At 37.2% G+C, this 72,089-nt stretch overlaps 1 protein-coding gene across 1 annotated transcript; it reads right to left on the reverse strand.

Moving 5' to 3' along the window:
• Positions 1-27,718: 27,718 nt before the first annotated feature.
• On the reverse strand, positions 27,719-32,573 carry LOC120087085 (guanine nucleotide-binding protein-like NSN1). The gene is made up of 10 exons (XM_039043956.1): positions 32,321-32,573; positions 31,721-31,782; positions 31,368-31,612; positions 31,093-31,204; positions 30,816-30,989; positions 30,120-30,340; positions 29,470-29,734; positions 29,203-29,382; positions 28,379-28,596; positions 27,719-28,272 (listed from the first exon to the last, which is right to left on the reverse strand). The coding sequence occupies exons 2-10, from the start codon at positions 31,737-31,739 to the stop codon at positions 27,970-27,972; spliced, it is 1,737 nt and encodes a 578-aa protein (XP_038899884.1). The 5' UTR covers positions 31,740-31,782; positions 32,321-32,573; the 3' UTR covers positions 27,719-27,969.
• Between the last annotated feature and the right edge of the window lie 39,516 nt (positions 32,574-72,089).

Raw genomic sequence — 72,089 nt, forward strand, 5'->3', positions numbered from 1 at the left:
TCACGCCAAGAGACCCATACTTCGGCCTCGATTACTGAAATATGTCCTAGAAGACCCATACATCGGCCTCTCAAATATGGCTTAAAAGACCCATACTTCGGCCTCTTTTTCATAATTTTCTACGTGCACGTGGAGTTACTAAGTACCGTCAACACTTTAGGTACTTCCTGGACACCTTCCATGCTTTCAGTATCCGACTTACTAAAAACATATCATGCTTTAACATCATATATATTATGAATCTTTCATAACGTAGCTTTAAGCTTAACATTTGTGGAAACTTAGCTACAGTCCTTAGAATGCATGCTTCAACATAGAATGCTTTGTATGAAATAAGGCTATCATATTACCTTGGCATGCGATCAAACAAGTACATACTTGAGGAAAATGCGAAGAAATCTCATGAAGCTTAATTGCTTGAAAACATATGAACTTATCAACAATTATCATTGAATGACATAGTTTATCCCTCTTCATAGTTCTTGCTAATACGGGACCAACTCAACGCATAGCATTCTTCATCAACAAGTTTTACTGAAAATTGAATTCATCTCTTGGGATGTGGATCCTTTGTCCATCACCTTCCCAGTCATACTGACCTTACGTGTATGTAGTTGGGATCCTATCATCAACCGTCTCTAAGCTCGGTTACAACTTCGAGGTATTGAGCTAAACATACTTTATTAGGAGTCCTTCACCTAGACCTCACACTTAGCTTGTCTTATAGACCTAGCTTTCCCTAGTGGCATACGCTAACCATTCAGATTTTGTCTAGGGCAACATACTTCATAAGAACTAGATATTAATTACTTAAGAACATCATGCCTGGACCACATAACTATCCATACTCTATAAGCTCTTAATCTACTAAGCATTCGTAAACATCAGTAAAGTAAATAGCTAGGTAAACGTTTGAGGCTGGCTATCAATAAGTAACTTTTCATAAAAGCATGACTTATTAAATCATTCATAAACGTTTGTAAACATTAAAGTGACTCACATTCTTTGAGAAATCCTTTTAAGATTGATGAGCTTCACCTACTAATGTCAACCCTGTGAACATATCAAATTCCTTTAGTTACTAGTCATGGTTTCCCTTTTTAGACTCGCTTTCATAATTAAGCTCACATTTATTAATTTTGCTTTCAAATCTTTGAAACTTACCTTAGGGTGTCGAGTACTTAGTCGAATTTAAAAGGCTTAAACTTTAGCGGGTCGCCTTCTTTCTGACGCCCACACCCAGTACTTAGTAAGGTTTTTGGGGTGCCAAGCCCATGTTTAGCAAGTAGTTGCCTATTCGCCCAACAAATTCCAAATTCCGCTTCTAATGTCAATAACTCGAAATCCAGAACTCATTTTAAGAAAAATCCACCTTTAAACATGCTCGAAATAGTGTTAAAATTATTACCTCAAAATTTTAGCATACAAATCTTCGTGATTTGATATGGAGTTTTAAATATTCCCCAGTGGCCCTAGATCGCAAAGCTGCCTTCTTGTTCAACACTTTCTAGGTTTAGTTTCCAAAATATGTAACTCAAACCCCAGACTTTATCTTGTAAAAGTTCCTTCTACAAACTTACTTATAAAGGTGATAACAATATTACCACAAATTTTTAGCTTGAAATGCCATGTGGTTCAGTCTAGATCTACGTTTCTTCGTCAGGTACCCAGAACGCCCGAAAAATGAACCTTCGACTCTTCCTTCCTTCTCCGGCCCTTTCTCCAGTGAGAACTATCTTCCAAAGGCTCAATTTCAGAAACTAGACTTATAGAGCTTTCTAATGTACCAAGTTCGCTTGTTTGCTCGAGCAAATTGTCCCAAAATAGGTCCTAGAAGTTCTTCTTTCTTTTTATACTACCGTCCAACTCTTTGCATGAAATTTTCTATCAAAATCCCTCTTATTAATTTGAACATTTCAAATTAACCCAAAAACTAATTCTCAACTTGAAGTCATTGAACTATCAAGGGGGACCTTATGGACCTGTACCCTTAAGCTCCAACGGTATGTGAATAACTTACTAAACTCTTTAATCATATTATCCACCATTCGTTAGCTGTCAGGCACTCCACTAAAGACCGACAGTTACACTCTTCACACTACAGACATATTTTTATGTCCATTGGATATAACCAATCAATAGTTTGATGACCCTTTACAAACTGCTCGTAAATACAGTTGGGTCCAATTACCATTTTGCCCCTGTAGTTAAATCTAACTCCTTAAGTACCACCGATTCCTCTAATGAACAATATATCATAGTCCCACTATGAATAAATCCTTCTCGGCCAAGAGAGGGTGTGGCGCCACATTGTTCAAGACCCGGAATCAGTTCTTAAGGGAGCAATTTATCTACTTGCCCTTACTTTAGGGAAGGAGTGACTTCCATCTTGTGCAGTTAAGTTTCCAACTCCCCAATAAGACAAATCCCCAAAATCGTAGGCTTGTTGAGTCAGCGATCTGGCCACTCTCACCCATGCAAATAAAAGAACCGCCCTCATAGGCTCGTTCACAACTCACTCAAGATTAGGGTCATGTTACCTATGGTCATCCTAGTGAAATGAAAGTCTCAATTATGAACGACGTTATATAACGAGACTAAACATTTTGTGGTCCGGTCTTAAACAAACTCTTTTGTATAGAATATTCCTGCTTGCATGTCTAATACATGAATGATCAGGATCAGATCATTTGTAGCACTTTACAACATTTGTAACACCTACAAAGCGGGTGATACTTGTAGTGTTACCAGGATAAGGTATCCAGCCTTATCCATATACTATAGATCATTTAGGTTATCACTTAAAACACGATCCACTTGTATGTCTCCACATACATGTTTAAGTTACAACGATAACCATGGATCTTAGTTTATTGGTTTGTGGTTAATGCAACTAAAATATTAAATATTTCATAGACTAAAGTGAATAAAATATCATATATTATAAATCACAAAATGTTTATTCATACAAGTGTTTACAAACTACAGGACCCTACGAGATTTAGGGCATCAACCCCAACACTCTCTGCCTTGCAGCGTTGCAACGCTTGTTCAACGCTACCCTGCCTTCGATTTCTGCATTTTCTTTCCTTTTTCTCCTTTGATCATTACCCTAGGTCAAAACTTTGACCTTCTTGGGGGTATTTTGGTCATTAATCTTCCAAAATTGCTTGTTCTCATCCAATTGCTTGATTTCCTACAATTAAACAATAAAAGCATCAAAGATCACAAATTAAGCATAAAACTAACTAAATTCTAAGCCTAGAAAATGCACTTTTTGGATGCGTTTCATCACCCCATACTTAGAAATTTGCTAGTTCCGGGCAAAGAAAGAACAAGACTATAATGAAATTTAGACAAGCATGCAAATGATTCAAAACCTCATCATTCAGAATAAGCATATTAGATCCATTAGTAGAAACTTTCAAGCACATCCCAACATTAAAAGATTTCAAGGCCAAATATCATCATCTCCCACGTGTGTGCGTGCAAGTCACATTTAATTCAAAACATAAGAACTAAAGTTAGGTTAAAGAGAGCTTCTCTAATTTTCCCCCCTACTCTGGCTCATGCACCAATGATCAAGCATCCACACATTCAAGAAAGTAATATGTCCACTAAGGTACCTTGTTTACATGTGTGTGTGTGTGTATATATATATATATATATTAACAACAAAAGGGCCCTAAACTTGCATCATTTACCTAGGGGCACTAGCTTTCACACATCCACTATAGGGAACCATACCTAGTCAATTCTCAGAGGTCCTAACTGATCACAGCAACGGCAACCCTTTTTACCCCCATCCATGCATACACATTACAATAATAAAAAAAGATATTTCTTTTAAGTACATGAGTATATACACTATTTTTTTCCTCAAAGGCAACAATAATATTCTTTTTGTTTTCCTCTTAGTCTAACATTACAAACCATCATGCACATCAACCCTCTAACTGATGGGACCATTCGAGGTGACAACTAAATACACTACACTTAATCCTTCTTTTAGTTAAAGTTTCTAAATTAAAGTGATTACGTGCTCTGCTATGGGAGACTCAGAGAGGGACTTAAAATAATTTAATTCAGAAGTATGTCATCCTATTTCCACAACAGATCATCTAACATGCAAATTTAGAATAACTCATAGGCAATCAATCACTACATCCTCAGCAAATTTCACAATTTAAGCACAAGATCCTCTTTTTAATTCAAAAAAAATTTAAAATTATCCTCAAAATTCAATCACTCAAAACAATTAATCAATAATCATGCATAAGAAAATTTTTCTAAATAACATGCATAGCAGGATAAAAAACAAGACAAGCAACAGTATGCAATACGTCCCCCACCCCAAACTTAGAAACATGCATTGTCTTCAATGCAATAAATTAAAGCATAGGGAGTTAGCGAAACTAGCCTAATTAGTGAAGTAATCCACGTGTGTCAGGCTTTCAAACCGCGCTTTAATTTGAGGGCTTCTATAAAACCTGGACCAGAAAAAGATAAGCATCCAAATCATGAGCGCTGAACTATAAATGAAATAAACTAAAACAACAAAAGGAATATAAAAGCTTGAGTTTCCTCCCAAGAAGCACTAAGTTTAACGTCCAAGCCAGACGACATGGGAGATTGTCCGTTAAGGTACATAAAAATTCTCCCTTTTTTAGGCCCCTTCTTGCTCAAATCAATATAACCTACAAAGTCATGTGGGCTTTTCATCTTTTCCAAGGTACCGGAAAGCATTAAATTATTTATGGTATTTTTAATTTTTAAAAAATTAAAATTAGACTCAAACTGACAAGGCTCATAAGAATATGGGAGAGGAAGATCAATGGCAAAAGGACTCTCAAGTGATAGAATATAAGGCTCTTCAACCTCAACCTTAATCACTTGAACTTCCTTATCTAAATTGGCACATCTTTTCTCTCAATCTCACAAACCGACTCTTGGTATGACTCTAATATTTTCAAGTCATCCTCATCATCAGAATCTACAATAGCTGACCTCCCTACTGTTAGAGTTAAACAACATGCAATGGAAGTATCAAGGATCCATAAGCATTCTAATTCACTAATTTTGGCAAAAACTAAAGCATGTTGTTCATAAAAATGAGTTTTCAGAACATACCTTTAAAGAACTCTTCAAGAAAATCGTTGTTCAGCTATTGTCTTCACTTAATATCAATGTGAACCACCTCAAAGACTTCCCTACTATGCTCTTGGAGCTTTAGGCAGAGTTGTGGGACTCAAGAACACCTTGTAAATGTAGAGAAACAAGGGAAGCTCACAGCAGCAAGTTGAAGAAGACAACTTCTTCTTCACCACGATTTTTCTCTCAAAATTTTGTATTCTTCTTCTTCTCCAACAACTCCAATCTTCTTTATATATCAAGGTGAACATGCAAAGAGATGGAGTGCATGGCTTGCAGCTCATGCTTGGAGAATCAAGGTAGAGAAGATCATGGTTTGTGTGTGAGCATAAAGATGATGATAATGGAAAAAACCCTTTTTCCATTATGTACAAACATGCAAAACGAATTTCCATTTCATTTTTAAAACACAAAATGACTTTTAAATCATTTTAATTTAAAAATTGATTTTCTTGAATTAATTTCTGCACAGTAATCATCTTTATATATTTAAATCATATTTAAATATTTATTCTCTTGTTCCGTTTAATTTGAACGTTTCAAATTAATTTCTCAAGCTACCCTAAACCATACCCATTTACAAGCTAGTAAGGGGACCTCACAGACCTACAGATTATGGGCTTCAACGATCCGAGATTAATTGGCTAAACTCATTAAACCGATCTAACCTCCATTCGTTAACTAATGGGTGATTCCACTAAAGCCCATAGTTGAACTCCCCTCACTGTAGATATATTATGTCCACTCGATATAACTATGATTAGTAAGTTAACCCTTCACAGGTTGGGTCGAATCTCTGTTTTACTCTCTTGTTCCTTAAGTTCCACTGATCCCCTAATGAACAATTGATTTATGATCCAATCAACAAATCAAAACCCTCTCAGCCAATGAGAAGGTGAGGCCTCTTGTTCAAGACCCAGAATCAGCACTTGAAGGGAACAACCTCTCTACTAACCCTAATCAGTTAGGAGTGAATTCTCTTTTGCACCCTATGTTCTCAGCTATTCATCCAGTCTTATCCCCAAAATGGTAAGCTTATTGAGCAGAGACAATTGGTCTACTCTCACTGTTTGCAGATCAAAGGATAATCCCGAAAAAAACAGGAGTTCATAGTTAGCTCAGGATTAAGGTTAAGTTACCTAGGTCATCGCTTTGAAATAGTCAGTCTTAAACAGTAAACAGCGTTATAAAGTAAGAGTGACAGGTTTCGTGGTCCGATCTTGCACAAAACTCATTTGCACAGGATACCTCCACTCCTCATGTATCAACATGCACGAATTAGGATCACTTCGTATGTAGCACTTTACAACTCTTTGTAACAACTACAGAGTAGGCCGCATCCAATAGTGTTACCGAAATAAGGTACCCAACCTTATTCATATACTATAGATCATTTTGACTATTTACTCAAACCTGGTCCACTTGTATGTCTCCTCATAAAGTTCAAGTACTCATATAATAGTCAAGGGACTTAGGTTTATTGGATTTCTAAAAATCAATATATTCAACAACTTTATTGAATTCTCAAAATAAGTTCTAATATTTACAAACCACGAGTTTTAGGACATAAAACCCAACACCTACCTCAGTGGCATTGGAAATATGTTTCTCAAACAAGGCTCTAAATGCATCAACCATCAGACTAAGTTGAACTTCTAAACATTTCAGGGTTGCCTCATTCTCCACCAAGTGGGCTTCTGTCCTATCCAACCTCCCCCTCTCTTCCATACAAAACCTCCTAAATTCGGACTCTAAGATAGACTCTTTTAACAGGTCCTCTAAAGAAGGTTTCTCCTCTATTGGGGGTGGATAAACATAAAAACTCCTATGGTCATGGGATGGATAACTGATGGGGTGGTGGTGGTAGTGTTGGACCTAGATTAGGTTGATAATGTCTACCTTTTTGGAGACTTGTCTGATTTGGGAGCTGGGAACTCAGTTACACAAGATGAAATTCACTTCTTCCTTGAAGCGGGGGTAAGTAGATAGATTGCTCCCTTAAAGGCTTATTTCAGGTCTTGAACATAGTGGCCATAGCTTCTCTTTGGAAGAGAGGACTTAGGCATAGTAGGACTATGACTTATGTTCATTAGAGGGATCAGTGATACTTAAGGAGTTAGATGTAACTACAGGGGCATAATGGTTCTTGGCCCAATTGTACTTACGAGCAATCTGTGAAGGTTTATCCACTGTTGATTGGTTGATATGGACACATAATATCTGTAGTAAGAAGAGTGCAGTTGTCGGTTTTTAGTGAAGTGCCTGCCAGTTAACGGATGGTGGGTCTCGTGACTAAAGAGTTTAGTCAGTTATTCATGTATCGTTAGAGCTTCGAGCTACAGGTTCATAAGGTCCATTTGGTAGCTCAATGGATTCAAGTTGAGAATCAGTTCTTGGTGTTGATTTGAAATGTTTAAATTGACAAGAGGTAATTAGATTATATATGATATGATCGGTGTGATGTATGAGATATATCGAGCGGAGGATTAATGTAAATGAGATTTACATTAAGTACCATGAAATAGAAAAAGAACTATGGTTTATATATTTCATGAGATGAAATATTAAAACTATAGGTTATAAATATACTATGGTAAGTTGGTTATCATATATATTTATAATAATATTAATTATTGGATAATTTTATCTTTTCCTTTAATGACCAATTGAGTGGAAGGTTATTGGTGGTTTCATGGTAACTGTGAGATAAAAGGAAAAATGTTGTCCTAAATTTAGTAAGATTTGAGAAAGTTGTTATTCTCAGCAAGTTCTCACGGAATTGATGTCAAGTGAATAGGATTCACTAAACGATAGCTGAAGAGAGACTAAACGTTCGTGGAGTGGCACTACATGATAGATCACTCAGTTGGCCATTAGCTAAACGATCGCACAGCATTTGCTATACGATCGCGGAGCTTTTTCTAAACGATTGGGCATCATCTATATGATAGACTTTTTCCATCTCCCACTTGCTCAATCGTTTACACGATTGTTATTCCTCTGGTTTCTTCCTCTAACCAAGTGTACACAGAGCCCACACTTTTGGATTTTCACACCGAGAATACCAAGGTAGCCAATGTGGTGGTGTTGTACTCAACTCGATTGAGGTCAAGGTTTTTGGAGGTCATTCGTTGTGTTCGTGATCTTGGAGATTGTTGTGTTCGAGTTCGCTGTTATTCATGTTCTGTTCGAGCGTTTGTGTGTTGTTGGCTTGGAGTCGGATCGAGCGTTCATGATCGAGGGAGTTTGAAGATGAGTCTTTAAAGGTATGATAATCTTTCCCTTGATCTTATTGAAAGCATGTTGTAATTTCGTATTGTGCATGACCAGTTAGTTTCCATTTCTTAATTGTAATTGTGTATGTTCAAATACGAATGGAATTTGGAATAATCGTTCTGCTGCTCATGAAAATCCTCATGTCTGATTTCCTTCATTTGGTATTAGAGCCAGGTTTTCTAATATTCCAATTTTCACTTCTGTTTTGAACTTCTTTTACAGTCATGGTAGGTTTTCTGCATTTGTGTTTAAGTGTTAAATATGTTTGTGGATGGCGTTGATGAATGTTTACGAGCCAATTGCCTCTATTTAAATTTTTCTTTAAATTACAAAGTGTTTAATTTGTAAAGGTCGCTGTGTTTTTGGGCATAATTAACAAGAAATCGAGTATGTAATTCAAATTATTTGAGCTACTCGATTTATTCATGATAAAGTTTCAAAGCATGGAGATGCAGTTCTTAGTGAGGAAGAAGACCAAGAGTTGGTCATGTCGTGTAGCCTCAGGTAAACGATCGTTGAGTTTTGGCTAAACGATCGTGTAGATTTTTCTATGCGATCGTGTAGTATTTACAAAACGATCATTTAGCTAATGCTAAACGATGGGTAAAGTGTTTACTCTATCACGTAGCGTTGGTTGCCCGATCACATAGACGCTAGAGGTAAGTGATCGAGTGGAAGCATTTGATGCTCATCGTTTAATAAAAGACGCATGCACTAAACGATCATGTAGTTAGCATGCTTATCGCATGTCACTGACTACACGATCACGTGATATACGATACTTAGGCACTCACTCAACGATCGTTTAGACAATTGTGCTTCACCGCATTGTTGTCATTTAGACGATCGTTTAGAGATTGCGTTATACGCGACGCGCTGCACGATCACGTACCTCGTGCTTCAATGCATAGTAAAAGGTACATGATTGTTGCTAAACGATCGTTTAGATCTGGAAGCGTAGGTAAATGATTGAGTAAAGCGTTTACTCTTTCACGTAGACGATCACAAGGAAGTTTGGTACATAATCAGTGGAGACGCAGACTTCAACCGGACGGTTCAAGACTTGGTTCACTTGTTTGAACTGGAGACTCTTTGTTTTTGTAATAGTTAGCTTTAGATTTGATGATTTTGAGGCAATTTATCCCGGTTCATAAATTTTTGTTTAATATACATGAGATGTATGGATTTATATGGCATGGTGTATGACATATAGATTTGAAACCCACCTTAGGTTGTGTAATAATTCATGCATCATGTATTATAAGTGTTATAATATGGCATGATGAAATTACATGAAAGCATGCACATACATCATAAAATATAAGAGTTATATTTATGCAAGCAGTAAGCATATTCATGCATCATCTTTATATTATAAGCATTATAGTATAAGGATGAATGGAAGCATGTTTTGCTTGGTTCGTTGCTGTTTTGTATAAGTGTTATATAAAAGGTAGCAATGAATGAACAATACATGTAGCATGACACTTAGGCTAATTTGTAAACGTTATGAATGTCTTTTATGTGTTTGCTTAGCGTTGTGCATGGTTTTGGTTATTTCTGTTATAAGAGTTATAACAGAAATTAGAACTAAAATCGACAAGAAAGAGTTGCATGCGGACTTAGGCAAACTCATGTTTTAAAATGGTTTTAAAATTGGATTGAGATAGACCTAAGTTCAAGGTTCTAATGGGATTCGCACCTAGTTTAATCTTTTTAAATCGGTTTAATAGGATTAAATTGATTGGCATAAAAAATTAAAATTGTATTAAATCTATCTATAAGGGACCTTTTGCCTAAGGCAGGGTCTGTCTAGGCTGAGGTACTTAAGCTGATGGAAACAGAACACCCCTACCTGGGAACCTACCTGGAAAGGTGAATTAGATAGATTTTCTGCAAGCATGTGATCATTGGTCAAAGACTCCATTAAAGAGTTTAATGCATGATGATCAAAAGTTGTTTCAACTATCCAAGGTAAAAGTTACTCTTGGGCAAACCTAAAAAGTCACTAAGTTAAAATTCTTAGCCGTGCTTTTTCTAAGTTAACTAAACCCTAGGTTATAAAATATTCAGTGGGAGGAAGATATGTATTTGATATGTCAATGATTCTACTCACATTTTTCCCTAAATGTTCACGCTGTGAGATCCATGTTTGGCCTCGTGGTGCCCTGGGAGCATCCTCCTTCGAATAATATCAAGGTGGATGGAGAGAGTGTTTATAGTAAATGGGTGAAGGGTGTGTGTCAACACGTCCTACAGTCTCTGTCATTAGTTCGCACCATGAGATCATTCTGTACTCCCTTGTGGCACCCTGGGAGCGTCCCCCTTCGGATGGGTTTTACGCAGTTGGTCAATATCAAGGTGAACTCCATAAATGGATAGGGTCACTTTAGTTTTTGTCCCAATCAGATTTTTTCCCTTCGGATTGGCTACTTGGGGCCGCACTCTAGGAACTAAAATGGCGGGTCATACTTACAGGAAATTGTTAAGTAAGTTATTGATTTCTTGACCAAATCAATGAAGGCTATGTTGGGATTGGTGTCCTAATTCTCTCGGAGTCTCGTTGTTTTGTAAAGATACACATTGTTTAATGAATAAAATAATTGTTATTTAATTCTAGCATCTACTCATATCCAATAAACAAAGCTCATTGGTTATCTTATGTGAACTTAAACATGTATATGTGATATACAGGTTGATCATGTCTTAAGTGATAACCTAAATAGGTCTGTAGTATAAGGATTAAGGTGGGATACCTGATCCTGGTGACACTACGGATACGGCCCATTTTGTAGAGGTTTGCAAGTGTTATAAACTATTACAGATGGTAGATCCTGACCATTCATGTGGAGACGTGCGAGCGGGGGTGTTCTATACAAAGAGTTTGTATAAGACCTGGACCACGAGATGACTAGACTTTGTATATAATGTCGTTGATACTAGAGACTTACATCTCACCTAAACGACCATAGGTGACACGACCTCAATCCTGAGTGTTTTGGAACCTGCCTTTGAGGGCGGTCCTTTGATTAGTATGGTGAGAGTGGCCAGATTGCCAACACAACATGCCTACCTTTTTGGGGACTTGTCTAATCTAGGAGCTGGGAACTCAATCTACAAATGGAATTCACTTCTTTCTCGAAGTAGGAATAATTAGAAAGATTGCTCCCTTAAGGGCTGATTCTGGGGCTTGAACATAGTGGCCACAGCTTCTCTTTGAAAGAGAAGACTCGGTCATAGTAGGATTATGACTTTGTGTTCATTAGAGGGATCAGTGGTACTTAAGGAGACAGATGTAACTATAGGGGCATAATGGTTATTGGCCCAACTGTACTTACGAACGATCTGTGAAGGGTTGTCGCACTACTGATTGGTTAAGATGGACACATAATATATCTGTGGTAAGGAGAGTTCAGTTGTCGGTCTTTAGTGAAGTGCTTGGCAATTAACGAATGGTGGATCCCGTGACTAAAGAGTTTAGTCAGTTATTCACGTACCGTTGGAGCTTCGAGCTATAGGTCCATAAGGTTTCCTTGGTAGTTCAATGGATTCAGTTGAGGATCAGTTCTTGGTGTTGATTTGAAATGTTCAAATTGACAAAGGTATTTTGGATTATATATGATATAATAATATAATGTATGAGATACATCTAGTGGAGGATTGATGTAAATGAGATTTATATTAAGTACCATGGAATAGAAAAAGAACTATGGTTTCTATGTTTCATGAGACAAAATATTAATATATAGGTTATAAATATAGTATGATAAGTTGGTTATCATTTATATTTATAATAATATTAATTATTGGATATTTAATTCTTTTTCTTTAATAACCAATTGAGTGGGTGGTTATTGGATTTTCATGGTAACCGTGAGATAAAAAGAAAATGGTTTTCCTAATTTTAGTAAGATTTACAAACTGTTGAAAAGTTTTTCATAAAAAGTTTTGAGATTTCTCTCGGCAAAAAAGGATCTCATCAAGTCGTCAAGCAAATATAGATTTACTAAACAACGGCTAGGGCGAGCTAAATGATCGTGCAGTGGCAAGCTAAACGATCACACAGTATTTACTAAACGATAGCATAGCTTTTGCTAGACGATTGCTTGCCCAAAGTAAACAATCGTGTAGTGTCTGTAGGCAACAGACCAAGCTAAACGATGAGCTAAACGATCGCATAGCTTTTGCTAGACGATCATATAGATTTATCTAAACGATTGGGCATCGACCTATACGATAGGTCTCCGCCATCTCCCACTTGCCCAATCGTGTACACGATCAATGTTTCCTCCTTCGTTTGCCTCATTCCAAGTCCGAACAGAGCCCACCCTCTGGATTCTCACACCGAGAATACCAAGGTAACCTTGTTGGTGGAGTCATACTCAACTCAACACCTCGAGGTTCTGTGGAGGTCGTTCGTGTTGTTGCTGAGGAGTTCGTGGCCAAGGCGATCATTAAGGACGAGCGTGAAGTGTTTGTGCTGTGTTGCGGTCGTGTAGATCGAGTGTTCGAGGTTACTGTTATTCAAGCAGTTGTGCACAAAGAAGCGTGGAGATGCATCTTCAAATGTTCGTAGAGTTTGCTCTTTGTTCATTTGAGTTTTTTTTTATGCTGTAATTTCTATATTAGTTGTATAACCACTTCTTTTGAAGTCGACTGTAAATGTAATGTTCATTCATGATTGTGATTTGGAATAATCTTATTTTCACTGCTCATGGAAATCTCGAATTTGATTTCTTCAGGCTAGTCATTATAAGAGCAAGAGTTGTTCTAGTATTAATGGCTAGTTAAGAATGTCTTAATTCAGAGGAGGGATGAATTGACCACTCTTCAGCGGCTTTTGTCCTAAACCATTGAAGCGTCATTGCAAAACTAGATGTCACACGGGGTTCATGTTAGTTTTGCTAAACCGTATTGGATGTTGTATGTTTTTTCAACAGGTATTTGCTTAAAACCTAACGTAGGTCAATGTGTTTTCGTTTCAGCAACATGTTAGATTTTCCGTTTAATGCCTCTAGTTTGATCGATTACATACAGTGAAAAGAGTCTTGTAAAATGTATTTCGTGGTAAATGACCTCGAGTTTGTCATGGTTGAGGAATGTCCTCAAGTCCTGACCCTTGATGCACTGCGAAGTGTTCGTAATGCATATGAGGTGTCGATGAAGGCTAATTCATTGACCTGACTTCACATATTGGCTAGCATACCTGATGTTTTGGTCACAAGGGTTGAGCATATGGTCATTGCACGAGAGATCATGGACTCGTTGCAAGATTTGTTTGAACATCAGTTCTTACTTTTAGAGCACAGAGATATAAATGACAAAATCAGTAGTGTCAGTTCCCAAGTTAAACTCCAGGAAGAGAAAGCAAGTGTTGTTGACTCTATTGAAGTTCATCGACGAGAAGTGTTCTCTAACATTGAACTTGGAGCTTATTTAGGTTTTGATACTGATCCCACTACTCTCCAAAAGAGGAGGATGTCTAAAGACAGTAAATATGATTTATTAGTCATGGAGACGTGTTTGGTAGAGAATGATGATTCTGCCTAGATCCTTGATTCGGGTACTACTAACCACGTCAATTCATCTTACCAAGGATTTAATTCCTGGCAAACATTGCCACAGGGAGAGATTACTCTTCGAGTCGGTACTTGTGAGATTTTTTCAGCTATTGTTGTAGGCAAGCTGAAGTTATTTTTGGACAAGAAGCGTTATCTATTACTGGATAATGTTTTGTAGTTCCTCATATTAAGAGGAACTTAATCTCGGTTTCTTATCTCATTGAACAAGGTTATACCATCTCTTTTTCTGAGAGTAAAGTGTTTATTTTCAAGAATGGGATGGAGATTGATTTTGGTTCAATGGAAAGTAACTTATATGTACTAAGGTCATTAGTCATAAAAGCCTTGTTTAATACTGAAATGTTTAGTACAGCGACAACAGCTAAAAGACCAAAGGTTTCTTGTAAGGAAAACGCCCATCTTTGGCATCTAAGATTAGGTCACATCAACCTCAATAGGATTGAGTAGTTAGTGAAATGTGGACTTCTAAAGAGTTTAAAAGAAAACTTCTTGTCGGTGTGTGAATCATGCCTCGAAGGCAAAATGACCAAACGACCTTTTACTGGAAAAGGTTACAAAACCAAGGAAGCCTTGAAGCTTGTATATCCTGACCTTTATAGTCTGATGAGTGTTAGGGTTTGAGGTGGGTACGAATATTTCATCTCTTTCATAGATGATTATTCAAGGTACGAGTATCTCTACCTAATGCAACGTAAGTCTTAAGCCCTTGACAAGTTCAAGGAGTATAAGGCTGAAGTTGAAAACTTGTTAGGTAAGAAGATAAAAACACTACGATATGATCGTGGTGGAGAGTATATGGACCTCAAATTCCATAACTATATGATAGAACATGGGATTATGTCCAAACTCTCGACCCCAGGTACACCTCAGCAGAATGGTGTATCAAAAAGAAAAAACAAAACCTTGTTGGACATGGTTCGGTCTATGATGAGTTATGCTCATCTTCCAGACTCATTTTGGGATTTTGCAGTGGAAACTGCATGTTACATTCTAAACAACATTCCCTCGAAAAGTGTTTCTGAAACACCTTTTGAGTTATGGAGAGGCCGTAAAGGTAGTTTACGCCACTTTCAGATTTAGGAATGTTCGGCCCATGTGCTTGTGACTAACCCGAAGAAGTTGGAACCGCATTCAAAAGTTTGCCTCTTTGTAGGCTACCCCAGGGAAACGAGGGGTGGATACTTCTATGATTCGAGTGAGAACAAAGTGTTTGTTTCAACAAATGCTATCTTCTTGGAAGAAGACCACATAAGGGATCATAAGCCACGAAGTAAGCTTGTTTTATGTGAGATTTATAGTGAGATTGAGACTACTGAGGGTTCAACAAGAGTTGTTGAACAGACTGACAGATCAACAAGAGTTGTTAAGGTCAGTACATCTAGTCAACCAACTCAAGAGTTGAGATTGCCTCGACATAGTGGGAGGATTATGAACCCATCGGAACGATACATGGGTTTGACTAAAGCCCATAACATCATGTCTAATGATGGGGTTAAGGATCCATTGTCTTTTAAGAAAGCAATGGAGGATGCTGACAGGGATGAATGGATTAAAGCCATGAACCAGGAGATGGACTCTATGTACTTCAATAACATCTGGGAGCTTGTGGATCAACCTGATGGAGTAAAACCTATAGGGTGTAAGTGGATCTATAAGCGAAAGTGAGGTATAGATGGAAAGGTGCAAACCTTTAAAGCTAGACCCATGGCAAAGGGTTATACCTAGGTTGAAGGAGTGGACTATGAGGAAACTTTCTCACCTGCTGTCATGCTCAAGTCTATCAAGATACTCTTGTCCATAGCCACATTTTATAATTATGAGATATGGAAAATGGACATCAAGACTTCCTTTCTTAATGGTAATCTTGAGAGCCACCATCAACATGGCTTAACCAGAGGGGTTCGTTGTTCCAGATCAAGATCAAAGAGTTTGCAAGCTTAATAGGTCTATTTATGGGCTGAAACAAGCATTTAGATCTTGGAACATTAGATTTGACAGTACGGTCAAGTCATTTGGCTTTGATCAAAATGTTGACGAGCCTTGTGTTTACAAGAAGATCATCAATAGCTCAGTAGTTTTCCTGGTATTGTATGTGGATGATATCCTACTCATTGGGAATGATGTAGGGTTTCTAACTAACATTAAGAAGTGGCTAGCTACCCAGTTCCAAATGAAAGATTTGGCTGAGGCACAATATGTTTTAGAGATTCAAATCATTCAGGATCGTAAGAACAAGAGGATAGCCTTGTCTCAGGCATCGTACATCAATCAAGTGTTAATCAGGTACAGGATGCATGATTCCAAGAGGGATTTATTACCCTTCAGGCATGGAATCATTTTCTCTAAGGATAAATGTCCTAAGACACCTCAAGAGGTTGAGAAGATGAGACGGATTCCCTATGCTTTAGTTGTTGGAAGCTTAATGTATGCAATGTTGTGTACCAGATCCGATATTTGCTATGCAGTAGTGATTGTCAGTCGTTATAGTCTAATCCAAGATTAGATCACTGGACAGCGGTCAAGACGATCCTCAAGTATCTTCGAAGAACGAGGGACTACATGCTCGTGTATGGAGACAAGGAGTTAATCCTTACATGATACACAGACTCTGACTTTCAGACTGATAGCGATTCTCGTAAATTGACATCGGGGTCAGTGTTCACTTTGCATAAAGGGGTTGCAGTGTGGCGAAGCATCAAGCAAGGATGCATCGTGAACTCCACTATGGAAGCTGAATGCGTAGCCGCTTGTGAAGCAGCTAAGGAGGCTGTTTGGCTGAGAAAATTCCTTACAGATTTAGAAGTTGTTCTAAGTATGGATTTTCCGATCATTCTTTATTGTGATAACAGTGGGGCTATGGAAAATTCAAAGGAACCTTGGATCATCGTTGAGGCAAGCAATGGAAATACCACTTTATCAGGGAGATTGTGCATCACGGTGATGTGATAGTCACGAAGATCTCGATGGAGCATAACATTACTGATCCATTTACAAAGGCTCTCATGGCTAAAGTGTTTGAGGGTCATCTGGAATCTCTGGGTCTACGGGATATGCAGCATCTTGTCTAAGACAAGTGGGAGATGATACTAGGGTATAGTGTATGTCTTAGTTTATTGTATATTGTACTTGTATTTATCTTGTATTATACATTAGTCTCCCGAGCCATTAGAACAAGTGGGAGATTGTTGGGATTGGTGTGTAATTCTCCCGAATTCTCGTAGTTTGTAAACTATACACATTGTTATGAATAAAATAAGAGTTATTTTATTTGGCATTTACTCATGTCCAATAAACAAAGCTCCATGGTTATTGTATGAAAACTTAAACATGTATATGAGATATACAAATGGATAATGCCTTAAGTGATAACCTAAAAAGGTTTGTAGTATAAAGATTAAGGAGGGATACCTGATCCTGGTGACACTATGGATACGGCCCGCTTTGTAGAGGTTTGCAAATGTTGTGAACTACTACAAATGGTAGATCCTGACCACTCATGTGGAGACATGCGAGCGGGGGTATCCTATACAAAGAGTTTGTATAAGATCGGACCACGAGCTTAATATTTATAGATCTAGGAATCTTTTATCCAGGTATTCTCTCTCGAGCTCAACCCTTTCTATGACTAACCATCAACGCGAGTCTCTTTTATCGCTTGACTATCCACAGCATTAAGTTCCTCCATCAACAATCTCTATTAATCTTCTATCACTCTCGTGCATACTCGATTAATAGTTTAACATGCTAGATCCAACTCTCTCTCAAGACGACATTAAGTAAAGAACATTCAATTAATGATCATTTAATCAAAAGTATTAAGAACAAACATGTTAAAATAATTATGCGTAAATTCAATCCAAGAAATAACCAAATTAGTTTTCACAATCCATAAAACTCGATCAACACCCTAGAAAAAAAAATCAGTCACTCATGGTTACAACAAAAACATAGACCATTCATGAGGTTTCCAAACACAAAAGAAAGAAAATAAAAGAGGGAAGAAATTGCAAGCCATGTTTTTTACTCTTGTCCTCGAATCCGGAATTGTAACCCAAAAAACTCTTCAAATCTTCGATCCTTTGAAGCTCCGAGATGCCGCCTCTATCCAGAATTACACTCCCCAGGGAAGCCTCATCGAAATATTCTTTACGCTCTCAAAATAGCTCTAAAAGTTCTTCCCCTAATCAGTTCGGCCACAAACTACTTATATAGGCAGCAGTCATAGTGTTGCAACGCTCCAATGTAGTGTTGCAACACTGATGGTAATTTCATCATTACTAATCGTAGCGTCGCAACGCTGCAAGCAGCATTACAATGCTACCTTGTTTTTAAATGCTCTTTGCCTTGCAGCATTGCAATGTTGTTCAATGTTGCCCTGTCTCCGATTTTCGTATTTTCTTTCCTTTTTCTCCTTTCATCATTACCCTAGGTCAAACCTTTGACCTTATTGGGGGTATTTTGGTCATTAATCTTCCAAAATTGCTTGCTCTCATCCAATTGCTCGATTTCCTATAATTAAACAATAAAAGCATCCAAGATCACAAATTAAGCATAAAACTAACTAAATTCTAAGCCCAGAAAATGCACTTTTTGGATGTGTTTCAGCAAAGCATGTTGTAAAGTAAAAGTAAGTTTGTATGTCATTTTTTAAGGGGATTACTCCTCTTTCATGGGGTTATGATTAACATGAGGTGGTTATGACACTCGTAGTTTCCCTCTAAACTAAAGTACCCCGAGGAATGATTAAGCTTCGACACTTATTAGGGGATGTTGCTCATAGTTGGATGTCTTTCACGTAACTCGTGTGAACAAGCCAAAATGAAGGTGATGTGTCTAGATAAGGGTTCCTTTTTTGTGTAAAGTAAGAAAATGAGAAAAAAAAATAGAAAAAAAGTTTGGTTTCCTTAAGTGTGTCATTGCATTGTTAATTCTAGGAAGCTTAGTGTCACACCCCCTCCTAGATTACCTATTTAACCCAAGAGGAGATGTGGAGACAGCAGATGTCAACCCTCTTATGACATCTTCTGCCAACTGATCCTGTAAAACATCATAACCATCACAGAACTCAACATAACTTATCATCACAAAATGTTATTTTCACATCGTTACTCAAGAGATATTTCATTATAGACCAAATTTCGACTCTAAATATGTAGAGCCTAACTAATTATCGTCCACTTCTAGACACACAACTGACTATCAAACCCTTTTTACAACGGTGGAAGACTAAACCATTTTTGTCAAGCAACCCGCAACCCTGGAATCCTGAAACTCTTCTGCTACCTAGGGTGGGGAAAACAAAAACATAGGAAAATTGAGCTGGGGAGTCCAGTGAGTGGCATACTTTAGAAACATAAGCTTTTACCATAGGAATCTATGTTTCCAAACAACTTTTGAAACCATATTCAAATGACTCAAAACATATCTCTTTTTCTTGAAAAATATATAACACTTTTGAAGCCCAAGGTTTTAAAAAGATTATGTCGTAAAACATGTAAATCATCATAATGCATAAAACCCTGAAAATCTCAAATAGAATTCTTCACCTCATAACATTAGTTGAGGAGAGCCCTTTTGCTTAATAACTCAACGTCGAAATCCTTAATTAGTGTGGAGTAATCTCGACATAACCAACATCAAACTATACCTACATGCACGTGATAATTCCCTAAATACCGTTATACCTTAGGTACCAGGGCCAAATACCTTCTCATAGTCCTTCGGTATAAGTTTCTTGATCATAAGCCAGACACCTTCTTATCGTCCTTCGGTATCGGCTTCCTCATCACATCATACTAATTATACTTCTAGGAAAATCATTCAGTTTAGAACATCAAGCATTCCACTAAAATAAGCCTTAAAAACATTTACTGTAATAACTAGCACGGAATAGAGGAATGTTGAACGACACATGCTTCATGAAACTCAGAGCTAGAAAATCTTAGGGCATGCGTCCATAAGTGCCTTATCATGCGTTCAAATAGAGCTTGAAGAAATCATGTTTACTTAGAAAATTCATCATAGAACTAAAGCTCATGCATGACACTTCTTAAAAGAAAACATATTTAAAACTTAGTAATACATACATTGGGCTCATAAGAGAAAACATTCTATGAACTTATTCTTCATAAAACTCTTACACATTTAACTCCAGACCTTAAGAAAATTTGAACATGTTTGGGTACTAACTCATATAAAAGCATGCTTTTGAAGCATTTATCAACATTCTATAGTTAGTCATTTCTAAACATGTTATGACTTGAAAACTAGTAAAAGCATTATGTTGAAATACTTTAAGAGTTAGAAGCCACTCGCCTTTAGTTAGCTCCCTTCCTAGCCTTTTAAACCTTGAGTTCCTTAGGCCAATGCTGAAGGAACTCTAAATACAAAGGACCTATGAGCGGAAGCAGATCGTCCAAACTCCATTGTGAAAGAACACATACATTCATAGTCATACTAAACAAATTATGCACATACGTTAAATTACAACATGCTTCTTGAAATAAATACAAAGGATAAAGAGACAATACCTTGGAAGAACACTTCTTCAAAGTAATCCTCGTCAAGCATGAACGCAATGAGCAAGAACTCGATCTCCCCCGAACACCAACAAGTAGAAACTCAATCCTCGAACAACCGAACACAACCACAAGATTACCTTGGTATTCTTGGTGTGAGAATCCAAGAGTTATGGGCTCTGGCTTATTTTGGATTGAGGGAAGGATTGAAGTGATGGAGGAGACGATCGAGTAAACGAATGAACGTATCGTGTACGAGGGAAGTCTATCGCATAGATTGGATACTCGATCACTTAGACTCTCAAGCTATCGTTTAGTAAACTCGATGCTATCGTATAGTCACTTGATAATAAATTTGATAACTCGTATTTCGTAGTATGATTAGAAAGAAAAAAAATTCATCTTTATTCCATTTTTCCATAAAATCGTACAACTACCCACTAAGGGTGGTTATTAACAAAAAGATTTTTAATTTATCAAACAATTTATAAATTATAAATAAATACAATAACTAACTTATTATATTATATTTATAACCTATAGTTTTAATATTGCATCATATACAATATATAAACCATAGTTCTTTTTCTTTATTTTATAGCATTTAATATAAATCATATTTATATTAAAATTAACTATGAATCTAATTCATAGAAATTATATTTGAGTCATATTCAAATATTAGTTCCTTCAATCAACCAATACTGTATCAAATACATTATATCAATTATATTATATATAATTTAATTAATTTAATTATATCATATATAATCAAATTACATCTAATTCCTTAAGTACCAGTGATTCCTCTAATGTGAAGGATCTCATATCTAAGATTTCTATTAGCACGTTCGGAACGCTCTGATCTCACTGTGAACCAAGTAGTACAAACATTATACATTCAATACATATAGTTATGCAAACAAATCTTAATTAACAGCATGCTACGAACAACAAATTAACAAAGGGACAGAATTCCATACCAATGAAGACAATCTTCAATCTACAGAACTCCAACGCAGCGGAAACCCTCCACATGATCTAACCAACGCCTGATGATAACGTCGACTGCAGCAGCACGAACAACAAGAACCCACCGACCGCAACGGGGACGACACCACCACTAAAGAGTCCTGGGTATTCTCGGAGTGAAAATCCAAATGGTGGGCTTTGGTGAATTTGGTGAGAGGACGAAGGAAACACGAATCGTGTGAGTTGATAAGCAAGTGGGAGAGAAAACAATGCTATCGCATGGTAGAAGTGATTATCGTTTAGGAGGAACTACACGTTCGTGTAGGATTTACTGAATGATTGTTTAGGAAAAGGTACACGATCGTTTAGTAAAACCAGCACACTATACGATCGTTTTAGAGAAGCTATCCGATCGTGTAGGAAATAGCGTGCGATCGTTTTAAGTGCGCGAAGGACGATCGTTTAGGCGGAGAAGAGCTACCGTATAGCCTTTCAAGTGATCATTTTCTTTCACTAACGCGCGCTTCCAAAAACTTTTGGCGAATGACGGATGGGCCAAAAATGAAAACTCTTTTCATTTTTATTCATCGGTTACAATAACCGACTCATTCCCACTAACCCACGTCAAACGCGAAAGATTGGTAATTATCATATAATTAACCAATTAATTAATTAATTAAATAACCATATTATATTTTATCCATAGTTTGACCACATATCAGTATAGTATTTCTCCTTCTACTTTGATATAAATCATATTTATATCTAATTTACTCCAAATAATGTATCTCATACATTTAGCACCATTATATCATATATAATTTAACCAGTCCAATTATATCATATATAATCGAACTTCTTCTTGTCAATTTGAACATTTCAGATTTAACCCAAATACTGGTTCTCGATTTTATCCAAGCTACCCAGGGAGCCTAATGGACCTGGCTCAAGCTCCAACGGTACGTGAATAGCTGACTAAACTCTTTAGCCACGAGATCCACCATCCGTTAACCGTCGGGCATTCCACTAAAAACCAATAGTTGAACTCTTCTTACCACAGATATATTTCTGTGTCCATCGGATATAACCAATCATGAGTTACAATAACCCTTCACAGATGCTCGAAAGTACAGCTGGGCCAAATTACCATTTTTGTCCCTGTAGTTACATCTCACCCTTAAGTACCACTGATTCCTCTAATAAACAATACAACATAGCTCCAACTATGTGTGAACACCTCTCGAAGCCAAGAGAAGGTGTGTGGCACCATATCGTTCAAGCCTCGGAATCAGCCCTTAAGAGAGCCATCTATCTACTTACCACTGTTTCGGGGAAGGAGTGAATTCCAGTTACACCTACAAAGCGGGTCATACTCGTAGTGTCACCAGGATAAGGTATCCCTCCTTATACATATACTACAGACCATTTAGATTATCACTTAAAACACGATCCACTTGTATGTCTCCACATACATGTTTAAGTTACAATGATAACCATAGATCTTAGTTTATTGTTTTGTGATTAATGCAACTAAAATATCAAATATTTTATAGACTGGAGTGAATAAAATATCATATATTATAAATCATAAATGTTTGTTCATAAAAGTGTTTACAAACTACAGAACCCTATAAGATTTAGGGCATCAACCCTAATAAACGCATACTTCCTTCATTCTGCAACATAGTTGGCCGCATGGTATCTATTTGGATGCATGGTCCACTCTTGGACGCATGGTAGGCGTTGATATTCAATCTTGCAGCCACTACTGTCTCAACTCCAACCCTTTCTGCTTCCCTTCATTTCCAAACACTTATAACATCATTTACATCTCGAATTAGACAAAACTTTCTTCGTGAATTTGTTAAGAATTGTCTCAGGAAGCTTACCCATAAATTTGAGCTTCTAATTAGTCCTCTAGAGATCAAAATGCTCCAAATACCTCATACTACTCTAGATGGTTTGAATTCTGACCTTTCTCGAGTTCTCTTCACTTTTGGGCATTATTTTGGTCAGATCTTCTCATGGAAGCCTAGGGTTGTATTATAAACTCACATTTCTTCAACATAGTTGAAAATCACCTTCTTAGTACAAGAGAAATGCTCACCCCGCTTGCTTCTTTCAACCCTGAGTCAGTTGATTGCTTCTTCATCTCCTAAATCCCACGTTCAACTTCCAGAACATAAAACTCGAAATCTATTCATTAAAATTCAAAACTTCCTTCTATGAACTTCTTAAATATGCTTTTAGCTATCTTACCTCAAAATTTTAGCTCTTAAATCTTCTTAAATTGACCATAATTCATCAAAAATCATGGATTTCCTGATTGAACTGCACTACCTTGAATCTTCTTTAATTTTCAGCATAATTTCGTGGGAGTTTCTTTTCAGCAGCCCCAGATATTCTTCCCCTCTCAATCAACTTTCAATTGGCGTATAATGATCTATTTTTTAAGAGTAAAAAGAGCCAAACCAACCTCTTCTTACAAGCCCATATATAGAAAACTCTGCATGAATTCCCAGCCTTTATATCTTGCCACATAACCTCTACAGCTGGACTTTTCCTCAAATTTGGCTAAGTATCATGAAGCCCCCTCATGCTTCAGTCATATTAGATGTCTTTCACCACCCAAAACATTACTTCCAATGTATAGAGTCTTGCTTTAATGCATGGAAGTTCCTTTGCCTCCAACATATCACTAGGTTTCAAACTTTTCATCGCATGACTTGTCTCCACGCCAACTTTGTTCCCATGGAAAACCATTCCAACACATGGCTTGCTTATTCCTCAAGTTAAATTCCTAAAATGTGCTTCCCTTACTTCATAACTTGTTTCCTTGGTCCTTCAATGAATGGCAGCCATCTACACATGGTTACCACCTAACTTCTAACGCATAAAGCTTGTTTGGGGTGCCTTGCATGTTCTACTTGACCCTACTTCTTAGGTATCCTTTACTCAACGTATGGTGCATCACTTTTACCCTTACTAGGGCTTCCTTGGTGTAACTTCTTCTCAAATGGAGGTCTCATCCTTTGCTTATACTCCAAATATAGCCTTTTCCATGCTTGAACTCCTTAATTCTCACCTATGCGTTGAGCATTCTCTTGATCATGCCTTCACCACATAGTTGGCTCTCCCTTACTTTACTTAGCTTGGCCACACATCTCTTGTCTTTCCCCTTATTCATTACTACACATGGCCTACTAAACTAGCTCAAGGTGTGATGCACTCTCCTCCCATTGGACTACCTCCAATGCATGGTTGCCCCTCTTTGCAACACTTAGCAATTTATCTCCATACTAAGTATGTTTGTGTGCCTCCACTAGAGCATACCTATCCTTGACTTAGCCAGCTCAAGTCTTCCTCCTCAAACTCTCCCAAGGCCAACACAAGCCTTGCTTTCAAGCATCTCGGTAAGTCTTCATAAGTCGCTCACCTCGGAGAATCCTTAGGGAGAAGTTTCGGGGGTTACACTTAGCTCTTGAACCTTCAAGCCAGAGCAGGAAAAAACGAGTTAAGAGCCTTATAAAACCATTCTGGGTTTTGTGGGCTTAATTAGTAGGACTTTGGACTCACTCATGCATGAATAGGTTTAGAATTATTTTTAAAATGTGCTTCATTGATTGATTGTAATCGAATTTCATTTTTTATTGCAAATCTTATCCTTATAAATTGTTGAGACTAGAGTAACAACCCTTGTGATTAAGCAAGCATAATTTTTTTTGTGTGAATGTGTGATTTTACCTTGCTCAAGGACAATCGAGAATTAAGTTAAGGGTGTTTGATAGCACAAAAAATGTGCTATTTTCCTCTTCTTAATTCTAAGTCATTACTATGTTTAATGTGTTTATTTAATGATTTTATAGGTATCAGACATCTTAGAGGTAGAATGAGTCTTTACGAACTGTTCGGGGTTAATTTGGATTATTTAGGAGTTAATTTTAGCAACCAGACTTCAAAAGTATTGAAAGGACGAAAATGCCTCTAGACAGAACGTTACAACATTACAGGATAGTAGCGACTTGATGCTGGAAAACAGGGCAGTGTTGCAACACTCTGATTATTGACAAAGATACGTGTGAGGACTTGCAGCGTTGCAGCGTCATGACGCTGCGACTGTAGTTTATAAGCTTTCTTCTTCATTTTAGGGTAAAAGGTGCATGGACGAATCACCCCTAATCGGCTCCTAAGCCGATTTCTTCATCTTTTCACCTCTCTCACTCATAATTTTCTCTAATTTCTTCATTCCTCTCATATAATTAGTTGAGATGGAGCTCGGATTTGTCTTCTTCATCCCATGGAAGGTAAGTTCTATCTAGTTTAGGGGATTTTGGATTGAACTCTATGTAGTGTTTGGAGTTTTATTTAAATGTAATCTTTATATCTTGATTATGAGTTTCCTTTCTGATTGAATTGCTTTGTAATCATATTTTCTCATGATTGTCTAACAAACTTGAATGCTTGGGATTATCTAGCAATATTTGACATGAAATTGTTAGTGAGTCCATAAGAAGCAAAAGGTTAGATAGGCTTGCAATTTGTTGTCTTAACTAATAGTATGGTTCCTATTGACCTAGGAAAAACTATATTGAATGTTTGATTAGACGTTGGAAACTAAATATTCATCCTAGCGTAAGCCCTAGAACGTAATGTGGTTAGGTAAATGTGTTTAGTATGGATTCATCTAGCATGCTAACTAATTAGGTAATTAGGACCATTGGTTGGATGTCCAATCGATTGGGCTAGGCATAATTAAGAACCATAAGATTGCATTCTAATAATTCGATGAACAAGATTACATTGAGTCATTCTATTATTCGTCCCCTAAGCTAGAAGTCTTAGTTAATTACATTCCTATCTTTTAGTTTCATTGCATTTTATTCTTTTTATGTATTTCCTATTCCAATCCATACTAGTCCCCCCCCCCCCCCCCCCCCCCCCCCCCCCTCATTTTATCACTTTAATTAAAATTGAGCTTCGATGAACTAATCTTCCGTGCTTCCCTTTGGTTCAACCCTCGACCTGCCACTTACATTACTAGTTAGTATAAGTTGTCTGTTCAGTGATTTATAAATTTTATTTGACTAACAAGGGTTTATGGGCAATGATAAACGCAAAGCTTCTGTCAATAATTCATATATCTTTTTCATCATGTTATTTGTTTAAATCAATGTATTTTAACTGTTCTATCTTTAATTTTGTTTTTATTTTTTTCATTTTTTGAAGATTTTTTTAGATGGGGATGATTTCAAATATAGGAAAATATCGAAGTCATTTATAAATATAGTAAAATATTACTTTCTATCAGTAATAGACCGCGATACACATAGATATCTATATATGTCTATCTGGAAAAATTTTTGGGAAATCATCATCAACATCATTTTACAGTGTCAAACTTAAGGAAAACTATAGGTAATCAGCACCTATCATCTTCAACCTGCATCTTCTTGGCTAATTTTTTGGTTATTTGAGGTATGACTACATAATTGTAAAGATATAAGGAGGAGGCAATGAAAGTGGCAGTAATAGAATGATAGTAAATGGAGGCGATCATTGATGAAACTCTACAACAATTTTAGTTTTTAGATGTCAGTTCAAACTAACATCATATACGTATGATGATGGATTTCAAACTGATATCATATCACATGTCAGTAAGGGTATGATGACAGATTAGCTTTAAGGGTAGTTTGGAATCGCCATCAAATCTTTGGACATTGTAAGTTTACGATGACGATTATATATGATGACGGTTTCTAGCTGACATCATAAATCTTCTTAAAAAGATATTTTTTTCTTTTTATCTGCTGATTTCTTCTTCTTTTTTTTTTTTTTTCCTTTTTATTTGCTACTTTCTAATTTTTCTATTTACCAATTTGGATCAGTGATTTGTTCATTGAAAAATCTCTTCATCTAATCGAGTGAGATATTTGTGCTCCGTAATGAAAATATTGAGAAAGCTTATTCTCTAAAGTATAGTAACAAATACAATGTATTTGTTATTCTAGAAGCTTATTCCACAAAGTATAGTAACAAATACAATGTATTTGTTATTCTAGTTTTAGGCAGCGATCTACATGTTGGAATTTGAGTAGTGTTTTAAAATTCTGTACAAAAGTAGGCATTAAATAACATTTTTTTTAATTCAAATGCGTAAGGGAGATATATTCTGCTAATATTTTGCTTATTTCAAAATAGCGACATAAGAAATAGAAATGAAAGAAAAGGATCATCCAAAGCCAAAAATGAGATTCTGAAATTTAATCAATTCGGTACAAATAAGTTGCTTCTATTTCTCTTACAGGTGAAATAATCAAATAAGGACATAACATATCACTAACAAAAATTTCCTTACATTAGGACAAATTCTATGAAAAAGAACTGAATTCTAAATAAAAATCATAATACAAAACTTTGAATTTACAGCTGAGCTCATTGTGATTGAGGTTTTTCAATTAAGATATCAATCACTTCTTTTTGAAATCCACTTTAAAATCGTAGTCATCATCTTCCATAGCATCCGTAGACACAGATGATTTACTATTATTGTTTGCTTTCTTTCTCATTTTCTTCGCTGCTTTCCTCATTTTTGTATTCAAAATACCTTCTGCTGAATACAGCTTCTCGTTTTGCCTGCTAGTTGCATCTTGTCCCTTCCCTTTGCTCTTGTCATTTTTGTCATCATCTTCGTTCTGCTCCAATGACTCGTCCTCACTATTATTATTATCAATCACTTCGTCGTCTTGCATAGTTGGCTCAGCGTTCCCATTCTAAATAACAAAAGATCATTCAGTTATGAGAAGCCAGATCATTGAACAAGACGCAAATCTCTAAAAAGGGATTTAGATGTGAAAGAGGACAAAAGAACAAGCATACATTTGGCTCTTGCATGTTCTCATCAAAATTCAGTGGACAACTTGGGGGTACTTCAACGGGATTGAAATCATTGACGGATTTGAGGCTTCCAATGAATGAACATTCACCTCCATAAACTTCGTCAATGTTGAACTCTTTCCCGAGCTCTGTGACGATCCTTGACTCCAAAGGTTCTACCTGACTCCTAATTGGGGGCATCGTATAATATGGAATTTTACCTATAACATCAAATAAGAAGATACTAAAATCAGCCTCTAAAAAACATACACACACCATTAGGTAATCATTTAGTTTTTGGTTTTTTGTTTTTTTTTTTTTGGTTTTTAATTACGCCTATAAACACTCTTTCCACCTTTAAATTTCTTGATTTGTTACTTAATTTTTACCGATGTTTTAAAAAATAGGGCCAAATAATGAAAATTAAAAAAAAGGAGGTAGTTTCAAATATTAAAAGACGGAAATCATTTTTAGAAATTATGAGAAAATAAGCTTAATTTTCAAAAACAAAAAACAAAATGGTTACCAAATGGGCCCTATTTATATTTTGTATGGCTGCAGCCATTTCCTTCTGTCCTAAACTACAGTATAAACAATAAAGTCAATTAATAATCAGAGAGAAAATGGACATTTTGTTCTGCTTTGGTGCGAATTGTGATCTCTCCGATGCCTTTTGCATTGATAACTTTTATTCAATAATGCCAATAGGAGTGGTTTAGTTGGGAGAAAGTTCAACTTGTTTTACACTTTTCATAAATCAAATAGAAAGTTAAGAATGTTTTGTTTTCTTAAGAGTAAACACAACTGAAAATAACAAACAGAAATACCTTCGTTCCAGTCATGTAGAACAATTCTAGCAGCAGCTCCAATATCCACAATTCCCCCCTTCTTAAGTTTGCCCCGAATAACAGCTACCTTCTGTAGAAAATCATCGACCGTATCGAAGCTTGAAAGCTTATATAGAGTTACCAAGGTTTTAGAAGGGCAAAGCTTCAAGATCTCCTTGACTACGATATCCAAAAGTAGTAAATAAGCTTTAGAATACAGAACTCTCAAGGACCATAAAAAGTTAAAACATTGCAAAATCAATATACCAGGAGCAACGGGATCTTCCAACTTCTCAATTCTCTTGCAATTCCGCAAAGCTATAGATGGCTCATTTTCTTTAGATCTTAGCATCACAACACCAGGGCAATCCAACAATTTGACGTTCTTGTCTAAATGGACCTCCTGCATCGATCTTGTTAATCCTGGGGTAGCACCAACGTTGACAACATGGGATCTCTTCAGACTGTTGATAAGACTACTTTTGCCAACGTTAGGCAAGCCAATAACACCCACGGTAATTGATTTTTTAATCTGTCAGATTCAAATGCACAACAGACCAAGTCAATGAACCAAATTTGAAAAGGAAAGTTCCAGAAATTTATCAGAGACAACTTTAAAGTACAAAAAAATGCAGGCTAGAGAACTCTCTTTTTTTTTTTTTTTTTTTTGATAGGAGATGCAGGCTAGAGAACTAATCCGGTGGAGCAGAAGGAAACACAAACAATCTGTGAGTGCGTGTATATATATATATATATATATCCAAAAGTAATCAACAAAATCAGAGTGGGATGACTAAGCATACCACAAGCTTTCAAATGCCAAAAGGCAACACCAAATAAAACAAAACAGAATGGTCAATTCTTGAAAGTTGAAAGTACAAAGGTTTTTGATAAAACTCCAAAAACCTTAGAAGTACCTCATAACTTCTTGAGTAATTCTTCAACAGTTTAATTAGAGTTTCAGCTCCAAGGCAATCACTTCTCTTCAATACGTTGCTCGTTTTCGTTTTGGATGTCTTTGTAGATTTCCAACCTAAGTTGGACCTTTGTTCTTGTGTGCTACACTTGAAGGCAACAGCAGGCAATTCTTCTCTTAGATAATTAAGCCACTTTTCAACAGCCTCTCGAGGGACAAGATCTGTTATAAAAAAAACATATAAAGACATACAAATTGTAACTGCTACAGATGAAAATAAATACGCAGCTTCTTGGGCTTCACATGACTAATCCATCCACAACTTAAAGAGGAATCTTCTAATTAGAAATACCTGGTCACTAAGTTCATCTGATTAAGAGCAAATCAAGTTCTTCAAACTAATAAGCACAAACACTAGTGAATTACCAAAAAGCAAAACATTTACATCTCCTTTCATTGGTTTTTGACACAACATAACATGCCCAGCCAAGTCAAACACGAAGCAAATGTGTATGTGTGACACGAAGCAAGTGTGTGCGTGTGTGTGTTAGGAACAAATAAAGAAATTTTAAAGAAAAACATTGAAATCATTTTTAATAAAGCATAAAAGATAAGCGTGTTGTATAGCATCTATTTTCTATGTACATGTCCTCCTCCATTAGTTAGTAGACTTTTGACACAAAGGGGAAAACTTTACCAATTTTGTTCAGAAGTAGTACAAGATGCTTATTAGGACCCGCTTTCATCACCATCTTCTCCATATCAATACAACGGGTGCCAAGGGGATCTCGTGCATCCAAAACTTCTAAAATAACATCTGATGCTTCAATAACTTTGACCAATTCCTTGTAGAAAACCCTGTCTGAGTTATCTGCATATTTATAGTCAATAACTTAATATGAGGGCATAAACATGAATATCACAATTTGTTTACTCCATTTTTTATACAAAACTCTTGATAGAAAACAACCTACCACGATTCCAAGTAGGCCCTACAGAGTTATCTCCACCCTCCATCTCTCCTAAACTTTGATCTGCAGAAGCCATATTATCATCATCCAGCAACCCCAGCTTCCTCTTTTGAGCCTGAACAAGATTAAACAGTCAAATTACCAGTAAATTGCTGTACAGCGATGTAATATACATCACGTACAAAAATACATACACCGTTCATAAGCTCATACATATAAACATATACATACATTAAAAATCTAAAAAAGTTCATGATAAAAATATTAAATTATAATACCCTCTCCTTTCGAGCTGCTTTCTTTTGCTCCATTTCATCAAGAGCACGGACACGACGAGCTTCAAGAGCCTTGAGCTCCTGTTCCTTGAAGGGCCAATCATTGGGAATACCCGGGTCCTTCTCAACTTTGCTCTTCCCCTTGAAGCTTAGCTTCTTGGCTTCCTTCGCCTTCTTCTTGTGATGCTCCTTCACCTTTCTAATGATCTTGTACTTCTTCTTTAAACTAACCCTCTTGCTTTTACTCTCTACAAGAAACAAAACATTTTAGAGAAGAAAACCAAGTGCGTCCCAGATGCTGCAGAAAACAAAAGAAAATGTGTTGGCTTCCAATATTACAAATAGAATCCACTTACTTTTGCTCCTCTTCACCATCTTTAAACCTCAAAAGACGAGGGGTTTGTGCAAATGACCTTCACTGTCAACACAAGTGAATGACTCAGAAAAACATTCTTCCCAGAAATACATGAGGCAGTATCACAAGCAAAAGACAGAGAAAATCCATCATAGATTCAAACAAGTTCATCTGCATCCATATATTTCTTCTATATTCAAGCAAACTCAACACCACTCAATCAAATTCACACTCAAGGATAGCTTTCTATTTTGCTTGTCCTTGTACTAAATTTTTAACTGATAACAATGATCTCAATATTTTCAGATACAAGATTTCAAAATTTTTATAGCCATTCATAATCCAGGTAAGTTTGCTTTTTCCTTTGTTTATCTTAAACCTCTTTTCTTTTTCTTTTTACTTATTGATTATGATAAGAATAATTTTATTTTTTTTCATTCATATGTATGGATTCAATACGTTCTTAGATTTATGTTTCATTTATACTGGTTGTGGTAGAAATTCAGGAAAGAAAAAAAAAATACTTCTTGATTTCTCTCCATGGGTAAAGAGAATAAACCAACATAAACCAACTAAAAAGATAAAAACAAAAAATCAAAACCTGCGGATATGAAAAATGAGCAGCGGCTGTTTTTTAGGGGAAAACAGAGATAAGGAACTTAAGTATCTCCGTTAGCTCGGAGAAGCCAGAGACACTGTGAGAGGCAGGAAGAAGACGCGACTTCTTCGGGAGACTGAGACCGGGGCAGCTGATAGTGCAGCGTCCGGCGAAAACCGAAGAGAAGGCGGCGGTGTGGGTTGCAGCGGCTGGGAGGGATAGGAATATGAAATAGGGTTTAAGAGAAATAAAGAAAGCCGGGATGGTTAAAATATAAAATTAAAAGGAAAACAGCAATAGAAAAATCAATTTTTACAAAAACAAAAACAATCTAAAATAATCCCTACTATAATCTGTTAATCTTTATACAAAGCTTTCATTAATAGATTTTTTTCAATTCTGAACATTTTAATTTTATCAAATTGCATCTTAACTTTCAAATATCAATTCTAAATTTTAGAAATTGTTGTAATTTTAATAAGTTCTCCAATGATTATTAAAAAAGAAAAAAAGACAAAACCTTTTTCTTAGGCATTGATGAATTAAAATATATATACACAAAATGAAACCGATAAAATTCAATGACACTAAAGTTAGTTGTTTCTTAAAGTTAAGGCATCACTTCTGTAGTTTTGAGAAAGTAATAATTTCATTTCTATGGTTTGATAAACCCTTATAAATAGTCCATATATTGTTTGTATTTTTTTATTTTTTGCAAAGATATTAAATTTAAAATGGAGAACACGACCTCACAATTTGATGTCAAGGCATAATTGCAAAACAATCACAAGACAAAAACAAAAAAGAAAAACAGAAACTCATTCCAAAAACTCCTAAAACATAACTCCCACGGAAAAGAACCTACTTGAATTTGTCGAGCCGCTTAGAGCAATAGTTAAGCACTTCGGATCAAACAATGTGACAATTTATCTGTGGGGTCGCAAGGTAACACTAAATGTAGTTCAGCTCTATGCTCCAGTGAGAGATCCTATTGGAGTATCCACTCCATGAGAGCATATTATCTCAAATAGTCCAACTAAATGAGCAATAAAAAAATTAAATAGTCTCGAGACTCAACCCTGCCATTGTAATGACACACGAGCACTAAGGATATATGTGTTGGGGTTGATGCCCTAAATCTCGTAGGGTCCTATAGTTTGTAAACATTATTGAACAAACTCATTATGTATTTAATAAAATATTTGATATTTTATTCATTGTCTATAAAATATATGATATTTTAGTTGCATTAACCACAAACCAATAAACTAACATCCAAGGTTATCTTTATACTTAAACATGTATATAGAGACATACGAGTGGATCATGTTTAAGTGATAACCTAAATGGTCTATAGTAGAGGGATGAGGTTGGGTACCTTATCCTAGTGACACTATGAGTATAGTTCACTTTGTTGGTGTTACAATTATTGTAAAGTACTACAAATGATCTAATCCTGATCATTCATGTATAGACATGTGAGTAGGGATATTCTATACAAAGGAGTTTGTATAAGACCGAACCACGAAATGTTTAGTCTCATTATATAACGTCGTTCATAATAGAGACTTACATTTCACAAGGATGATCATAGTTAACATGACCTGAATCTTGAGTGAGTTGTGAACTTCTGCCTATGAAGGCGGTTCTTTAATTTGTATGGGGTGAGAGTGGCCAGATCGTCGATTCAATAAACCTACCATTTTGGGGATTCGTCTGGTTGGGGAGCTGGGAAAATGGCTACACAAGGATGGAATTCACTTCTTCCATGAGGCAGGGGTAAGCAGATAAATTGCTCTCTAAATGGCTGATTCCGGGTCTTAAACAATGTGGCGCCACACCTTTTCCTAGACCGAAAGGGGTTTAGTCATAGTTGGACTATGATCTTATGTTTCATTAAAGGGATCAATGATTCTTAAGGAGTTAGATGTAAATACAGGGACAAAATGATAATTTTGGCCTAGCTGTACTTATGAGCAATTTGTGAAGAGTCATCGTACTATTGATTGGTTATATCCAATGGACACAGAAATATATCTGTAATGCGAAGAGTGCAACTATCGACCTTTACTGGAGTGTTCGACAGTTAACTGATGGCGAATAATATAATTAAAGAGTTTAATTAATTATTCATGTACTGTTCGAGCTCCAAGTTACAGTTCCATGAGGTCCCATTGGTAGCTCAATATGATTAATTGAGAATTAGTTTTTTGATTAATTTGAATTATTCAAATTGAGATAGGGTTTAATTATATATGATATAATTAACTTGTTTCAATTAAAGAATATGGTTCACTTTGTTGGTATTACAATTGTTGTAAAACACTACGAGTATTGGTTCGCTTTATAGCTTAATGGAAAATAAATATTTGAATGAGTTAAATATGGTTTCTATAAATTGGATTCATAGTTGTTAAATTTAATATGATTATGATTTATATTAAATGCCATATAAAAGAGAAATAAACTATAACTTATATTGTATGTGATACAATTAATAAAATTATAGGTTATATGTTATATTTGATATTACATATAATTTAAAACATATATATATATATATATAATATGATAAGTTAGTTATCATAATTATATTTATATTATTATTATTTTAATAACAAGGAAGAGAGTTACAACTTGGTTCCCCTTATTTTCTCTCTACCAACGTAAATGGGTGGTGGTTATTTTAGGCAAGGAGAATAAAAGAAAATGTTTCTTCTTCTTCTTAGTTGGTTAATCGATTTTGACAGTGTGAGAAAAACAACAGAAGAGTTTTGTAGTTTTGAGTCTTTGAGAGAGTTCTCTAGCTTTCCTCCTCTACATTAAGTTTTTCCTCAAAATCCAAAATAGCCAGAGCCCACCACTTCTGGGTTCTCCCCTGAGAATATCAAGGAAACTTTCATGATAGTATTTATTCATGTTCGAGGTTATTTCTGAAGAAAGTCTTCAAGGAGTTTGTGATTTGTTCAAGGAAAATTTGTAAAGAAAAGGTTTTCAAATGTGAGGTTTTCTGAAACCCTTTTATTAGCATGCTATAATTTAGAATTAAATGTATATCTTGTTTATTGTTACTGTAAACTTTGTATTTAATGAAAATGGAATTTGGTCGATCCGCTTCCGCTCAAGGTTTTCTTCCCCATAGAGTTCCTTCAATTGGTATCAGAGCCAGGTTGTAGGTTTCTAATTCCAAATTCCATTCTTTTATTGAATCGTTTTACAATAATTGTGGGTTTTTAATGTGCATTCTATTTATGCGATGAATGGTTGTAGATGTAATTTGTTGATGGATTTTTCGGGATAGAACTCTCTGTTTAAGACTTTATTTATTTACAAATCTGGTTTATAAAGGCCCCTGGGTTTTTTTGACATTAATCTTACCATAGAGTCTGTAATTTTTAAGTTTTAGTCGTTCGTGCTGTTTCCGGGAAGATTCAAAGAAGAGTTGCAGAGCGTTGGTTCGAAGGAGAAGACGAAGCAGAGATTTCAAATTGTGTAGCTACAACTACACGATTGTGTGGTTCTTGCTATGCGATCTTGTAGCTTTTGCTACACGACCATGTAGCATTTGCTAAACAATCGTGTAGCTAATGCTACAAGATCGTGTAGACTTTGCTACAAGATCGCATAGATGCTTGCTACACGATCGTGCAGGATTTCCTTCAAGATCGTTCAAGTCCTTGCTACACGATCAACTGCAAGGTGGTTCATTGAAGGGTGGTTCGGTTCGAGCGGTTCAAGACTCGGTTCACCTATTTCGAATTGGTCTCAATTTATGTAATAGATAACCTTTTTACTTTTTCTTTTTAGAGGTCCTATCCCGATCCATCAATTGTTAGTGTAAATATACATGCGATGTATGTTTTATATTATATGTCATAATGTATGTCATATAATTTTAAAACCCGCCATAGGTTATGCATTTATATTCATGCATCATTTTATATTATGAGTGTTATAATACATGAATATGCATGATTTAAATTACACAAAGCATGCTCATGCATCATATATAAATGTTATAGTATATGTATGCATGCATTATAACATATCTATGCATCATTTATATTATAATTGGTATAATATATGGTTGAATGAATGTATAGAATGTATGCTATAGCACGATTCATTACTTAGTTATATAATTGTTATATATTAGTAATGAATGAAAATTGCATGAAGCATGACATTACCTTAGGTTAATTTATAAGTGTTATAATTAACTGAAGTATGTCAAATATGTAATGGTTGTTTTTAATTGTTTCATTTATTTATAATTGTTATAACTAAATGAAATTAGAATTAAGATCAATAATTAAGAGTTGCATGCAAACCTTAGGCTAGTTATTTTTAAAATATATATACGTCCTATCCATAACTCATACGGTGTTTCTGAAACACTTTTTTAGGGAACTATGTTCAAAATATATATTGCAATTTATACTGCATACTCCCAAAAGGATTGAGGTAACTGAACGTAACTCATCATCGAACGAACTTGTCTAACAAGATTCGATTTCTCCTTTCTGCATCACTATTTTAATGTAGTGTTCTAGGTGCTATGAGTTGGGATCGAATTCCATGATCTACTAGATAGTTCTGGAATTTTAAATCCATATACTTACCACCTCGACTTGATCGAAGTGTTTTCACTACTACAAAATCTACATTACTTGACACTTGCAATTTTTAATTACTTGACATTTCTTTGAAAAAAACATCAAGTAATGACCTTTTAGAAAATAAAATGTCAAGTAAAAGGGTTAAAAAAGTGGAGATTGACGGAATGTTCCAGATATTTTTACGCAATCCATTACTTGACACGTTTTTCGTGTCAAGTAATAAAAGGTCTTGCTTCACACGTTTTTCGCATCAAGTATATGAAACTCTTACTTAACATATTTTTCGTGTCAAGTAAAATATAAAAATAATATTTTTTTAATCTTTATGTTTTGTTTCCCCTCCCCATTTTAATTTTCCTCTCAAATTTGGTTTCCCTCCTACCAAAATTATCAAATAAATTATTATTTTAAACAAGTAAAAGGGTTAAATGGCCTAGTAAAAAACTCCTTCCCCTCCAAAACCCTCTTTTTGCAGCACCCCACCAGCCCTGCCGACTCTCCCTCACTCCGCCCAAACTTTGGGTAATTTTAATTTAATTGTGTTAAATTATTTGGGTTTTTATTTGCTTGGAGCTGGAGTTTGAGATAATTTGATATGATAATTGGTTCAAATATATTGGTTAAGATATTTGGAATTTTGGATTTGATTTAGTTTAAATTCAAAAAAAAATGTGGAGGAATTTGAATTAGCTTCTAAGAGACAAAATTTTGAGAGGGAAAAAGAAGATATTTATGTATTTTGTTTAAACAAAAATGAATTAACTTGATTGGTTGGATTGTTGTTGATATTATTATTATTATTATTATTATAAATAAAAGGAAAAGTGTAATACTCAGAATTTTTATTATTAATGTAATTTCAGTAATTTTTATTAATTGAGAGCATTTTTAGAATTTTGGACTTTAAGGGTAATTGTGAGAATAACGTTGGAAATTAATGACAGAAATTAATTTCAATTTGAGAAGAAATTTCAATAGAATAAAGTGGAACGGGAAAAGAATAAAATAAAATAAAAATATAATATTTTGTTTTATTTTCCTTTTCTTTTTTTTCTTTCCTTTTTTCTTTTTCTCTTACTCGCGCCTTTCCCTCTCTGCAACCACACGTCCGCCCAACCATCGTTTTTCCTCACCGTCGTATGCCTTCAGCTGTCCGCACACCTCTCAGCTGTTTGCGTTCGCTGGGGCCACTGCCATCATCCGACGAGTCGAGGCGTCGCAACGTTCGCCGGATTTGAAGTCGTTCACCACAGCTCTATTCGTTGCCGCATCGTCGCTCGACTCCCAACCTTTCGCCTAACTGTCCACCGCCGTTTGACCCATTCACCCACCGTTGCCAGATCCCCGTCGTTCTGTCCGTCTCATGTAGGGACTGCTGCAGTCGACGACTTCCTTCGGGTTGTGTTCAACCGACCATCCAATGACCACTTCTCAGATCTAGTCGACGCTCATCAGTCTTTCCGTTGTCAAATGCTGCCGCTTGGGTTTTCGCTGGATCTTGAGTTTTGATATAAGTTTTTGAGTTTTTCTTGAAAATGTACCCATTTAAATTTTTGCCCAATACTTATTTAACTCATAAATTTTGGATGATGGATTTAGGAATTTGAGGATATTAAACCGCCATCCAATAGTATTTGAGGTTTGATTTTGGTGTTTTGGGTTAAATTTGATTTGCCCTTAAGTTTTGAGGCCTGAACTTGAATTCTTGGAAGGAGTTGTGTAGGCAAAAGTTTGTTGTCTAGTTGTTTCTTTGGAGGTTGGAGTTGAGATCTTGAGGTGGTTTTGGATCAAACCACTACTGGGTAAGGTGCGTCATTAATTTTTTTGGGTAAGGGATCATAGTTAGTCTCATGTTCTATCCTATTTAATTTATGCATTAAGGTTACAACTATTAGTTAGGATAATTTTTAACTTGTTTAATTTGTACTGTTATATTTATAATAGAAGAAGGAAGTTGTTAGAGCATCAATCACACATAAGGAAGAGAAGAAGGTGAAGGAGATGGAAGCTATTAGTATACAACCGATCTTGAAGGTGAATTGTATTATGAGGTAAATTCTATTAGTTACTTATAAAATTATAACTTGGTGGTTTTAGGAGAAAGTTTCAGAGAATGCGGGAAAGGATGAGGAAGTGATTGCTATTAGTGTACCAACGACCTTGAAGGTAAATTGTATAAGTCCCATGTTCTTCTATCTTATTTAGGAATGAACATGTGATCGAGTTTTGTAGTATGCAAAAAGTAAAGACTTTATCAATGGTGGCTTATTCACGTAAGTAAATGTTATTTGTTTATGATATATTATCACTTTATTAAGTAGCAATAAGTTAATGTATTCGATATATTATTGTAGGTACCTACACTCGTTTATTGTTGATTCAAATAAAGGGTTGAAGTATATTTTTGTAGAGCTCGGAACCTTTGTAGTAGATCAATGACTTCTGAACACGGTCAATTAGTTATTGCTTCTTATAATCCCGGGTGAGTATAATTAGTTATGCTCATGTTCAAAACCTTATACTCATGTTATACCTTTTCTTGTTTTGTTCCAATGTAGAATTGTATTGGGATCATTGTACTTGAAAGCTCCTTGTACCCATGTTCTACCTTAATGTAAGAAGCTACCTTTATGTTCCATACTAATTAGTTGTGTATTTTATTTAGTGATCATTGGTCGTTAATTGTTATCAATGCGTATGATGACGTGGTGTTCTATCTTGACTCATTGAGAACAAGTTCACGACAAGATATCAAATACATAACAAATATGTAAGCTAACTTTGCTTGAGTTTTTTTTTTTTTTTTAGTGTAAAGTTTATTTCATTCTGAATACTATACTGTACTCTTTGATGAATATAAGGAAATAACCATTTTTCAGTCCAAAAAAAATTTGCAAAAGACATGAAAAACCACATTCTGGAAAATGGTAAAGGTAAGTATAAGAGCATTGAAAAATTAATAGAATGATGTTTATTTAATACATCTGTATCATATGTGTATTAATTATTGGCTTTGTATTCTAGTGTCCTTTACAAGTGGGAACTGTTGAATGTGGGTATTACGTTATGAGATATAAGCGAGAAATCATGACTAAAGAGAAGAATATTATAACAGATGCAGTATGTCTTTAAATTACTTATATATATTGTAACATTATAGATAGTGTAAATAGTAAATAAATATGTATATCTCACTTTCTATGTTTTATAGATTAATATGAGGAGCTCGTACTCGCAACTTGAATTGGATGAAGTACGTGTGGAATGGGCTGAATATTTAGGTCGCTATATCTGATGGACTTCCTATAAATTGTGTATGTGGCTACATGGGAATGCTTAAAACTTTTTTTGTGTAAATATTTTGTTCAACCATTATAGATTATATACTTCAAAGAAATGTGTGGTGAAGGATAGAATTTTAGTCTTGTGATTTTTGGAATACATAGCACATATAGATTAGTCTTACAATTTTGGAATTATCATATATTGGGGTGGATTGATAGAGTATATACTGTTGTACGATTCGTCTTGTAAATTTTGGAATCGTTCATATAGACATGAGTAATAGAAGAATGGAATTGTTTATTTTAGTATTCTCAATTGTTACGTTGGATATATTGGACTGATATGTAGACTTGTGTAGGAATGTATCAATCGTAGTGGAAGAACAAGGATCATCTAAGCATTCATATTCACTAATTTTGGCATAATATAAAACATGCTTATGTAGAAAAATGGGTTTTAAGACATACCTCTTAAAGAATTTCTTCAAAACTCCATCTCCAGTTGCAATCTTCTTCATATATTGTTGTAGACCACCTTAAGATCTTCCTTACTATTCTCTTGGTGCTCTAGATTGAGTTGTGGGACTCAAAACAAGCTTGAATCAAGGGATGAAGGAGAAAAGCTCACTGCTGCAACAAGGTTGAAGAACCTTTCTTCAAACCAATTTTTCTCTCAAAAACTTTTTCATTGCATGCCCGATTTTCTCTCTAACATTCTCATTATATTGCAGATCAACATGCAAAGAGAAGAGTTACATGTGTTGCAGCTCATGCTTGGAGAAGACAAAGGCAAGTTGCTTCATGTGTGAGCTAGTTAATGGAAAAACCCATTTTTCCATTTGTGTTTTAGTTTTCTTTCCTTTTTTCAATTTTATTCAAAAATCAAATTTTGATTTAAAAATCTATTTGATTTTAAAAATAAAAAATTAATTAATTTCATAAATTAATTATTAAATAAAATTTAATTAATTTTATATCAAATATTAAATTAATTTTAACACATATCCATCTTTATATATTTAAATCATATTTAAATATATAAATTCTTTTATTCCATTTAACTCTAAAATTAAACATATAATTATATCTCATATAATTACTAATTTCCTTAACTCTAATTTGAACATTTCAAATTAACTTATCACGCTATTCTAGAGCTAGTCCGTTACGAGCTAGTAGGGGATCTCATGGACCTACAGATCATGGGCTCCAACGATCGGAGATTAATTGGTTAAACTCATTAGACCAGATTAATCTTCATTCGTTAACTAATGGGTCATTCCACTAACCATAGTTGCATTCCCTTCACTGTAGATATATTATGTCCACATGATTTAACCATAATCAGCAAGTCGACCTTTCATAGGTTATTCGTAATAACGGCTGGGTCAAATATCTGTTTTATCCCCGAGATTACGTCTTATTTCTTAAGTCCCTACCGATCCTCTAATGAACAACTGGTTTGTGATCCAATCACCAAACCAAACTCTCTCAGCCCAGTGAGAGGGTGGGACCCCTTGTTCAAGACCTGGATTTAGTACTTGAGAGAACAACCTTTCTCCTATCCCTAAATTGGGTAGGCATGATCTCCGTCTTGCATCCTATGTCTCCAACTATCTATCAGGTCTTACCTTTGAAATGGGAGTCTTACTAAGCCGGCGCTGTTGAGCCAACCCTCAACTATGAAAATCTAAGGGAAATCTCGAATAAATAGAAGTTCATAGTTAGCTCAGGATTAAGATCGAGTTACCTAGGTCATCTAGGTGAAATAGTCAGTCTTAAACAGTAAACAACGTTATAAAGTAAGAGTGACTTATTTTTTGGTCCTAATCTTATGCAAACTCATTGCATAGGACACCCTTACTTCTCATGTCATAACATATACGAATTAGGATCACATCTTATGTAGCACTTTACAACTATTTGTAACAACTACAGAGTAGACTGCATCCAATGGTGTTACCAGAATAAGGTACACAATCTCATTCATGTACCATAGATCATTTTGACTATTTACTCGAACCTGATCCACTCTTATGTCTCTACATAAAGCTCAAGTACTCATACAATAATCATGAGTCTTAGTTTATTGGATTTAGACTTTCGTACAATTTATGAGATCGATAACAAATATATTGATAATAGAAAAGGTTTATTATTTTACAAACTACGAGTTTTTAGGACATAAAACTCAACAACCTGAAATATATGTGCAACTGTTTAGTTGATGAAATTGTCTTATTGGAACAAATGTAATGCAGGAAATGAGAAATGGAAATTAAATTTGAATGTTTAATTTGGAAAAAAAAACATAGATGACATTGGAAATGTGTCAAGAATTAGACTACTTGACCATTATTTTGTGTCAAGATAAAAATATATTTGACAAATAAAAAATGTCAAGAGTAATCACAATAATAAGTGTCTAGTGTTAAGTGTATTATATTTCTTGACACGGAAATTGTGTCAAGAATTATTTCTCTTGACGTTTTTACAGTATCAAGTTATGACATTATACTTGACACTTGAATAGACGATGCTTTTATTAGCGTCAAGTATACCCTTTACTTGACATTGGAAAAACGTCAAGCAATCTAATTTTTGTAGTAATGTTTAATTCTTTTACCTAATAAGTTTTCAACTAATGTCTTAAATTCTTTGAACTTTTCAAGAGTTTCAGACTTGTGACTCATTAGGTAAATATAATCATACCTTGAATAATCATCAATAAAATTGATGAAATATTCATATCCTCCTCGAGCTTTAATATTCTTCGGATCGCAAAGGTTTGAATGGATAAGTTTTAAGTGTTCTTTGGCTCTAAGACCTTTTCTTGTAGAAGATCTTTGGGTCATCTTACCCTCAAGACATGATTCACACAGAGGCAATGAACTGTCTTCTAACTGATTTAGATGACCGCTCTTTACCAATCTTTCAATCCTGTTGAGATTTATGTGACCAAGTTTTAAGTGTCAAAGATAGGCTTTAGGAGAAATCTTTCTTTTCTTGTTTTAAGTTTCTGTTGTTTTAACATCTTTATATTTAAAATAGCTTTTGACTTAGTCGATCTAACACGTACAAGTTATTTTCAAGTCTAGTAGAACAAATATAAACACCTCTTGAACTAATGAACATTTTATTAATATCAAAGGTTACTTTGTACATATTTTCCAATAAATAAGACACAGAGATTAAGTTCCTTTTCATTTTAGGTACATAATATATATTTTCATGTAAAATGTAAGAATCTCCGAAATATAACTTGACGTCTCCCACTACTTCTACTGAAATGACTTCACTCATTCCCACCTTGAAAGTCATTTCATTTTCTAATAGCTACTTCCAGGAACTAGTTTCCTGAAGAAAAGTGTAAATATGATTAACGGCGCCTAAATCTAGTATCTAGGTTAAGTGATAACTTTCCACTAAACATATTTCTATCACAAGTAAATCAGATTTACCTTGATTTACCTTTTCAACTCTCTTTTCAGCAATATACTGCAAGCAATTGCATTTCCAATGTCTGTCTTCATTGCAATGGAAATATTTTTCTTTTGGTGCTTTATTCTTGCTTTTCTTAGCAGAGGTTTCTTCTTCCTTTTTTCTTTCTTCTTCATTTGGATACTCTTATCATTTGAAGAAAAAATAGACTTCTTTTTCTCTTAGGGTTTCATTCCAGAGGAAGATCCCCTAAGAAATTTATTTTATGAAACAACATTTGCTTCACTTTCTTTGTATTTCATTAAGGATTGGTAAGTTTGTAGTTCATTCAGAAGAGTATTTAAGTTGTAATCAATCTTATTCATTACAGCATTAGTACGAAAGGTCAGAAAACTTTTCGGAAGAGATTCCATTATCATACTAACTTGGCTTCTCTCATCTATGACAGCACCATGAGCTTCCGCAACATTGAAATGGACCATCATGTCTGGGACATGATCTCTAATAGAAGTTCCTTCTTTTATGCGGGAGTTATAGACTATGTAATAACATTATGTCGTACTGAAGAAGACGGTTGCCCAAACATCTCCTACAACGACGCCATGATCTCACGTGCAGTGACCATGGCTTTATGCTTCTTAGTAAGCAAATCAGATATGCTTGCTAAGATATAGACCCTGGCTTTATTGTTAGCCTGAACCCATCTGTCACAAGCTTTCCGAATATTTGGGTTAGCATTTGAACTAGGAAGAGGAGGACATTCCTTCGTTAAAACGAACCTCAAATCGTCAACGATATGTTTGATTTCTAGTTTGAATACACTTCACCGTTGAACTTATCGGAAGCTAGTAATTGGATAATCGAGTTCGAAATTGCTAAAAAATAAACAAATTCTATTAAACGTATGCATCTAAATCCAATTTTAGCAAAAGTAATAAAGTACCCATATTTCTTTATTTACTTGCAATGATACATTAGTGAGTCAAAATAGATGCTACCGAGGGGCAGTCAAATACTCCTTCACTAAGCAAGACAATATTGACCAAATACTATATTCAGAATAACTCTTATTCCTATGGTCATTTAGTTACCATTTTCGGTCAAGAACTTACTAACACTTAGTAACTCTTGTAAGTGTGACCCTCCATTTTCAGATTTCATATAATGGTATGAATATGCCCCCGAATTGGAAGACAATGTTCAAGACGGAACTATGAAATTCTATTCATTTTTGGAGTTTTGGTTGTTCCGAATCCTATGTTACAACCCTCCGAGGGGATCGTCATGGTTAACGACTAGCTAACGTCATCTAAAAACAATAGCAGACGCAACATAAGAATCTCACGGTTCAAACTAATGGAAGAGATCGTAGAATATGTTGACACATTTCCTTCACCCACTTACTATGATGAACGACTTCCTCTATTCACCTTGTTATTGACCCATGCAAACACTTTCTGAATGGAGCAGTTGCGATAAAAGCGACATAAAGCCAAGCATGGATCTCATGGTGTGAACTCTTAAGGACGTGAGAGCTAAAAACGATATATCATATATATTGTTAAATCTCGCACTGAAGTGTTCTAAACGTTTGGGTATACTTTTACTTAGGTATATTTCAGCTAAAAAACATCCTAAGTCTATGTGATTTTCCAAATATAACTCTTATATTTGGACTTAACCTACGATGTCTAGGAGAAAAACCATTTTATTACCTTATACCGCTCACGCAAGCTCATAAAACCCATTAACAACGCTCAATTATTTGGCCATAATCCCCAGGTAGGAGGTGTTCTGTAGACCGTCAACTTAAATACCTCCAACCTTAGATAGGATTATATACTGGTTGAGTTTGGAACCGTATTTTATAAGATAACGATCTATTTTCACTATTAAAATAAGTTGTTAACCTAAGTAAGCATGTAGCTTATCTTTGTTATGGATTTTAATGTATAATCCAATTTTATAACAACTTATAAAACAGTAGACATGCTTTCCATCCATAACATTCATCAAAGACATTAACTTTAATAACACACTTATATTAAACTTTAGTAACCCTAATCATGCATATTATATATTATAACTAACTTATAACATATGATTATGCATGCAACATGCTTTTATATGGTGGGATTTTAAATCTACATGACATACTATATACACATACATGTTTAATTTAAATATAACATACATCACATGCATAAAATATTTAAACAACACCGATATGGTTTAACTTTGGCATCCTAAGCAAGCAAATTTAATTAATTATTACAAATATTAATTAAAAGCAACTTCAAATTGAATCCAAACCACTCGACCCGACCCGAACAGCTCTCCAAGGCTCCAAATGAGGCTGAATTGGACCAAGAGGCAATTAAACCAGTCAAACCGGTCAACTCCCGCGAACTAGCTCAAGAACGTGCACCTTTTCTGGACTAAGATGAACAACGTCACCATGCTTCATCCCAACATTACAACGCCTCGAGCTTCTAGATGAACAACGTCATGATGCTCTATGAACAACGTCATGATACTGCAAGGGCAGTAACTCCAGTCTAGTTTCTACAGCTGACCTTGCTTGCTTTAACCTTCTATTACAACCTAGTTTCAACTCTATTGACTCCAGTAAAATTACAGACTCTAGAGCACACATATATGCTCATCAATCAAGAGAGTTACAAATTTAACAACATAATCAAAGAGAAATCTAATGCCAAAGTTGAATTTCAATCATATCAGTTAACCAAACATGCATCTATAGAAATTCACCCACCAAACTCAAATTAACGTTAATTGAGTGCTTAAATCACGCTCTGGTACCAATTGATAGAGTAAACATTCGTAAATTGGAAGCAATCAGAATCAATAAGCACTCTAATTACACTTAATTTGAGTTTAAAAGCATGCATGAAAACAATTTTCATGGAATAGGGTTTCAAGAAGACAATACCTTTATAGAATCTCTTCAATCCCTACTCTTCTCCATGAATTGAACCTTCAACTTGACAGAAGACCACCATAATGATCTTCTCTACTATCCTTTAACTTGGATTGGAGGTGGAATCTCAGATTGAGGTTAATTAGGTGAGGGAATGATGAGGGTTTTAGAGAAAACCATAAATTCAAGATTTCAAAATGCATGAATTCCAATCTGAAAAATTGGAGTATTTAAGGTGTTTAAACATGTAACCACACACTTAATCAGCTGATTGACACTTCAATCAGCATTAATTGAATGGGCAAGGTGTTGATTAGTAGATTAATCCAACAAATTTTGGATTAATCCACTAACTCAAAAATTTTCCAATTTTTTTTCATTTTCAATTTTCTTTTAATTTTCACCAAAATTAAATTTAGTTAAAAATTCAAATCTGAATTTGCATTTTAAAAAATTGAAAATGTTTTATTTAAATAATTAATTAAATAAATAAATAATAATTTAATATCAAATATTAAATTAATTAAATACCTATTTGATACATGAATCCTATTCATGTTAATTAATATTTAAATCAATATCTAAATATTTTAGTCTCTTTGAATACGTTTAATTTCAATAAATTGAAATGTTTAATTATATAAAATATAATTAACCAAACCCTAAATTGAATTTGAACACTTCAAATTCAAAAACCTAATTTCAATTTTGAACATTTCAAATCCGCTCAATTCACTAATCTAAGGAGTAATTTTACGAGCTAGTAGAGAAACTTTATGGACCTATAGATCATGAGCTTTAATGATTTAAGATTAATTGACTAAACTTCTTCTGGGTTAAGGAAAGCTCAGGTTGCTCATAAATGCTCAAACTCTTAAATTTGGTGTGAGTTGTGAAGTCATACCCTACTTTTGCCAGCTATTTGTAAGCTTTTGGATTGAACCCGTCTTTTGTTTATGTTTCGGGCAGATTTTCCTTTCTCAAGTCTCCATTAGGTTCATGGATTTCCTGCTTTGTTATCGGTGTGAATGGTGTAAAGAAAATTTATTTTAGGATTTCAATATTCCCAACCTTCAAGCCTTTTAAGCACTCTATAAAAGGCGATTCACCCTTCTTGCACCTTGACAAAGGAACATAGTGCAAGATCGGAGGACTTAGGGCCTTTTCATTCTTTAAAATCAGTATCCTTGTAATGCTGGTGGATGTTTCGTTCCCTTTTGAGTCAGAGGCTTACACCTTGTCTCTTGTTTCCTTCCTTGCATCGGCTTGTTATTTTGACTAGGATTCATCTTCATCCCTTATTAATGGAGTCTCTACGGCCATTGGCTCATCAATACTCTCATTCTTCAAATAAAACTTTGCATCTGGGAAATGAGACTCAACTTCTGAAAATGGATTAGAATATGCGTCAACCTTCTTAATCCCATCTTGATAGAACTTGAAACATTGATGTAGCATCAACATTATTACACCATTTCCACGAATCCAAGGATGTCCCAACAGTAGCTTATAGGTTGTCTTTGAGTCTATGACATGAAACAACGAGTTGGCCTTTAGTCACCAATGAGATTTTCTAAGAGTATCATGCCTATCGCTCTTTGGCTGCCTTGATTGAACCCTTGAATTACCAACTTGCTGTTTGACAATTCTTCCTTAAGGATGTCCAATTGTTTCATAGTCGTCTTAGACATTATATTGATGGCTGATCCACGATGAGAATTCGACCAACTCTTTGTTCTCGAATGTATCCCAAGACGTACAAAGGCCTATTGTGCAACTTTGATCCCAACAGTAGATCTTCATTTGAGAAACCTATGGACATACAACACGATGCATTACGTGCGCACTGTGGAGGTTGGTACACCAGATGCATTGGATTCTAACAATGTGTCTATGAGGATCATCTTGGCTGCTTGAGGGAGTAACAATAGGTCATTTATGTTGAACGATGGTCAGTCTTCTGATTCTTCCATCATTTTCAATGAACTTAGAGGAGTATCCTCTTCTTTTGTCGTGTTGACAGCATGAAATGTAACATCCTTTGGCATTTTCCGTAAACCGCGGCCATAGAAGTCCTCCAGAAGGAAATCTGCTAATGTCACCTGTCGCTTAGGTAGAGGGAAGTCCTCATCTTCCTCCTCGACAAGCTTGGACTTCCGAGCCTTATTTTTCCCTTCCTTTTCTGAGTCTTGCTCCCTCTTTTGTAACTCTGATAGGAGCGCGACTCTATTTGGTTAGGACTCGACTTTCTCTTCTTTCAGCGTGTTACAAGAATCTAACCTTTGTCATCGTCACTATCAATGTGTTCTCTATTTTGAAAATCTGTGACTTAGATCTCTTGCTGAAACTGTACAACCACAGGTTCGAGGGTCCCAAATTGGACCAAACTCTCTCTTTCATCAAAACATGTAATCGATGTTGGAACACTCGAAGTTACTGTCACCGCGATATGATTTGTTTGATCAACCTCATCTAGGTCTAGTTCAATCTTCCTCTCTCGATCCAATCTTAGGATTAGCTCCTTTAGCACAAAGCAATTTTTGACCGGGTGGCTAACAACCATATGATACTTGTAGTAGTTAGGATCGTCTATCTTCCCTACTTATTTCGATCATTTATGGCTGTATAAGCTATTTTTCTAGTAGTTGCTCAAGCATATCTGCAACATCGAAGTTAGGAAATGGATAGACTTTTTCCTGCCTCTCCTTTAAAGTCAAATGACGTTTTTTGCCACTATCGTTTTTCTTTTCAATTTTCTTCTCCTTCCCTTTCGAAGAAAACTTCAGTGGGGTCGCATTAATGACCATTAATTCCTTTGCAATGCCTTTTACAATCTTCTTAGCACCATTTATCTCTTTCTTATCCTTCTTCATCTCAAGGATCAGAAAATCCTTCGTTCCCCTATTGGCAATGCTCAACTCCATATCATGGATACAAGTTACTAATTCTTCAAATGTACAGGGCTAATATAGAAAAGTCCTCAGTGCATACCTTGGGTGCACATTTCTATAGTAGACAATTCGGTGAGTTGGTATTTGCAGTCTAAACCCAGAGCTTTCCATCGGTTGATGTAGTCGATGACTGGCTCCCTTTTTCGTTGCTTGGCATTTGGCAGCTTTATCATGCTGACAATGAGTCTGATGCTATAGAAGCGGTTCAAGAATTCCCTTTCAAGCTACTCCCACCTTAGACTCTAGGTCAGTGTACCAGTAAAAAACGTTTCCTTTGAGGGATCTGACAAATTGTTTGACTAGCAGATCTCCCCTGGTTCTCGCGTTCTCGCATGTCTCCACAAAGTGGGCAATATGTTGCTTTGGGTTGCCCTTTCCGTCGAATTGTTGGAACTTCAAGGGTTAATATCCAGTAAGCATTCTCAAGTTGTCACTTCTCTCGGTGTACAACTTAGAATACACAAAAGAGGTTTGAGATGGGCCTCTATACTGAGCCCTTATGGAGGTCATGATCATACTCTAAAGTTGTTGGACCAATAGAAGCTAATTTTCCTGCAACACGGTCTTCCCCTTTGTCATTTGTTTTGACAGATGGAGTTTTGCTTGATTCAGCAGCTTCTCGAGACTGCATCTATTCTTTAAAGGCAGTGATCTCTTGATCTCGCTGCTCAACGACCTTCATCAAAAAATTTATCTTTCTTTCAATTTATGCTATGGCTTCCTTAGCTGTTACATCGCCATCATGACAGAAATCACATCTGGTTATATTCCCTTTTTGACTTGCTAAAGGTGGAGGTAGGGTTGTCAAACAAGGGATGTTGTGTGCGATAAAGGTGAAGGAACTCTTATTCAAGAGCGCCTGTAAGACCCTAACACTAAATCTAAAGTGGGAGGTTAAATAGAGAAGAAAAATCCTAAGTAAGGATATTGGGGCAAAGAGTGGAAAACATTAATACTAAATTATCCAAAAAGGTGACCAAAAGATCAAACGCATATGGAGGGCATGTTTGAAATTTTGGATTTGAAGTATAAGTGCGAGGATTTAAGTGTTGGCGTGGAAATTATTCAAATTCTTTTCAATTGTCAAACTCAATTTGGAAATTTATGGAAAGAATTTATTTTTCTTGAAAAAGGAAAGAAGTTTAAATGGTATAAGGTGGAATAAGGAAAGGATTTAATTATAATTGTACTATTTTCCTTTTATTATTATTATTATTTTAAAAATAAAAAGAATAACCCTCTCTCTCACGCCTCACTCTCCTGCGAACCCTCCCCATTCATTTTTCTTCTTCCTTCAGTCGCCACCATTCATGGGTTCCGGCTGGCCTGATCCCGCCGGCCAGACACACCGCCAGTCGCCCAGCTCTCCAGACTGCCGCTGCCCGAGCCTAAGCTGGTCTCCACCGTCGCTCGCCCTGTAAGCTTCTGCCTAGCCGACTCCTTCGCCGTACGTCTGCCGCTCTCAGCCTGACCAGATTCAAGCCGCCGACATCCTCCTCCGCCCAGATCCAGCCGCTTGCCCTCTACCTTCGTGTAGACTCTGCCGGAAAATCCAGATTTGAAGCGCCGCCTCGCCGTTCACGATCCGGCACCGCCCTTTCTCAGTCGACTGGATCCAACTCCCACTAGCGATGTGCCGCTCGACGGCGAGTTTCAAATGCCCGCCTCTCTCTCTGACCCACGAATCTATAGCTTGCCGCCTCTGTTGCGAGTCGCTGCTACCTAGGTTGTGCAACTCCACTCCGACACCACCGTCAAGCAGGATGTCGTCGCCACTCGCTGGATCTACTAGTTTAGGTGAGTTTTGTTGGGAATTTGAGGATTTGTGGTTCAGGTTTTGAATAGCCAACCAATTATGGGCCTAATTACTTGATTAATTGTGATTTTTATTTTAGATACAAAGTTTGGAGGCATTTTAAAGTCTTTTGGGTGCTACCGACAAGATTATGAGTTCCGTCAATTTTGGTAAGTTTTGGGTGAGTAGTTGGTTTGGTTCCCTTTTTGATTAAGGGAATCGTTGAAAATTTAGTTATTATACTTTGGTTTTGATTTAGGTTCAGTTTGGACAAATAAATAGAACTTTGGAACTGGCCTCGAACCAAGCCGCGACTTCGGTAAGTTAAATTTTTTGGTCGATTGATTTAATTTAGTTAATTGGATCTAGACCCCAAAGATGAGTTTAAAACTTTGGATTTATTATTTTTGGACTAGGGGTGCTAAATTAATATTTGTAATGTATGTTATAGGGTGGATTCAAAGTATTCTAAGAGTTGTAAGAAGGTTAATTACTTGGGTTAATTTGGGACCAAATTTGAGGTAAGTAATCTTACTACTGGGAATGCCCACGGGCCAGGATTTAGTTGTATGCTAGCATGATAAGCGTATGTTATGGTAAATGTTAGCATATTGATTGACAGTATGACCTGAATCAAAGTATGTTCTGGCACGAATTCTGATTTGTTTACATACACACTTAAGTACTTGATCGTTAGTATGTGATAGTATGTGTTTTCATATGTCGATGTCTGATCTGCTGGTGTTGAGGCATACTTGCATGTTGTGGATTTATGATGTAAGTTAGGCATGGACGACGTATAATATATTGTTAAGAAATATGTGTATGTGATGAAGCCATGGTATCAAGGATTTTTATGTATGTTTTAGAACTGTACAATGTTGAATCTTAGCACGTTAAGACTGTGCAAATATCCTCATTGATTAGTTAGATGCTCACCAGTTTGTGTTTCCCTCGGGATTCACCAGTTTGTGTTTTCTTTGGGATTCACCAGTTTGTGTTTCCTTCGGGATTCACCAGTTTTTGTTTCCTTCGGGATTCACCAGTTTTTGTTTCCTTCGGGATTCACCAGTTTTTGTGTTTCCTTCGGAATTCACCAGTTTTGTGTTTCCTTCGGGATTCACCAGTTTGTGTTTCCTTCAGGATTCACCAGTTTTGTGTTTCCTTCGAGATTCACCAGTTTTGTGTTGCCTTCGGGATTCACCAGTTTTATGTTTCCTTCGGGATTCACCAGTTTTGTGGGCATACTTAACTACAATAGGATAGGACTTAGTCTCTCATCTGTTACATGTATTTATGTGCCATATGCGGGTATCTAGAAGACATAGATGACTAGCCTGACCCCAGTGGTGGGGCTACTTACTGAGTATTTCATACTCATTCTTTCTTATGTTGATGTTTCAGGTAAAGGTAGAGATGCACCGGTGATGGCACAACAGAATTCATGATCGAGCCACTGGGACTAGTTTTTACACTTCCGCATCATGAGATTTAGAGTTCTTTTCATGTTTCCCTTAATGTTTAGTTTTGATGTTTGAAACTTATTATTAAGAATTTTTTTTCATATGTATTTATTAACCTTACGATTTATGGGTACCCTATTATTGTTTTTAACAATTGCATTTAATAAATGTCTTTTGAACTTTTCTTGTTTTAATTAGCATTTATTTCACATAAACTGAGCGTCGTTTTAAATTCTTTGCATGCATTTATTTTAGTAACGGCCTTACCTAAGTCCTAGGGGGTTGGGTCGTTACAAGCCATGCGTTGATGCCTTATGCATCCAAGTCATGCCTATGCAGCGAGACACGCCCACGCGGTCGAACACGCCTATGCGACCGAACCCGCCTATGAGGCCAAGCGCGCAACGCCTAGGCAGCACACCCTTGCATCGATAGTCAGCGCCATGCATCCAAGCTTAGTAGGCCGAGCAAGCATACCTAGTAAGCCATGCGTCGAAGGTGAGCTGCCACTCTATGCGTTGGTGATGGCCAACTCATGCGATGGCTAAATGGGACTTTTGATGAAGGAAGGGTGAGTTACTATGCATTAAGGACAAAAGGTAAGGCTAATTGATGGAAAAAACTCCAAGGAAAGATGCCAATAGTTATACGAGCATAAGTCTAAAACAATTTAAGTAGAGAAATATGTTTAAGTATTTAAATAATTTAGGTGGCAAAAGGAGGATCACACAAAGTTCTAGTAGGAGGTGGACAAAGGAGATTTCATGCAATGGAAGTCTTATCACCCTAAGCAGGAGGGGTGAAGGAGATTTCATGCAAAAAGGGGAATTTTGGCTGGCAAGCTGAGATGAGAACAACTCAAGGCTAGGTTGGGTAGGCTAAGTGTTGGCAGCTCCAAAGTGAGACAAATGGGAGTTGAGTTGTCACAAGGAGATGAGTTTTGGAATGGCTATAAATAGAGGGGTTGGCGAGAGAGGTTTATTCATACCATCACCAAAAATCTGTGTTTGAGAGCAATTTAGAGCGTTACGTTTGAGTTATTAGGCTGCCAAGTTATTGAAGATCAAAAGAAACAAAGGTTGCGTTGGTGAGGCATTAAGTCAGCCCGGACGCACAGCCAGCCCACACCCTGCGTTTACGCCTTGCACGCGCTGCGTCCGTCTGCACCCTCGCTCGACGCATTCCCAGCCGCGCTAGCCCAGCACAAGTGCCCCCTCCTCGTGCAACGCATCACGCCCAGCGCAACAGGCCACCGAGCAACGCGTGCCCAATACGTCAGCCCCCTGTGTGGCACAGCACGCCCACCCTGCCTACTGCCAAACACCTAGCTACCTACCACAGTCCAAATAACCTCTAAAGAGGCTAATTTTAGGATTTTGGCTAAATTGGAGTAGGTAAGCTGGTATTTTCATTATATAATGGTATTTTGGCTATTTTTTTTTATTATTTAGTGATATAACAAGTATTAATTGAGGAATTTTTCATTGATATGGAGGAATCCTTTGGAAGGTATTCTCAAGGTGATTTTAGTAGAAAAACTTGCTTACGGTGAGTGTTTACTTAGTTTTATGCATTGATATGTGGATAAATGCATATATAGTGCAAGATGCATGCTTATGATGTTATGTTGTTTGCCATGATATTGTTTGTGAAATTTCTATGGAAACTGAGATTATACCCGGACTACATAAGTTAGCATGCTTAATAAAAGGTGCTTGGTGGGAAAATATAGTCGGCCTTGGTCGGCGGAAAATAATAGTCGGTGACGACTGGCGAAAAATATAGTCAAGTTACCTAAGCATGACTAGTGGGAAAAGAATTGCCGATGTGCACATTGGCGGAAAAAGTGGGTTATAGAAAAGTTTCCATAAAAAGTTGTTATGATTGATAATATGTCCATGATATGAACATGCCAAGTATAGCATGGAACTGGAGGATGATGATTGAATAAATGTACACATGATCATGCATAAATTATACTGAAATTATGATTATGTGATTGATTTCCCAAAAATATGTTTTGCAAAGTGATTATTATTTTAAAAGCACCACTCACTGGGCTTAGTAGCTCACACTCTTCCAAATGTTTTCTTTTATCCCCTCCCCCTACCCCCAGGTGGCAAAGCGGAGCGTTCAGGAAGGAGTCTACAAATCACCAAAACACCAAGACTTGGTAAATTCTCAGGGCACAACTCAGATCATGTGATAAAAGAATATAGGAAATTGAACTATATGTATGAAAGTTAGATAGATTATTGTAAACATGTTAAAGTCTTTAATAGATGGGAGGGGGGTAGGGGGAAATGTTAAATTAAAATGTTGGCTTGGAATACTACTGGTATATCCTCATGCTCCCTTCCAAGTCTTGGGGGCTAAGGCTAGGGAGGGGGTGTGACAGTACCTACAAGCAGAAGCGGATCTTTCCAATTCATTGTGACAAAATTTCTATATATACATTCAAACATACTAATATGCATTCATAACACTAAATCACTGTCATGCTCAAAGGAACAATAAATAATCGAACGAGAGATCATACCAGTTGAAGGCTTTTCCTTCATATAAAATCTCACTATCACTGGAACGCAAGCTATCGTTTAGCAAATCCCAATCGTCTACCTCGATCAGTCTCCACACGAACAGAAGGTAATGGGGACGACACCACCACTCAGAGCCCTCAGTATTCTCGGAGTGAGAATTCAAAGGGTGGGCTTTGTTCGGATTTGGTAGAGGGAAGGAGGTAAAGAGATCGTATACAACGATCAAGCAAGTGGGAGAAAGACTCATCTATCGTATAGACAAAATGCTTGATCGTTTAGGTGAAGTATACGATCGTGTAGGAAAAAGTAAGCGATCGTCTAAACGATCATGCAGGAAAAGCTAAATGATCGTATAGTAAATATCAGGCGCTAAAAGATCGTTTAGAAAAAGGTAAACGATCGTTTAGTAAATAGCACACGGGGGTGTAAGCGTTAAGCGATCACTCAGCACTATCGTATAGGTAAGCGATCGTTCAGCACTATTGTATAGGCATTGATTTTACTAAGCGATGACACACTTCAACACTATGTCATGCATGCAATGCTTAACACATCATAAGCTATTTAAGCGTCTTAAAGCGATTCTTCAACTTACTCATCTGTTATGAAAACAGAAGATACGCCGACCTATTATCCCTTAATCGTCCAATTAATAGACAATAAATATAATCACATTATATCCATAACCTATGGATTAATATCATATATTAACTATAGTATTTTTCCTCCACTAGATATAAATCATATTTATATCCAATTTCCTCCAAATTAATGTATCTCATACATAAAGTTAATTATATCATATATAATCGAACTCCCTCTTGTCAATTTGAACATTTCAAACTGACCCCAAAACTAATTCTCAACTTGTATCCAAGCTACTAAGGGGACCTTATGAACCTATGGCTCGAAGCTCCAACGGTACGTGAATAACTGACTAAACTCTTTAGCCACGATATCCACCATCTATTAACTACCAGGCATTCCACTAAAGACTGACAGTTGAACTATTCTTACCATATATATATTCCTATGTCCATTGGATATAGCCCATCATCAGTACGATGACCCTTCACAGATGCTCGTAAGTACAACTGGGCCAATTTACCATTTTGCCCTTGTATTTACATCTTACTCCTTAAGTACCATTCATCCCTCTAATGAACAATACAACATAGTCCTACTATGTGTGAACATCTTTCGGGCCATGAGAAAGTGTGTAGTGCCAAATCATTCAAGCTCCATGATCAGCCCTTGAGAGAGCAATCTATCTACTTGCCCCTGCTCCGGGGAAGGGGTGAACTCCATCTTGTGATTCAACGCTCTGACCACTCGCACCCATATAAATCAAAGGACCGCCCTCAATGGCAGGAGTTTCCAACTCACTCAGGATTGAGGTCATGTTACCTATGGTCATCCTAGTGAAGTGAAGTCTCTATCATGAACGGAGTTATATGACGAGGAGTAAACACTTCGTGGTCAGGTTTTATACAAACTCTTTGTATAAGACGCCCCCGCTCGCATATTCCCTACACTAATGATTAGTATCAGACCATCTGTAAAAAGTCACAATACTTATGAATATTTCACAAGTGAACCGCGTCCGTAGCGTTACCAGGATAAGATTTCCCTCCTATATCCATATACTACATACCATTTTGGTTGTCACTTAAGACATGATCCACTTGTTTGTCACTAAATATATGCTTAAGTTACATAAAGACAACCAAGGATATTAAGTTTATTGGTTTGTGGTAAAATAAAAACATCTAAATGTGCAAAGTCAATAAGTGAAGTAAATATCATATATATTATACGTCACAAGTATTCGTACAAAATTGTTTACAAACTACAGGACACGAGACTTTAAGGCACAAATCCCAACAAGCTCCCACTTGTCCTAAAGCGAAGTGAGGAGTAGAAAAACAAGTATAAAATAATAAACTAGGGCATAAAAACCCAATACAATAAAATCTTCCACTTGCCCTAGTCCAGCTGCGGGCGGTCCTGTAGACTCATGCTTTGAAGGTGACCCTCAAACATTGTAGCCGTGAGAGCCTTCGTAAACGAATCAGCTGTTGGATCAACACCAGCATGCAGTGGAAGAGAACGGGATCCATAAGCACTCCAATTCATTAATTTTGGCATAAAAGAAACATGCTAAAAACAAAGTATAATGGGTTTCATGAACATACCTTGGCCAAACCATTGAAATCTTCATTTTCCAGCAGCAAAATCCTCCAATCCTTGTGTAGACCACCACAAGATCTTCCCTACTATCCTCTTGGTGCTCTAGATTGAGTTGTGAGACTCAAAATAAGCTAGAATCAAAGGAAGAAAGCTCACTAAACCAACCCATTGAAGAACACCTTCTTCATCCGAATTTTTCAGCAAAAATTCAGTCGATTTATCCTCATTTCTTCACTCCAATCTCTTTAATATATTGCAAACTATCATGCAAAGAGATGTGTTGCATGGGATGCAGCTCATGCATGGAGTAAACTAAAGGAAGAGGTGGTAGACCCGTCTCATCTCCTCAACCTCTTGAGGCGTCTTAGGACACATGTCCTTAGACAAAGTGACTTCATGCCTGAATGGTAGTAGGCCCCTTTTGGAGTCTTGAATCGAGTACTTGAGCAAGATCTTGTCAATATACGATGCTTGAGACAGCGCTAGCACTTTGTTCTTACGATCCAGAAAGATCTGTATAACCAGAACAAACTGAGCCTCTCCCAAATCTTTTATTTGGAATTGGGTTGTTAGCCAATTCTTAATTGCAATCAGTAGACCTACATCATTCCCATCGAGTAGTATATCGTCTAACATACAACACCAAGAAAGCTACTGAACCATTGACTATCATCATGTAAACACAAGATTCATCAACGTTTTGGTCAAAGCCATACGATTTGATCGTAGCGTCAAGCCGAATATTCCAAGATCGAGACGTCTTCTTCAGCCCATGAATGGACCGATTCAGTCTGCAAACTTTTTGCTCTTGATCTTGGGTAATGAACCCTTCAGGTTGCACCATGTAACTGGTCTTCTCAAGATTACCATTCAGAAAAGCCGTCTCTACGTTTATTTGTCAGATCTCATAATCATAATAAGCGGTAATGGCCAGGAGGATGTGAATCGACTTTAACATGAAAACAAGTGAGAAAGTCTCCTCATAGTCGACTTCTTTGCCACAAGTCGAGTCTTGAAGGTTTGCATCTTCTCATCAGCACCCTGTTTGCGCTTGTAGATCCATTTACAACCTATAGGTCTTACCTCATTAGGCTGATCTACAAGATCCCATATTAAGTTGAAGTACATCGATTCCATTCGAGATTCATGGCTTTGACCCATTCATCCCGGTCAAGATCCTCCATTGCCTTTTGATTAGACAACGGGTCCTCAACGTTTCCATCTGCCACCATAGCTAGGATTTCCGTGAAACCCAGATAGCGATCAGGCGGGTTCGTAACTCTCCCACTACGTCGACGTTCCCTCAACTCTTGAGGTGGAACCGACCTACCAGATGAACTATCATCAACAACTCTGGTTGATGAAGCAGGTCTTTGAACAACACTTGTTGAAGTTTCAACAGTTTCATTAGAAAGCTCACGTAACACGACTTTACTACGTGGACTGTGCTCCCTGATATAATCCTCTTTCAGGAAAGTAGCGCTCGTGGAAATAAACACCTTGTTTTCTAACAGATCTTAAAAGTAATCCCCTCGTGTACCTTTGAGGTAGTCTACAAAGAGGCATAACCTCGACCGTGATTCCAACTTCTTGGGATTGCCTCAAGCACATGTGTTGGGCAACCCCATATGCGGAACTGACGTAAACTAGCTTTACGCCCATTCTACAACTCCAGAGGTGTTTTCGCAACACTCTTAGAAGGAACATAGTCGAGTATTGATATACCGTAGTCTCCACTGTGAAACCCCAAAAGGAGTATGGTAAGGAAGTGATAACGGGTAGAAATGCACGTTATCATAATGCTAAGTTCTTAAACAATGTTGGATTGCGTTGATAAAACATGTTAAATTGCATCCATCAAGCATCAATTTCATCATATTGCGATCGCATGCGTTCATCGCATAGGAACAGTTGATTTTAGTGTTTTTATGCAGAATATGCGTTGACGCAATGCAAGAATTGCGATCATAGGAAATCATTGGTCGGGCGCAACTTTACCGCAAGGCTTTGCGATGATTGTGTTCGCAAACATTCGCCTGAGAAGGATTGCCGCAACTTGGTCAGTGCAACATGGTGGGGCGCATCTCAGTGAAAGGCTAATTAATCGCGATGGGACAGAAAGCTGATGACAGTCGAATCCGAATTAAGTTGACAGTCGATAATGATTACAAATACATTTAGCTTTTCGGTGACAAATATTCAACGCATCAGTCAGGAATTAAAGCCGTCTCATCTGTACAATCATGAGAGAGAAGTCACCGTTCACCTTGGATTTTCTATAAATACCAGAGGCATCCTTTGGAAAAGGTGTTCAACAGTTAGAGATTTCATACTTCAGTTCGTACATCTTTATTCATAGTTTTCTTTTGTTTTAAGTCGAACGCGAGAGAGGAGGTTGTGCTGATAGAACGTTTCGGTAAGCTTATGAAAGAGCCAGAAGCTTCAAGGATAGAGGGCCAACGCGCTGAGGAAGCGGGAACATCTTTAGAACCGAATAGAGATTACAGTGTAAAAGCCTCGGTCAGCAAAGAATTGCTACCAGGCTCTCTACCTTTAACTTCCATTGTTATTTTGTACTCCACTCATTTATTGAAATGGACTTTATTTCTCTATATCTGTTCACTCTCTGTTATTTACGCATGAGTAGCTAAATTAGTTGAATGGGTTGAGAAGCCTTTAGCTAGCACAACTGGGGGATCTTCATGCTATGCAATAATCTTATATTATGTATGTTTCATTCATTCGTTAGAGATACTCGAGAGGGTAGTCTAAGGACAGGATCTAGGCTTGGAAAGGTCAGGTTAGAATCTAGGCTTGGGAGAGTCAGATTAGAATGCATAAACAAGAGATAGAAGCTTAGAAATGAGCAATATTTGTTATCAATGCATCACATGCATCATAGAGATAGGATATGATTGTATGCGGTCACCTTGCTTTTATGCATTCTGCATCATCACATAGGACAAGAGTAGAGACTTAGGGATAAGCTCTATGGACACTTTTGCATTCAACACATGCGTCCTAGACTTAGGAGCATCACATTTGCATTGGAAAATGACTTGCTATGCATGGTGGTAGCATGATCGCATAGTCTGACGCATTCCCAAGTAACGCTAGCTAAAGATCTTCTCAACTCGTGCATACTCAATGCATCTATCACACAATTGAATTTTCTCAAATCCGCCGAATTTTGTTTATTTTCTCATTAACGCAATCAACAACAAACCAACAATTTATTTATTTTGTTACCGCAAAGTTTTCCTAAAAATTACCAATGCAACCTGTTTTCACAAGTCCCTGTGTTCGATCCTGGACTTACCAGGAAACTCAGTGGAATTTAACTTGGATTCCGCTGAGGAAACTTGAGTGCATAATGCAATTTCATCAATGCATATCATCCACATTTCCACTTCATAAAATAAAGCATCAAGTTTTTGGCGTCGTTGCCGGGGACTTCGGTAAAATAGAGTGCTAATGGTAATTTTTTGATTTCTTTGTAGACTCTCAATCTCTGGCGAATTATGACCCAAAGATTGAGAGAACATTTAGATGGAGACTAAGAGACAACTGCCAACAACAAGAGAGAACACCGAGAATGGCGGAGTAACCGGAAGTAAGGGTCACTAACGCGAATAACATAATGGCCAACCCCGTTCTTCTGACGAATGATCACAATAGACCCATCCGGGACTATGCGTCACCTAACCTCTATGATTTCTCTCCAGGAATCATGAGGCCGACATTAGATGGATCGATGTTTGAAATGAAGCCGATAATGTTGCATATGATCCAGGCTGCTAGGCAGTTTGGAGGAAGGCATGGCGAAGACCCGCAGCCCACCTCCGAAGTTTCATAGAGATCTGCAATACTTTTGTGTTCCCAAATATCTCTACCGAGGAAGTTCGACTAACTCTGTTTCCATTTTTTTTTGTGATCAGGTGAGGAAATGGGCATATTCTCTCGAATCGGGAGAGATAACTTCATAGGAACAGGTGGTGGAAAAGTTTATGAAGAAGTATTTCCCATTAACTGAGAATTCTAAGAAAAGGAAATTAATAACAAATTTTGAGCAAGAAGATGACGAATCGCTCAGCGATGCTTGGGCAAGGTTTAAGTGGCTGGTAAGAGACTGTCCACAAAATGGCTTACCAGACTGCCTGCAAATGGATATTTTCTACCAAGGATTGAATCCCTTTTTGCAGACCGTTGCCAATGCGGCAGTTGCTGGTGGTCTGCTTGACAAAACATATAAGGAGGCAAAGAGTATACTTGATCGCATTTCCAAAAATCACGAGGATTGGCGGGAAAACTGTCTCTTATACACATCTAGATGTGTATAAGAGACGTTGCTGGTGGTCTGCTTGACAAAACATATAAGGAGGCAAAGAGTATACTTGATCGAATTTCCAAAAACCACGAGGATTGGCGGGAAAACGATTAAAGATTAAGAATAAAAGAAAATGATGCAAACAATGGGGCCATCGCATCCCTGCAAAATCAAATGACTGTGATTATGAGTTTAATACAAGGCATCGCAATTAATAATACGGGAGCGAAGAAAGGGTAGGTCAGCGCAATTACTCAAACGACCGCAAGTTGTGTCATTTGCGGAGATGCTCACCCGATGGAGGAATGCCCAACAAACACGTAATTGGTATGCTTCATGAGAGAGAATCCCTATTCCAATACATTAACCCCGGTGGCAAAAGCACCAAAATTTTGCGTGGAAAAATCAACAACAAAGCTTTCAACCTGCGACACAAAAAGGAGGGCCACCCAGATTTTTCTCGCAAAACAACGGTCCATCGCATAGCCAAGCTAGCAGCTCACAACCGCCGCAATCCTCGTCCTTAGAGAGCTTACTGAAGCAATACATTGAGAAAAACGAATAAGTGCTTCAGAACCAAGCTACATCCATTAGAAATCTCAAAATTCAAATGGGATAAATTGCGGGTGAGCTAAAAAATAGACCGCAAGAAGCATTGCCGAGCTCAACTGAGCTCCCTCGCAATGTTGGGGGTAACGGGAAGGAACAATGTTTAGCAGTCTTCTTGCTAAGCGACAACATGACTGCGAAAGTAGGGGAGAAGCCCATTGCGACCAACTTGAATGCGGTGACAACCGAAGACCCGTTGACCTATAGTTTGGAGAAGCCCGAGAAAATAGACCCTGAAGTTGCGTCTACCTTTAAGCCTCTAGATCTTGAAACAGAAGAAGTCCAACCACCAGCAACTCCGCAAAGACTGAAAGAGGAACAAAATGAGGAAGGACAGATCGTAATAATGGTTGCAGCGCAAGATGCTATGATCCCACTTAAAATGGGTGACCCCGGAATCTTTACAGGAGGGACCTACAGTGGCCAAGCACTATGTGACCTTGGGGCAAGTATAAACATAATGCCGCTATCAATATTCAAACAATTGAATGCCGGCACACTTACGCCCACAAAGGAAACTCTCCTGCTCGCTAACAGATCCTGAATACACCCTGAAGAAGAGTTGAAAAATGCCGTAATTTCAATCGATAAATTCATCATGTCGGTAGACTTCCTCATTTTGGATTATAAAGCGGACGAAGATGCGCCCATCATATTGGGACGACCATTTCTTTCAACCAATCGCGCTCAAATTGATGTGCGCAAAGGGGAAATTGTAAGAGCATTCATGGGGAAAAACTCTGGATTAAGTCAGTAAAGATCCCAGAGGACAAAGAAAAGAGAGAAAGCCACCAGGGACGTGAACAAACCAGCTTGAAATAAGTAGTCCCCGAGTATTATATGATTCAACCTCATCAGGGACGCAATCCTTTTGAATATCCTTTTCCTGCATCAAATACTTCATGAACTTTTATCTTACTCGTTATTATCTATTATCACAATTACTTTGTTTTACTGACTATCTATCTACACTATTCTTACTCTATAAAAAAAAGTATATATATATAAATATATATTTTTTATTTTGTTTAAAATAATTTGACCCTCTCTTTGTTTGTTTATAACGATTAAGGCACAGGATTGTAGAGATCTTACATGAAATAACAAATTATCTCACTCCATCACCATAATCCAAAGAAGAGAGATCGCCGCAAAGATGGATGCGTCAATACACAATGCAGGCGACAGCAAAAATTTGGGGGTGTATTCTTCCTTATCTTTATTTCAAATTTTGCGCTATCACATCACATGTTAGTTTTAAAAGTTTTATCATCACATCCTATTTGATTACCACAGTCATATGACATAGATGAATTTAGTGAATCACCGCATGCTGTCTCTTTGCCAAGTATGATTTCAATGATGAAAAATATGCTCCTATTTCTTTCATATATACTCGAGTCGACTTAACTTTAAGATAGCCACTTCATGAAATATTTCTAGAAGTTAAGGGTTTACTAGATTTCTTTCAAACTCTCTTTACAAAGCTTTCTAAGAACAATGCATGACTCATTTCAATCTTTTGGCAATGAGGACATTGCCGCATTTTAAATTTGGGGGTGAGGTATTTATTTTCGACCTTGCTATTTTGAAAAAAAAAATTTTGAGAATAACAACTCCACTGTCAACGCAATGGGAAACCCATGTTGATAAGAGTTAAGTTGTGAAAGGCACTTACCCGTAGTTGGATGTTGGTGCGCGTGGATTGGAAGTCAATTTTTACTCGAAAACCAAATCCCATGGATACGGTATGCAATGCATGTTCCTAAGATATGCGTTGATAGTCATGCGTCGATGGTCATGCGTTGGAATGAAAAATGCGTTAACGAATGTATGCGATGACCATGCATCCTGCCACAAATTTTCTTGCGTTCACACCAAGTATAACATGAATGCAAGTTTCTCGGGTAATCCAAGGTTGAACACAGGGACTTGTAACTATATGTTTGCGGTGATGTGCATGCGGCGGTTTAAATAAAAGAATGAAAGGGATGTTGCTAAGTTAATCCTACTCCTACTCCTATCTAACAGACAACACAATGAGAATATGCATGAAACGAGATGTGACAAACCTTGACATGAAATAAATGTGTAGGAAATAAATAAAATGCGGAGATGTTTTCATTACAAAACTTAAGAGTGATCACAAGGGCAACCCTAGTCAACGCAATCCATGCAATCATACAACCCACATACAATAGTAAACCACCACTTGGTGCGAATGCTACGGCTTCTATTGCTAGAATGCATGCGATATATGCGCTAAGTCTACAGGGCCTACACATAAGCCTCTATTCCGATTTATCCAATGACAAAATGACATCCACACAAATATGCAACCACATAATATCATTCCTATTCCTAGGGTGCATGCGATGCAGTGTTGACAAACAGAGCTTATCTCTAAGATCCTCATTCTTGCCTATGCGTTCCAATCCACTCTCTTGAGTCTTAGATTTGGTTTTTAGACTACTCTCTCAAGTATGCCTAAATGATGGATGATGCGCTCATAGAACAAGGTAACCGCATGAACTTGGTTGACGCAAGGTTGTTACTATGCCTAGTGAACAACGCATATATTGCTTAATGCGACCAACCACATACCCTCTCAGGCAGTTGGTTGTTGCTAACCTTACTCATAGACAAGCAATGCATTAGCCTATCGACAGATGTTGCCGCAGCTTCACACTAGGCAAATAAGGTTACTCACACACTCACGCAACGCACACCTCTCGGTAGGTTGCTACATGCTTCATATCCCTAATCCACATAACTAAGTATGCAATACCCAAGCAATCCCATTAAATGTTGCAATGAAAGTTAAGATGCTAAGCAAGGAGATAGAGATGGAGTCGAAGGAATAAAGAAATGCATTGAAAACACATTGTATTAATTTCTTAATTCAAAATGTCATACAATATAATATAGGAAAACAAAGGAAAAAGAAATGACCGGCTGGAAGCAAAACTTTGCTTCCAGCGGATGTGCGTCAAGGCTGCCAGTGGTGCATGGATGGGTGGAGGAGCTGACTCTCTCGAGATCTAGCTCCGGTCAAAGGCTCCGGTCGTCACTTAGAATGGATGAAGGAGGTGAAGAACTCTCAGCCAACTTCTCACGCAATTTGTCTGGATCGCGGGGAAAGTCCCCGGTTCACAAGGATCCTCCCCCGAATAACTTGGAATTTTGCTCATCGGCTTCTATTTATAGAGTTTGGACCATCGACAACATTAATTGGACTACTCTGAGTCTGACGTTCGACGCGTCAGTCCTTTCTGAACCTCTGCCACCAATGGCGCGGTAGGTGAAATGTCAGCATCAACTTTGGATTTTCTCGAGGTAGATGTGTTGATGCATTCATTCCACCAACCTTGCGTTGATCCCATTAAAATGCGTACGTAGTCGCAATCATTCAATAGCCGCATTCGCTTAACACCGCAACTCTACATGATGACTGCAATCGCTTGATGAGCGCAACTCCCATGCAATGGACGCATACAGCTAATTACCGCAACATTCATGCATTGATTGATGCGTTTTCCTTTGCGATGGAGTGTTTCTCTACATGCGGTCGTCTATGCGATGGTCTGGTTTCCACGTTTGCGTTCATTTCCTGCATTGGCTACAAAAATAGAACATTGAACGCATAATTAACGCAAAGTATTGGGTTAGCTGAGATTCATCATGCTGATCGACGCAAACTAATATTCTCGTGAATTCCTATCATGATCGACGCAATTTCTGCCTAACAACCTTCATAATTCTAAGTAAAAGGTCTAAGATGGCATGCATTTCTGCATGTCATCACACCCCCAAACTTCAAATCATGCTTGTCCTCAAGCATGCATTATACTCAAGAAATTCTAACTCACCTTCATGCTTTCTTTTGCGATGACCAGCTTCTCAGAATATAACTTACACATACCTTTGACCATCACCACAATGCTCTCCTCCACTTTGGCTGCTTCTTCAAAAAGATCTTGTCTAAGTTAAATCCTGCAAGCCTTTGTTAAAAAAATTTTATTCATTCACCGCAACTTTGTGTTTAGCTTTTGAGATTGCGTTCATTCAAATACTTCAAAAATTTGCGATGGCTTATTCAAATGTGGCGTTGAACCTGGTTACGCCCTTCGTTTTGGCTTACCCCCACTTGTGTCATGCGGGCATCCAACTTCAATTGCGTTCCATATTCAACTCAAATCTTTTCTCGTTTGTTTTGGCTTGCGTCAGATAGAGGATTTGCGCTAATGCGCTGATCCTGGCGACTTGCCTTCGTTTTGGCTTGCCCCCACGTGTGTCATGTAGACATCCAACTTCGAGCAAGTGCCTTTCACAGCTTAACTCTTATCAACATGGGTTTCCCCATTGCGTTGACAGTGGAGTTATAATTCCCAAAAGCTCACTTCAACTTTTTTTTTTTTCAAATGATCATAATATAATGAACGTGATTCTCTGAGACTGTTGCCACCCTAATAATGGGTAGAAATGCACATTATCATAGTAAGTTCTTAAACAATGTTGGATTGCGTTGATGAAATATGTTAAATTGCATCCATTAAGCATAAATTCTATAATATTGCGGTCGCACGCGTCCAACGCATTAAAGCAGTTGATTTTTATATTTTTGTGCAGAATATGCGTTAATGCAATGCAGAGATTGCGATCATAGGAATACATTGGTCAAGCGCAACTTCACCGCAAGACTTTGTGTTGATCGTGCTCGTAAACATTCGCCCAAGAAGAATCACAGCAACTTGGTCGCACAACATGGTGGGTGCATCTGGGTGAAAGAATAATTAAGATCGATGGGACAGAAAGCTGACGACAGTCGGATCCAAATTAAGTTGACAGCCGATAACGATCACAAAATACATTCAGCTTTATCGATGACAATTATTCGGCACATCAGTCAGGAATTAAAGTTGTCCCATCTGTACAACCGGGAAAGAGAAGCCGCCTTTCACCATGGAAACTCTATAAATACCAAATGCATTCTTCAGAGAAGAGGTTAAGCAGTCGATTACTTCATCACGTTACAAGTTCACGCCTTTGTCCATAGTTTTCTTCCATTTTAAGGTGGACGCGAGGAAGAAGGTGTGCCGATAAATTGTTCCGGCAAGCTTGGGAAAGCACCGGAAGCTCCAAGACAGAGAAAAGGCCGACACCTGCGGAAGTGGGAACATTTGTAGATTAGAATAGAGATTCAGTGTAAACAGCCTCGGTCAGCAAGGAATTGCTACCAGGCTCTCTGACTTTATTTTCCATTATCATTTTGTACTCAACTCAGTTATAAGAATGGAATGTCTTTCTCTATCTGTTCACTCTCTGTTATTTAAGCATGAGTAGCTAAATTAGTTGAATGGGTTAAGAAGTAGTTAGCTAACATAACGAGGGAATCTTCATCTTTGTGATTATCTTGTGTATGTATGCTTCATTCGTCTATTAGAGATACTCGGGAGGGTAGTCTAAAGATAGGATCTAGACTTGGGAAGGTCAGGTCAGAATCTAGGTTTACAAGAACCAGATTAGAATGCAAATGGGAGATAGGCGCTTAGGAATGAGCACTATTTGTTATTAACGCATCGCATGCATCTTAGCAATAAGGTATGATTGTATGCGGCCACCTTGCTTTCATGCATTTGCATCAACGCATAGGACAAGAGTAGAGACTTAGGGATAAGCTCTATGGACATTTTGCATTCAACAAATGCGTCTTAAACTTAGGAGCATTGCATTTACATTGGGAAATGACTTGTTGTGCATGGTTGTAACATGATCGCAAGGTTTGACGCATTCCCAAGTAACGCTAGCTAAAGATCTTCTCAACCCGTTCATCATATACCCATTGCATCTATCAACGCAACTATCTTTCTCAAATCTGCCACCTTTATTTACTTCTTTTTCATCAATGCAACAACACACCCATACTTAATTTATTTACTTGGTTACCACAAAGCTTTCATAAACATTACCAACGCAACTATTTTCACAAGTCCCTATGTTTGGCCCTGGACTTACTAGGAAACTCAGGGGAATTTACACTTGAATTCTGCTGAGGAAACTTGAGTGCACAACACAATCCATCAACGCATATCATCCATATTTTCACTTAATAAAATTAACGCACCAAGTTTTTGGCGCTGTTGCCGGGGACTTCGGCAAAATAGTTGTTAACAGTAATTTTTGTGATTTCTTTGCAGAACTCTCAATCTCTAGTGAACTATGACCCGGAGATTGAGAGAACATTTCGAAGGAGACTACGAGACCAACAACAACCAAAATCCGATAAAGAAGAGATGGAGAAGTGGCCTGGAGGTGGAGTACCAAATGATAATAATGTCATGGCGAATCCGATTCTGTTGCTAAACGATCGCAATAGGCCGATTAGGGACTATGCATCGCCAAACCTCTATGATTTCTCTCCGGGAATCATGAGGCCTGCCCTCGATGGAAGCAAATTCGAGATGAAACCGGTGATGCTGCAGATGATCCAGACTGCAGGTCAATTCGGAGAAAGGCGTGGCAAGGATCCGCATGCCCACCTCTGAAGTTTTTTTGAAATCTGCAATATTTTTGTGTTCCCGAACATCTCTGCTAAAGAAGTTTGACTAACGTTGTTCCCATTTTCTCTCTGTGATCAGGCTAGGAAATGAGCTTATTCGCTCGAACCAGAAGAGATTACTTCTTGGGAGCAGGTAATGGAGAAATTCATGAAAAAGTATTTTCCACCTACCGAAAACGTAAGACGAAGAAAGCTTATTACTAATTTTGAACAAGATATGGACGAATCGTTCAACGATGCTTGAGCGAGGTTCAAAAGGTTGGTCCGAGATTGTCCGCATAATGGGCTACTAGACTGCCTTCAAATGGAAATTTTCTATCACGATTTGAATCCTGCTTCGCAGACCGCTGCCAATGCAGTAGCCACTGGTGGTCTGCTTGACAAAACTTACGAGGAGGCGAAGAATATTCTGGACCACATCTCTAAGAACCATGAAGACTAGCGGGAGAGTGACAAGAGATTAAAACTCAAAGATTCTGATGCAAATAACGGTGCCATTATTTCGTTACAAAACCAAATGACCGCAATGATGAATTTGATTCAAGGAATGGCGATCAGCAGCCCAACACTGCAAAGTGGGCAAATCAACGCAATAACTCAAAACATCGCAAGGTGTGCGACTTCCGGTGATGGGCATGCGATGGACAATTGCCCGCAAAATCCACAATCTGTATATTTTGTAAAGAATAATCCCTTTTCAAACACTTACAACCCCGGGTGGAGGAACCACCCCAATTTTGCTTGGAAGAATCAACAACAAAATTTTCAATCTATGGCGCAAAAAGAAGGGCCACCAGGATTTTTCCTACGTAACAACGGTCAATAGAGCAACCAAGCAAGCAGCTCACAACAACCAATGTAATCTTCTTCTCTAGAGAGCCTATTGAAGCAATATATAGAGAAAAACGAGACAGTGCTTCAAAGTCAGGCTACGTCCATCTGCAACCTGGAATTGCAAATGGGCCAGATTGCGAGTGAGCTAAAAAGTAGACCGTAAGGGGCGTTGCTAAGTTCTACCAAGCTTTCATGCAACCCAGGGGGATCAGGTAAGGAGCAATGTCAAGTTGTGACATTGCATAGTGGAAAGACTATGGAGGGAGAAAGGAAGGATCAGAGTAGAACAACTTCCATCGCAACTGAGCCCGAGATTACGGTAATGCAAGAAGAAGAAAGAGAGAATGAAGCAGTGGAACCTGAGGTTGCGTCAACCTCAAAGCCAAATGAAACAAGAACTGTGAAAGTCCAGTTACCACCTTTCCCTCAGAGGTTAAGAAAGAAGAAAAATGAAGAGGTACATTACCAACGCTTCTTATTTATGTTAAAGCAATTACATGTTAACATTCCTTTCAGTGAAACGATTGAGGAAATGCCTGCCTATGCCAAGTTTCTGAAGGACATGGTAACTAAGAAAAGAGGCACGGGAAAATTTTCCACGGTGGCATTAACGCAAAGTTCCAAATCTATTATTCCACCGAAGATGAGCGATCCTGGGAGCTTCACGATTCCTTGCTCCATAGGAGGACTCTATATTGGCCAAGCCTTGTGTGACTTGGGGGCCAACATAAATTTAATGTCTCTGTCAATTTTTCGACAATTAAATGTGGGGCAACTTGTGCCCACCTCCATGACTCTCCAATTGGCTGATAGATCTCTGGTTCATCTAGAAGGTAAGGTGAAGGATGTGCTGATCACGATTGATAAATTTATTTTGCCAGCTGACTTTATCATCCTAGATTATGAGGCCGACAAAGATGTACCCATCATTTTGGGGCTACCTTTCCTATTAACGGGTCGAGCTCAAATTGATGTGCACAAAGGAGAAACCACTTTGAGCATAAACGAACAGAAGCTCAAGTTTAATATAATTCGTGCCATGAAATTTCCTGATGAGGAAGACCTGCAAGATTCTGAAGATGACCTGAATTTGATTGAAGAAGAAAAGTCTGATGAAGAGTGTGAAGAAGAGGTTACCAACGCATCCATAGCTGCATGCAATGCGATCATAGCAAAAACAAACAAATAAGAAGGATTAATCGCAACGCAAGAAGAAGAACTGAAGGAAGAAAGAAAAATAACGTAACCTTCTCTCGTGGAACCACCAACCTTTGAACTAAAAACCCTACCAACACATTTGAAGTACGATTTTCTGGGGTAAGATGAGAAGCTGCCAGTGATAATTTCCTCTACGCTCAACGAAGATCAAGAGAATGCATTGATGAGCATTCTCAAGAAACATGAGTGAGCAATCAGCTGAACACTCGCTGACATCAGAGGAATTGGCCCAGCGTACTGCATGAACCACATTCGTCTTGAGGACGACCACAAAGCAACTATTGAAAATCAACGCAGACTTAACCCTACGATGAAGAAGGTCGTCAAAAAGGAGATTATCAATAGCTGTGCGGCATCTCATCTATCCCATTGTAGGATGCACGTGGGTTAGCCCATGTGAGAATGTGGTGCCGGAAGGGCGGAATGACGGTATCCAATAGAACAAGAGAATGTTAAAAATTACAGTACTCCATCATACATCGACGTGGAATAGTGCTATATGTATGGACTACCGCAAAATTAAATAACGAGGGCCACCTGTAACTTGTAAGAAATACAAGTAATTTATGTCAGCCTTACTAGATATGCGGCGCAAGTTAAGTGAATTATGCTACCAGAGTTGGTATGAAATTGTCCTAGTATGAAAATGACTCTATAAATTTTTTATTAACCACTAGCGCCAAAGATCATGAAGACAGCCAACACTAAACTTTACTCTTTGTTGCAGGTGAGCACCAGTCCCGCTTGGCTCAAGGCCTTCATCGAGAAACTAATCAACGCATTATTGTCACAATTCGCGCATCCACCTCGATCAACATGAAGACGACGCATGTACCGAACAGTGACTGGACAAAAGGCGAGCAGTTGGGTACCAAAGTATGCTTCCGGCCGCATGCCGGGTAATAAAACCAAAACACCGCATAGAACCTAATGATCCGAAAGAAGCAAGCCTATAGCAGACATGGATCAGCAAAGGATTGCGACACGATGTACAACTAATG

The sequence above is a fragment of the Benincasa hispida genome, chromosome 9 (assembly GCF_009727055.1).
Source record: "Benincasa hispida cultivar B227 chromosome 9, ASM972705v1, whole genome shotgun sequence".
Classification (NCBI taxonomy): domain Eukaryota; kingdom Viridiplantae; phylum Streptophyta; class Magnoliopsida; order Cucurbitales; family Cucurbitaceae; genus Benincasa; species Benincasa hispida.

What these genes read in the sequence shown, in the direction of transcription:
- LOC120087085 (XM_039043956.1), bottom strand. An exon ending in TCTACATGACTGGAACGAAG is followed by an intron (nt 28,597 to 29,202) that starts GTATTTCTGTTT and finishes TTGATGTTATAG; the next exon opens with GTAAAATTCCATATTATACG. An exon ending in AGAACATGCAAGAGCCAAAT is followed by an intron (nt 28,273 to 28,378) that starts GTATGCTTGTTC and finishes TTTGTTATTTAG; the next exon opens with AATGGGAACGCTGAGCCAAC.